Below are 72,089 nucleotides of genomic sequence, written 5' to 3' on the forward strand. Positions count from 1 at the left end.
TGAATTGGAGGAGATTGTCAAGGGTATAGAGGGCAAGCAAACAGGTAAAGCCCCGGGGCCGGACGGTTACCAGGGAGAATTCTATAAGAAATTTTCGGAAATATTGAGCCCATTCCTGATGAGGATCTTCAATGAGGCCAGAGGAAACCTCCCCCCAACAATGTCACAGGCTTTGATCTCACTCATTCTTAAACAGGTGAAGGACCCGGAACATTGTGAATCATACAGGCTGATTTCGCTTTTAAACGTGGATGCCAAATTGCTAGCTAAGATTCTGGCCACAAGAATTGAAGATTGCGTCCCAGGGATGATAGAGGAAGACAAAACCTGGTTTGTTAAAGGCAGACAATTCGATACCAATGTCCGGAGACTTTTGAAGATTATCATGATGCCCTCAGAGGGTGGGGAGGCGGAGGTGGTAACAGCGATGGACGCAGAGAAAGCCTTTGACTGGGTGGAGTGGGAGTACCTCTGGGAAACGCTGGGGAGGTTCGGGTTTGGTGAGGGCTTTATTGGCTGGGTGAAATTGCTGTACCAGGCGCCTGTAGAAAGTGTATGTACAAGCCAGCTGAGGTCGGGGTACTTCGAGCTTCACCGGGGAATGAGGCTAAACTAAAATCTTTAAACTTCCTGGGTCCGTATCCCTCTATTCCCATCCTATTCATGTATTTGTCAAGATGCCCCTTAAATGTCACTATCGTCCCTGCTTCCACCACCTCCTCCGGCAGCGAGTTCCAGGCACCCACTACCCTCTGTGTAAAAAGCTTGCCTCGTACATCTCCTCTAAACCTTGACCCTTGCACCTACGCCCCCTAGTATTTGACCCCGCTAACCTGGGAAAAAGTCTGAGTCAGCCACAGTCGGGTGGGAGCCGTTCCGCGGGCAGGGGGCGGCTTTGGCAGGGGCTGGGGACACTGTTGAGGGGTGGTCCGGAGGTGGTGAGCCTGGTTAAAGGGGGGAGTGTCCCTTTAAGAAATATTTTGTCTTATCAAATGGCTTCAGTGATGGCATTGTGTGGGTGGAGTTGGGCTGTGGCTCTGGGTTTTACTTTCGTTTTGGTTTGGGTTGTTTTGTCGCTCTGAGTTTTTCTGCTTTCGTTTTCACTTTTGAATGCTGAGTTCAGACAGTGAAGTCTTGTCTCTCTCGCTCTGTATGTTAAAAGGTGTTTCCAGATCACTTGATAACTTGAAAAGAAATTACTGCTTTCTGGAAGGAATTCAAACCTGCTGTTTTGAAAAGAAAACAAAGAGCACCTGTACAAGATCTTGAGTGCTGTGTGCTGGGCCACACCTGTGAAAAGTGGGTACTGGTTTATGGAATCTTGTTATTAAATTGGAACAGCTAAAGTTAAGGGAAATTTATTAAGCTTGATAAATAGATTACTGTAGCTGTGTGGGGTATTTATGTTAGTAGTTGATAAAAATGCTTACTGCGTATATTTATAAAAATGTTAACTGAATTCGTAGAATAAACTTTGCTTTTGATTAATAGTGCTTAAGGCCTCTGTTTTTTTTGAGAAACAATTTCATTAAGATATTTGGCACAATAATAAAATAAAACAGTGCGCAAAGAACAATCGTTATAGTGCAAGAAACCCAGCTCCCCTCCCCCAAGGACCAGCCTAACAACCCCCCTAACCTACGTTACCCTAAACCCCCCGCTGACGACAAATTTTCCGTGAAGAAGTTGATAAACGGTTGCCGCCTCCGGGCGAACCCATACGGTGACCCTCTCAAAGCGAACTTAGTCTTCTCCAGACCAAGAAAGCTCGCCATATCTGATAGCCAGGCCTCCAACTTCGGAGGTTTTCAATCCCTCCATGCCAGCAGAATTCATCGCAGGGCTAGCAGGGAAGCAAATGCCAAAACGTCAGCCTCTCTCTCCCCCCGGACTCCCAGGTCCTCCAAAACCCCAAAAATAGCCACCTCTGGACTCATCACCACCCTTGTTTTCAGTACCCGGGACATAACATCCACGAACCCCTGCCAGTACCCCCTGAGTTTCGGACATGTCCAAAACATGTGGACATGGTTCTCCGGCCCTCCCGAACATCTGGCGTACCTGTCCTCCAATCCGAAAAATTTACTCATCTAGGCCACTGTCATGTGGGCCCGGTGGACGACCATAAATTGAATCAGGCTTGCCTGGCGCATGTTGCAGTCGTGTTTACCCTGCTCAACGCCTCCGCCCATAAGTCCTCTTCTATCTCACCTCCGAGCTCCTCATCCCACTTAAGCTTCAGCTCCTCGGTCTGTGACTCCTCCGCTCCCATAAGTTCTTTATATATATCCGAGATCCTCCCCTCCCCCACCCATCCACTGGACACTACCCTGTCCTGGATCCCCCTGAGTGGCAGGCGTGGGAAGGAAGGAATCTGTCTGCGTAGAAAGTCCCGAATCTGCCAAATTTTCCTCTAACGCCCTCATGCTTGGGAAGCTCGCTTCCAAGAACAAATCCCCCATCCTCTCAATCCCAGCCCGCTGCCATGCTCGGAACCCACCGTCCATATTCCCCAGGGCAAACCGGTGATTGTCGCAAATTGAGGACCAAACCGATGCTCCCATTCCCCCCACGTGCCTTCTCTATTGGCCCCAGATCTGCAAAGTTGCCATCACTATGGGGCTGGTGGAGTACCGTGCCAGCGGGAGTGGCAGGGGTGCCGTAACCAGGGCTGCCAAACTGGTCCCCCTGCACAAAGCGGCCTCCATCTGCCCCAAACCGACCCCGCACCCACCATCCACTTCCTTATCATAGCTATGTTGGCTGCCCAGTAGTAATTACTGAAGTTTGGCAACGCCACCCCCCCCCCCCCCCCCCCCCCCCCCTTCCCCTCGGTTCGTCTCGAGCACCGTCTTAACCCTGTTGAATGCAGCAAGCCGTTTTGCAAGTTCAGCTCTAATGTACTGGTATATTCGGACCGTGTTCCCCTCCCATTCACAGTTCTGCTTCCCCCTGGTCCGTTGCAGAATCTTCTCTTTTTCCACAAACTTGTGGAGTCTTGAGATCCCCGTTCATGGCAGCTCCCCAGCTCTTGGTTCTGCCTCAGAGACCTGTGCGCTCTGTCCACTTCAAGGGCCTTGTCCAGCACCCTTTCCGCCGTCAGCCCCACAAACATCCTCGAGACGTACATTATGGCACTCATGCCTTCCACTCCTTCAGGCAGGCCGACGATGCGCAGGTTCTGTCTTCTCGACCTGTTCTCTTGCTCTTCCATCGTTGCTCTCAGCATCTTGCAAAGGTCTCCTCAGAGCCCCACCTCCTCCTCCAATGTCACCACCCAATTGCTGTGGCCTGACATCACCCTTTCCATTTCTCGGATGTACAATCCCTGTGCCTCCAAACACTTTTCAACCTTTCCATGAAGCCTTTCAGGGGTGCAACGGCCTCTTCGATGCCTTTGATCTGTCCTCCTGCATCTCCTGATTTGCTGAACTCGTTCCTGATGAAGGCCAACAACTGTTCCATCTGGGGCCTTCCAACTTTGACTGACCGTTCACCCCCCACCATCTTTCGAATAGCTGCTGCGCCACAGGTCTCTTCCAACTGTTTGGTCAGGTCTTTCACCTTTTTCCGGGTTTGGCAACCAGCAAGCATGCCACACCCAGGGGGGAAATTCTCCTCCACCCTTCAGCTACACTTTTCCGTCAAAGTTACTCCTGTTGTCAGGTAAAAATAGCTCTTTTCTCTGCCTTCAAGCAGGAGCTGTCTTGTGTGCGACCACTCACACCATGGCCGCCACCAGAAGTCCTGAAGGGAATGTTTTTATTGACTAAAATTGCCAGACCCCAACCATTGGGTCGAGAACAAGGCAAAAAAACCCTGCCAATTTTAACTTTAAGTGCAACTCATCATTTAAATGCGTCTCCTGTACCAAGTCTATGATCACTTTCTCCTTTTTGGATCTTTTTCTTTCAATAGGATGATGTACTTACCACACATTCCATGAGCATAGTTTTAAATTAGCTACTGTCTTTGCTCAATCAACCAGAAGAAATATAGGATAGGATTTTCGTACCACATTCAAGTGTGCACAAAAACACATCTCCCCCACCTCCAGTCATACCTGAGGCACCAGAGACTCCATATAACATAGGGGCTGGTTTAGCACAGGGCTAAATAGCTGGCTTTTAAAGCAGACCAAGGCAGGCCAGCAGCACGGTTCAATTCCTGTACCAGCCTCCCCGAACAGCTGCCGGAATGTGGCGACTAGGGGCTTTTCACAGTAACTTCATTTGAAGCCTACTTGTGACACTAAGGAATTTTTATTTCATTTCATTTCATTTTCTGGGCAGCACGGTGTTGCAGTGGTTAGCACTGCTGCCCCACGGTGCCGAGGTCCCAGGTTCGATCCCGGCTCTGGGTCACTGTCCATGTGCAGTTTGTACATTCTCCCCACTACCAAAATGATGCAATGGGTTGCTCGAGAGCCTCCTGACACCTGCCAGCGACCCACCTGTAGGTCGTGACCCGCACTTTGAAAAGCCCTGCTCTGGAGGGCCTGGAGGCAGGGAGCCCCGGCTGACTTACCGGTGTCACTGACGCTGCCATACAATCTGTTCTGCCCGCTGCCCTTGATATGTGCCAATGTCAGGAAGGCATTCGGAAGAAATGGAGTCCGCCGTAGTCTCCTTGGTTGGTATCCAGTGCTTCCTCCCACTGACAGTGCCTGTAAGGCCCTGGGAATTCCATGGGATGGAGGGGCAGCTGGAGTGATCTCCAGAGGTCTCTGAGTCATTTGGTGCTGCCAGTCCTGGAGGCTCCCTATTGTCTGCAACATGGGTTGACACCCCCAGTGATGCTCCTCAGTGACTGGGCCACACTCTGCAGTGCCTCGGCAACGTCCATCTACGTCTGGGACACGTTTCTTAGCGGCTGGGACATGATGTCGAGGTTCTTAGCCCTGGTCGTCACACACTGAGCCATGCCTTGGACACCACCACTCAAGACACGAATGTCGTGTACCGAAGTACAGTGAAAGTATTTTTCTGTGAGCAGCTCAACAGATCATTAAGTACATGAAAAGAAAAGGAAATAAAAGAAAATACACAATAGGGCAACACAAGGTACACAATCTAACTACATAAGCACCGGCATCGGATGAAACCTGCAAGAAAAGATAAAAAAGAGAGGTTAGTAATAATGCTAGTCTTAGAATTGAAGTTTAAAAGATTAGAATGATTATAAGATAAGTAAAAAGATGATCTGTTAGGGAGAGCTCGCAGAGAGTCGCCTCACTTCGGCGCTATCTTGAGAAAAATGGTGCTCCTGAGGGAAAAAGAGAGGGTATTATGAGCCGTACGCTTAATGGGTCAGGGGAGTCTATAGCAGGCGGCATTTGTGGGCACCGCACCTGGACATGGAGGGGTTGTGCTGGTGGTGATGGGGGGTTCTGAGAAACAAGCACGAAGATTTGATGTGGGGAGGCTGTGTGGTATCTGCCAGTTGATTTAGGGGCGCGGGGGGGGGGGGGGTTAGGAAATTTGAGGGGCGAAAAGCAGAACTGATGCCAGGAGAGAGGTGGTAACCTACCCTTGTACCCTACCTAGGCCCACGCCCAGACCCTATTCCCGTAACCCAGTAACCCCCCCTAACCTTTTGGACACTAAGGGGCAATTGATCATGGCCAATCCACCTAACCTGCACATCTTTGTACTTAGGGAGGAAACCGGAGCATCTGCAGGAAACCCACGCAGACACGGGGTGAACGTGCAAACTCCACACATCACCCAAGGCCGGAATTGAACTCTGGTCTCCGACGCTGTGAGGCAGCAGTGCTAGCCCCAGTGCCAACGTGCGGGTTGCAATCTCATCAACACAGCCATCGCAAAACGCCCACCAAACACCTCCAAAACCGGACTTTAACTTGAGTCTTAATTTTGCCCCTTGTTTCTACCACTCTCCACATTGTAATTGAGGGATTGATTACCTTTTCCCACACTCTGGATGCCAGGATCTTTAGGAATTTTGAAAGCAATAAATAGTTGTTTTTTGTTGCTCTGGTTAAATGGCTGTTTTGTTAGAGTTCTAGGTTTTTGATTACTCTTTGCATTACGTTTATCGTTTTCACAAATATTCAAGCTCACTGAGATGGGGCCATCTTGTTAGGGGCAGCACGGTGGCGCAGTGGGTTAACCTGCTGCCTCACGGCGCCAAGGTCCCAGGTTCAATCCCAGCTCTGGGTCACTGTCCGCGTGGAATTTGCATATTCTCTGCATATTTGCATGTGTTTCGCCCCCACAAACCAAAGATGTGCAGGCTAAGTGGATTGGTCACACTAAATTGCCTCTAAATTGGAAAAAAATAATTGGGTACTCTAAATCTTTTTGCAAAAAGGTATGTTTTTATAAAGCACAGCATCACACACATCTTTTGGAATGGAAAGTGTGACTGAAATCAAACAGCTCACATGACTCCTGCTATAAAATGGTTACAGCTACACTTGTGTCCCATGGGAATTGAGAGCCAAAGACTGAGAAAGGTTTGCTGCAGAACTAGTCTGTTGCTCCCAGGCTTGAGATGAAGCCAACATCTCTTGCGGGGTATTGGTGAAGCCTTTGAGAACAAACTCAACCAAAACAGAACACAACAGCGCGCCTTAACAAAAGGGAAGGTGTAAGGTTGGAACTGGGTTTTGCTTAGGGCAGTTCGAAGTCAGGGAAGGGAGTGGACTGGTATAACTGGTTTAGGGAGAGGAATGGCTGATAGGAGTTGCAGATAGAGACAAAAGGAAAATATGGCTGTGAGAGCCAGAGGAAGAATATCAGAGAGTGAGAGAGAAGCAGAGAAGGAAGATAAAATATTAGAGAATTTCAGAGAAAGATAGCATAAGGAATGATAGAATGAGAACGTATCAGAGGAAAGATGGAGGAAAAAGGGAAAAAGTCAGAAAAAGGAGAGTGATTGAAATTTGAAATAACGGAGAAAGACACAGAAGAAAATGGTAAATTATAAGTCAAGAAGAACTAATGAAAAGAAAATATTGAGATATAGCGAGATCGAGAGTGGGAGATTGAAATAGAGAAAGATTGATGGAAGAAGGAAACAACAATTAGATAAATGCAAGAAGGATGCAAGACAGAAATTCAGATTTAGTACGAAGAGGAGGACTAATCTGACATGGCAAATCTAACATTTATAATCAACAAAAGCAGCATGCATTGACATAGTCGTAAAACATTCCAAAGCAATCAATCAGCAGTAAAGTCAGAAAGGCACAATGAATGGTGCTTTTGAAAACTACATTGACCTTGTTTACCTGTGTTATCTACATTGAGGAAATGTATATTAGATTGGCAAGAAAGGGTACCTCCACTGAAGTGTTGGCTAGTGTAGACTTGAGAGATGAACAGACACTTCCAACACTAATGAAGGTTCAACTCAATTTTATTAACTACTTCTAACTAACTAACACACGATGACTGTGGATCTAAATGATGCTAACTTAAACTAGAGACCTAAGCCTTGTCCGAACCAGTTGATTCTCTCAGCACGTGGTGTGAGTCTGTGAGGGGCTGGATGAGTTCTTGCAACACTGAGAGGCAGCACCCAGAATGAGCGGGAACCATGGTGCCCCTTGCCTTTATAGTGTGTGTATTCTAACTGGTGATTGGCTGCGGTGTTTGTACATGTTGATTGGTCCCTGTGTGTGTCCATCAGTGTGTGTCTGCACCATGATATACTGGTGTATATTATGACACTCACGAGGGATAATCAGTGCTCAAAGGGTAAGTTGAGAGAAACGCAGGAACAGAAAGCCCCCTGCAGTTCCTGTAAGATCAAGACACCTGCTCGCTGTGCAACCTGTCTCAGTACAGCCCATTATATGCTCAGCTTGCTGAGATTTATACTTTAAACATCAAATCTGGCAGTGCGCACTACATACATACACAGCTGGTGTCAAACAACCCATAAATAGGACTAAATTGAATTTGCATCTGGTGCTAGCTGTTAGTTCACATTCCAGTCCATGTCCTATAACTGGGTATTAATGAATCAGAATAGGACTGAAATAAAATATATATTACTTGAAGATCCACTACCAGTTGTTGATTTGACACAATAGGGGAATTGTGCAGTGTGCCAGGTTGCTACAGACCATATTGAACAGAACATTGGAGTCAAATGGAAACAACTTGCAGCACAGCACGTTTAGTATCCGTGTCACAACTAGGTAGACAAAATCGCTGACGTTATTTGTTTAAAAACTGAGTAACAGATCTTTGGTTTGTGCAGTAACGAAGGTCAGTAATCTTGTTGGATTGATTAAGATTGATGTCCAACAGTTCTTTACCTTGCCAAGCCATGACTGCAGCTGGTAAAGATGCTGTGCATCCCACACTCCTTAACAACCAGGACATGTTCTACACTATAACATAATTCCCTCGATTATTAGTCAGGGTACGATAATAGAAATAAAAATATTAAAATATTAATCAGACTACTGCAATATTAATGACTACCAACACCACACCAATAAGAATATTGTAATATAAATCAGGCCTCTGTAAAATAAATAAAAACAGAAAATGCTGGAAAAATTCTGGCCTGGCAGAATCCGTGGAGAAACAGTTAAAGTTTCAAGTCCATTTAACTCTTCTTCACTCGGACATCCGGTGGTGGCTATGGAGTGGGTAGTCGCACATTTGGTGTCTCCCGTAGAAGGTGGATTATTTTTGGTCCTTCCTCACCCGATGGTATGGTATTTGAGGGCAAAAGGTATATGAGTGACCAGAAAAGATAATACTCCTCTGGTGAGGCTGCTGTATGATTCAGTTAGCGACAAGTGTCATGACAAAGAGAGAAGCTGGAATAGGAAGGTTTTTGTGGTGCATCACAGGTGAAGATGGTGGTGGGAAAAGGGGGAGCGCTGCCTGCCCAGTGGTTGACGGAGAGCTGGTGGAGATTTTAAATAATAAATTCCAGCAGCAGTGATGCACGAGTAAATGCACAAAGACGAGAGTTGAATACAACTGAGGCTTTATTACGCTACGATGTATGGCCTCCTACAGCAGCTGGCGAAATGGCTGCTGTATGGGGAGCACACATATTTATACTCTGCCTACTGGGCGGAGCCAGCAGGCAGGGACTACCCCCGTGCCTGTAGTACAGGGTCTTACCACACATCTAATATATACAACAGTGGTGATTACCACACTGAGGACAGAGGTTTTGGAGGATTTGGCCAAAGTGATGGAGCCGCTCAGGCGGTGATCAAGCGGGTGGAGCAGAGGCAGGAGGCTCAGGGCCTGGCGATCCAGAAGTGGAGGAGTCGGTGGGGGTACATGAGGATTGGCTGGCCTCGCTGGAGATGGGGATGACGTTGAGCAACCAGAAGAGGCTAAGAGAGAAACTGTCAGCAAACTATGGTGATATTGGACACTTTTCATACGACCTCTCTCCCTTAGCAGCCATGACTCCGGTTTCCCGATTTTTAAAAGGACAAGTGACCAGCGCCGTTTGGATTTCGGCCCATTGGAAGCAGAGCTTTGTGGAGGCTGCAGAGAATACAGGGTTGGGCCCGCTAATGATGTGCAAACTGTGTTTACTGTACTTGAGTTCCAGACCGCATTGACGCCGCTGTCGAGGTGATGGAGAATAGCGATTTGGCATCAAATCGGCGCCTGCTGCAATTTTAGCATCAGAATCTATCCTCCGCCCAATTGTGTTTCGTGATTTCAGAGTCACCCAATGGAGAATCCCGTATTTTGGGTAGGATTCTCCGATTTTCAGGCTATTTCCTGACGGCAGTGTGCGAATGGTGGTGTTTAATGACCTAACATTCGGCGCAAAACGGCCACAGATCCTCCGTTTGGTAAGGGGGCTAGCAGGCAGGCAGCGTTGAGCACGCAGCTCTAGCTGTCGATACGGCCATAGAATTGCCGGGTCCGTGGCCACGCATGAGCACAGCGGCGGCCTGCAGCGACTGCGGCGTGCATCATGCTCTCCCCCGACTGGACTGAGTCCACAGATGCCACGCCGAGTTCCCGACAAATAATAGCACACGTGACTGATGCCGTCGGGAACTCGGTCAGTCGGGGACAGAGCATCGGGAGGAGGGCCTCAGGCAACGTACTGAAGATGTCGATACGGCATGCGGAGTACGCCACTTTGGAGGGAGCGGAGCATCGCAAAAGCGGCGCTGCCCCTGATTTCGCCGCGAACATTGATTCTCCGGCCAATCGCTGAACACGATTTCAGCATCAGCGACAGGAGAATCTCGCCCATTGTGTCAGAAACTGAGAATCCCGCCGAATTTGTTCCAGAACGGAGTTTCCCGGCCCACATCTGGGGTGCGATTCACGCCAAAAATTTCAATAATAATAGTAAGAATAATAATCTTTATTGTCACAAGTAGGCATACACTGCAATTAAGTTACTGTGAATCGAACCTGGGACCCTGGCGCTATGAAGCAACAGTGCTAACCACTGTGCTACCGTGCTTCCCTTAGGGGCTGGATTCGCCATTTCACACGCTAAGCGTTGACACCGAGACTCGATCGCTGGTACAAACACAGAAGCAACCCCGGTCCCGGAGCAAATCAGAATGCGTTAATGGGCTCGCACCAGCTCCACATGGAGCTAGAATAATTCCAATGAAAAACGGTGCCTAATTCACTGGGATCAGATTTGGCACTCAAGAGGCTGACAAGCTGCAGCCACATAAAGGCACTCCACTCCCCACACACACTCATTCCAGCCAACAAGACAGCAACCCGAAGTTTGGCACCCAGGTTTGCAGATGCTGAGCTTGAGACCCTGCTGGACACATTGGAGGAGAGGTGGGGCATGTTGTTCCCTGTGGTGGGAAGGATGCTGCCACCTACTGCCATACACCAGATCTGGGCGCAGTTGGCAGAGGCCATGGGCCGCACCACCAGGACCGGCCAGCAGTGCCGGAAAAAGCCTCACAACTTCAGGGCGGCCAGGGTGAGTACCTGTCCCACACACCAGTAAATCCACCCTCCGCCCCTCACCCAGAGGGCAACTGAACTCCACACGCTGGCGGTCTGCTCGCACCCTACCTGCACCACATGCCAGCACCCATGTCACCAGCCATGGCCGGGAGATCTGTTGAAAAAGCCGACAGCTGCCCAACCCCTGTGCTACCCATGTCCAAATGCTTAATACTGTCCATTTTCAGTCTTCCTTTGCCCCAGGAGAAGGCAGCACAAAACCACAGGGAGAGAGGGAGGACTGGAGGGGGCCTGCCGAACTTGCGTCCCTTCAACGTCGCGGAACGTCAGGCACTGGACTGGTCAGTGGATGCTCACACCAACCCAACCACTGCACCACCCCACCTCCCCACACCACCTCAACCGCACCTCCCTATATCACTCCAATGCCAGCAAGAGTAGGGAAGAACTGAGGGAGATCAACATTAGTAGAGAAATGGTGGTGGGAAAACTGATGGGATTGAAGGCAGATAAATCACCAGGGCCTGAGAATCTGCATCCCAGAGTGCTTAAGGAGGTGGCTCTGGAAATAGTGGATGCATTGGTGGTCATCTTCCAGAATTCTATAGACTCTGGAACTCTCCCTGCAGATTGGAGGGTAGCTCACGTCACTCCGATATTCAAAAAGGGAAGTAGAGAGTAAGCAGGAAATTATAGACCAGTAAGCCTAACATCGGTAGTGGGGAAAATGCTTGAATCCATTATCAAGGACTTTATAGAGGAACATTTAGAAAGCAGTGGCAGGATCAGTCAAAGTCAGCATGGATTTATGAAGGGAAAATCATGCTTGACAAATCTGTTGGAATTCTTTGAAGAGGTAACCAGTACAGTCGATAAGGGGGAGCCAGTCGATGTGATATATTTGGTCTTTCAGAAGGCGTTTGACAAAGTCCAGCATAAGAGATTATTGTGCGAAATTAAAGCGCATGGGATTGGGAGAAATGTATTCAGGTGGATAGAAAACTGGTTGGCAGAGAGGAAACAAAGAGTAGGGATTAATGGGTCCTTTTCAAATTGGCAGGCAGTAACCAGTGGGGTACCACAGGGATCGATGCTGGGACCCCAGCAATTCACAATATATATTAATAATATGGATGAGGGAACAAAATGTAACATTTCAAAGTTTGCACATGACACCAAATTAGGTGGGAGGGTGAATTGTGATGAGGCAGGGATCCTCCAGCAAGATCTGGACAGGTCGGGCAAGTGAAATGAAAAAATGAAATGAAAATCGCTTATTGTCACGAGTAGGCTTCAAATGAAGTTACTGTGAAAAGCCCCTAGTCGCCACATTCCGGCGCCTGTTCGGGGAGGCTGTTACGGGAAGTGGGCAAACCAATGGCAGATGTAGTATAATTTGGATAAGTGTGAGGTTATTCATTTTGGTAGCAAAAACAGGAAGGCAAATTGCCACCTGAATGGTTGTAAATTGGGAGAGGGGAGTGTGCAGCGGGACCTGGGTGTCCTTGTGCACCATTCGCTGAAGGTAAGCATGCAGGTGCAGCAGGCGGTAAAGAAGGCTAATGGTATGTTGGCCTTCATGGCAAGATGTTTCAAGTATAGAAGCAGGGATGTGTTGCTGCAATTGTAGAGGGCCTTGGTGAGGCCACAATAGGAGTATTGTGTGCAGTTTTGGTCTCCTTCCCTGAGGAAGGATGTTCTTGCTCTCGAGGGAGTGCAGCAAAGGTTTACCAGACTGATTCCAGGGATGGCGGGACTGTCATATGAGGAGAGATTGATTGGGTTTGGATTGTTCTCGCTGGCGTTCAGAAGAATGAGGGGAGATCTCATAGAGACTTATAAAATTCCAACAGGACTAGGCAGGGTAGATGCAGGGAAGATGTTACCAATGATGGGTGTGTCCAGAACCAGGGGTCACAGTCTGAGGATTCAGGGTATACCATTTCGGACAGGGATAAGGAGACATTTCTTCACACAAAGAGTGGTGAGCCTGTGGAATTCATTACCACAGGAAGTAGTTGATGCTAAAGCTTTGAATATATTCAAGAGGTGGCTGGATATTTCACTTGGGGAGAATGGGATCAAAGGCTATGGGGAGAAAGCAGGATTACGCTACTGAGTTGGATGATCAGCCATGATCGTGATGAATGGCGGACCAGGCTCGAAGGACCAAAAGGCCTCCTCCTGCTCCTATCTTCTACGTATCTACGTAACCCATCACCTATCTGGTAGATATGCTGTATGGCCCCCCCTGCTCAGCTGGAGTCTTCGATGACACATGAGGTCCAGCAGGCCTTCGAAGGACAGGCGCCTCTGGTACACACGAGGCCTAATGCGGCACCTCCTTCCCACCTTCTCCTTGGCCTGTTGGACAGCCGGCTTCCCATCCTCACTGACTGGCTCTAGGGCATGTTCACTGTTGCAGGGTCCTCCCCGAGCAGCTCCTGCTCATACAGCCTCAGTGCATCCCCACGACTGCAACCACCCCTGGCCGTTCCCCCTGAAACTCTGCCCTTCGCACTGCACCCCTGGCCCGTCGGTGCCCAGCACTGTGGGGGCCTCTGGCCCCAGCAACCGTCCCTGCTGGCAGGATACCGATGCATGGCGTTACCCATGCCAGCAGTACGCTCTGCAGCCCCGTCCCATACTCTTCTGTAGGCACTACCGTGGCCGTTGCCCCTGGGAGGGCAGTGTGATGCCCCACTGGCGGGTAGCATCCGCTTCTGGGTGTAGGGAGGGGTTGGGGGTGGGAGTGTGGGGTGGGTGCAACCATATGGCTGGTGTCACTTTATGCAACAATGAGCCACCCTGTAGGTGGTCAGTGGGGTGTGCAGCAAAGTGTGCAGCAAAGCTACTTTGCAAGCCGTGGCAATGGCAGTCCGCACCTGGACACCCTGGGGACATCCCCTGGTGTTCCCACTATTCCTCCCAGCTCCGGCAGATGTCCTCCCCCACCCCCCCACCCCACCAACCTTGTCAGTGGCAGGACCTCTGGGAACATTTTTTTTTTTTTTTTTTATAAATTTAGATTACCCAATTATTTTTTCCAATTAAGGGGCAATTTAGCGTGGCCAATCCACCTACTCTGCACATTTTTTTTTTGGGTTGTGGGGGCGAAACCCACGCAGACACGGGGAGAATGTGCAAACTCCACACAGACAGTGACCCAGAGCCGGGATCGAACCTGGGACCTCAGCGCCGTGAGGCGGTTGTGCTAACCACTAGGCCACCGTGCTGCCCACCTCTGGGAACATGCCCTAATTCCACTCTCTTCCTCAGTAGCCACTGTGCCTGTTTTCCAGTTTTTAAAAACCGTAAGTGAACCTCGCCGTCGGTAATTCCTCCTGAAGGCGGTGGAGCATGATGGGAGCCCCAGAAAATACTGGAATGGGCCCATTAATGATATGCCAATGGTGTTTACTGTACATGTAGCATAGAATGCATTCATGCCGCTGTTAAGGCACCGGAGCATGGCATTCCGTCAGGCACCCGGCGCTTGCCTCGATTTTCTGCTGACACGCCATTCTCCACCAGATCAAGTTTCACGATTCCGGCGTCAGCTGGTGGAGAATCCAGCCCAAAGTAAATTTTGGATAGTTTTGGTGGGGTGTTTCCCACCAGCTTTTGGCTGAGATCCAGACTGGTATTTACGCACACTCAGAGCGTGATTTAATCGCCACATCGCACTTGAGCGAGAGTGTGAAGCGGCTGTTAGATCACAGGACAGTCCAAAATTGGGAAACGCACTGAGCGGCGATCTAACTGGTGCGTCCCCCTCGGCTGGAACTGAATCCTACCGTGGAGTGGCGAGAAACCAGTGATCACCAATTAAAGCCAATCTCCATACAATTAACAGGAACAACCTCGTATCTAACGGCCTTCTGTGATCTAACCGTGTTTTTCAAACTTTTTTGCACGGAACCCATTTTTACAAACCGCCCATCCTTTGGGACCCACCCCAGCCGACCTTTGGCGATCTGCAGCGGTCGACCTTGGTGAGCCACGCTGCCCGAAATTGGAGTCCCACCATTTTCACTTATCTTTAATTTCCAGGTGGACCTGCTTGGTCCTCATGATCTCCCTTGCTTTGTTATTCAATGTTACATTTCTGAAAATGACTTCAGCTGATGATTTTAAGGTCTCACTGCATCCATTGAACAAAATCAACAGGTTTGTCCTCTAACTCGTCATGCAAACATAGTCTTCAAATGTCTTTGAAGTTTTGAGGGTTTTAAACTTTCATTTGCCAGTGGTTCCCTGCATATAACACACATGAACATTTAATCCTGATTTGCAGTGGCACAATTAATAACCCATACCTCAAGTAGTCATCTTTATACTGCTTTGTTCCTATAATAGCTTCTCCTTAATGGATCCAGGGGCCCTGGAGCTGATATCAGCACTGCTGGCAGGTACAAAATGGAGGAACCTCTTTCGTGTCCAGGACATGCGGCATCAGTATTCGGGGCACGTGACCTGCTCTCTGCCACCGCTCCAGGCTGGAAAACACCAGTGAATTAAAAAATATCTGCTCCTGGGTCAGCATGTTGACATCAGAAGGTAGAGTTCTGCGTTGCTGGGCTCCGGGCCTGTGCATTGTTGAGGGGCACTCATGCAGGGGACGGCGGGCATTCTGAAAGCTGGATGCAGCCAGCATATTTAAAAGCCGGTCATGCCGTTGGGCACTTCTTCCCGCGATTGGTAAATGGCGATGCATGGCCTTGCGATTGGGAACGCAGCGACGCAGGGCCCCGCAACCTTCCCGATCCCACCCGCAACCCACCATGTGTCGTGAAAATGACTGATCTTAGAGCGGCATGTTAGCACAATGGTTAGCTCTGTTGCTTCACAGTGCCAGGAACCAGGGTTCTATTTCCGGCATCGGTCACTGTCTGTGCGGAGTTTGCTTGTTCTCCCTATGTCTGCGTGCGTTTCCTCCAGGCGTTCTGGTTTCCTCACACAAGTCCCGAAAGATGTGCTTGTTAGGTGAACTGGACATTCCGAATTCTCCCTCAGTGTACCCGAACAGGCGGTGGAATGTGGCGACCAGGGGCTTTTCACAGGAACTTCATTGCAGTGTTAATGTAAGCCCACTTGTGACACTAATAAAGATAATTAGATTACTGTTAACCACCTTCTCAGCAAGCGGTCACAGGGGTTGCCCTCATTTTTGCCCGCTTCTCATAGGACATTGCTTTGCCTGTCATCTCGTCCCCTTCACATCCACCATCCCACCACACCCGTTCCCCCATATCGCACCCGGTCCACATCACTCCCCAACACCCAATTCCACCACCCCCCCGTCAACCCATTCCCCTCTCCCCTTCCAACCACCTATGTTGGCCCTGTCAGCAGATCACTGTCGAAGGCAGGGAGTGATGATAACCTGCTGTGAACTGACAGCTGGTGCTCCCCACTCTATGCCATGGTCTGACACCTATCACCTGCCATGCGGGGTGCGGCGAAATCCAGGACCACCATGCCCACGGGCTGAGACAGGGGAGGCCCGAATTGTGGAATAATGTGCCAGAGGCTTCACATGTCTTGAGTGCATCCTGTTTTATTGATGTCCATTGTGACCCCAACTACCCTCGATGCTGCAGCCCCCTCCCTTCCTCCCAGAGGAGTGTGTATTTGCTCTGGTGGAGGGTGGGGTTGACGGCTGTGACGTAAATATGGTGGTCTCCTTGAGGCTCCCCTCCAAGGTCTTCACTTGTGAGGCAGTGGGGGGGAGTACCCCGGATGGGCAGGCACTGTCAGTTGGAGATCCTGTGGGGGAATGGACATGTGGTCAATGAGAGGGAGGGATCATTCTGTCTAGCACTAACAACTCACGTGTGACAGGTCGTCTGGGTGGGGGACGGTGAATCCTCACCTCTGCGCCATACGGCAACCTCTATGTTGGTGACAGACCTGTCCTCAGCCACCCCAGCGGTCTCCAGGGCATATTACTCATAGGGGGTGAGGATTCTGATTGCCTGCGTCCCACTGCCTGGCTGGGTCCTCTCGCATCTGTTGTGGGCCAACTTCTCCTGTGGGTATACAGAGAGGGCATCGCGAGCTGCACGCCTCATGAATCACGGGGTGGAATGGAGGGAAGGCGTGGGCAGCACTGCTGGACATGGGTCAGCTGGGGCACGGTAAGGTGCTGGGCAGGAGAGGTGCCAGGCACACGGTCGTGAGGGTGGCAGGGGCTGAAGTCACGGGTCCGTTGCCAACTCACCCTTGGAGGTCCTTGATCTTCCTGCTGCACTGTGTGCCGGTCCTCCCGAGTGAAGCTCCTGAGCTGACGAGGGCTACCACTTCTTCCCAGTCAACACTGCCTGCCCAGTGGCTGATCCTCCGAGCCCCTCAGGGGAATAGGGCTTCCAATTGGACTTGACTGCGTCCAACATTCTGGCCGAGTCAGCATCCCTGAATCATGGAGCTTGTCTCCTCAGTGGCATAACTGCGTGCTGTGTGTGGTTTTCTCTGTGGTATAAGTTTAAGCACTGCTCCCCCTTGTTAGCAGGGATCTGGCAGGTGCTGTCCTGGCAAGTCAGCCAGTGGGACCATCAGATGCTACGTGAGGCCTCGTTAAGTGGACCAATTAACGTTTGATACCAGTGATGGCCTCCCCGGGTCGATCGTCATTAAGCTTGCGGCAGTTCCCGCTCGCTACCACGCTTTGAAACTTTTCAGTTAATTTGCGCCCTTAGTTGTTTTTTGGGGCTTTGGAGAGTTTCAAAATGCTTTCTTCAGTGGGGAGCTGAAGTCGCCAGAAAGACCAGCTCTTTATAGATTGGAACGCCATTTTGAAATGGTGTCCTAATCTCTAACTGAGCTTGAGAGTTCCCACACCCCCCACCCACATGCAATGGCACCCCTGCAGACCTGGGCATTACTCACCCCCACTCATGTGAGACACCCAGCTATGGAGTCACTGAGGGCCCCCCCCCCCCCTATTTTCAGCCTCCTTCCCACCCTCCTTTCTGGGCACTCTCCTTTAAGGACCCTTCACTCCCCCTAACCTTTATGACGCCCTTTCATAACCCCCTTCACCCACCTTACCTTTCATATCCCACCTCACCCCCCCACCATCATGGGCATAAGCCCTCCACAGGTCCCAGCCCTTAGCATTGCCAATCAAGCACTGGAGCACCCTGGCACTGCCAGCCTGGCACCTGGGAAGTGCCCCGGCACCCTTTAAATGCCAATCGGTAACCCTGGCAGTATCAGGTTGACACTGCCAGGTTGCCCAGGTATCAGGGTAAGTGCCAGGTGAAGTGACCTTGTCCTGTCCCCGACCAGCCATGGTCTCCAAAGGCCTCCGAGGACCCCCGAGCAGCAATCACGCCTGGGACACGATTGTGGAAACCAGTACGAATTGGCGCGGTTGAGGACTTGCCGGTGACTCCGGGGCACGGGTAAATGTGGCGTTGGCATATTTAAATTAGTGCAATGGCTCATTAACTATCATTATCTGGACCAAGCCCAACGAGTCAATTGACTTGCAACCGGCCTGGCGCCCGGGGCGATGCCAGATTTGGGCCTCACCCTGTATTCGCCTATGAGCCAGGAGCAATGTGGTGACAGAATTGCTCCTCAATCTCGTTGATGTAGACCAGTAGTGATTTCCGCCAGCTTCATGCTGTAACTGCGGGGACTGTGAATTCTAGGAGCCAGGAGATGCTTGCTAAAACCCAGAAATGCATTCTAAATTAGTTTAAATGCTTATTTAAATATGTGAGTCTGGGTCATGCCCATTCACGGCGGGAACTGGACTGCGTCCGTTGCCACGGACCAGGAGAATCGCGCTCCATTCAGTGACTAGCGTGAACCTCTTTTAGGGGCTCACCCACTATTCACCAGCACAAAATGACATTGGGAGGATTCCCACCCCTTGGAACTGACCCCTGGCTACCTGGCAATGCCCTAGCACCCTGGGAGTGCCAACCTGTCAACCTGGAAGTGTCAATCAGGCATCTTGATCACCGGGGGCTCCAATCGCCTCAAAGCTCCTCCACTATGGCCATCACGTCTGGTTTCCGTTTATGGAAGTACTGATTCCTGCCGGCCTCATGCTGTGACTGTCAGTGCAGTGAATCCCAGAAGCGGGCAGACAGACAGCACGGTGGCTCAGTGGTTAACACTGCAGTCTCATGGCGCCGAAGTTCCAGGTTCGATCCGGGCTCTGAGTCACTGTCCGTGTGGAGTTTGCACATTCTCCCCGTGTTTGCGTAGGTTTCGGCCTCACAACACAAAGATGTGCAAGGTAAGTGGATTGGTCATGCTAAATTGCCCCTCAATTGGAAAAATTAATTGGGTACTTTAAATTTTTTTAAAAAGAAGCGGTGAGACTCCAGTTTTGAACTGAGAATATTTGAATGAGTTCAAAGACTCATTTAAATATATGAGTCTAGCTCACACCCAGCGAGGACCTGAACCAGAACGCGTCAGGTGTTGCAGACGGGAGCATCGCACGCCGTTCGGCGCCCACAGGCGTTCTCCTGCTATTCTCCAGGAATAGTGGGAGGTTAGGGGGTGTTAGAAATGGGCCCGTTGTTCCCCTCTCTACAGCTGCTGCCAAAACTGCTGAGTTTTTCCAACATTTTCCGTTTTTATTTCAGATTTCCAGAATCCGTCTTTTGCTTTTATTTCACTACAATGTTATTTTGTAATTTTGAACTATATACTGTGATATTAGTCAGTATCATGTATTATTCAGGCATCTGTAATATCAGGCAAAATATTGTAATATTCGTTAGTTTACTGCAATAATCAGATTACTTTACTGTCAGTCAGGCTATTGTCGGACTTCCGGTGGCGGCATGTCAAGGAGAAATCATATGTTGGGTAGCTCCTGCTTGAGGTGTGTTTTTAGGAGTTTTAAAGTCTGGTCCTGGGGGCAATTTGCAAATGATTGGTTGTAGGAAGATATAAGGAAGGCAAAGAATGTCAAAAGGTTTAAGGAAAACAGCCGTGAAGAAGGGAGGGAGTGAGTGTTCACCGTTGAACGAGAGGGCCACTCTGAGGTGCACCAATACAGTAAAAAAAATTTACAGACATTTCAAAATGCACAAATGGTGTAATGGTATTTAAGTTGTATACATAAATCAAGCTGCACTCTGAGGTTCTTCAATCCAATTGTGATACATGTAATACTCACCGGATACATTCAATGTGCATCATACAGCTCAAGGAGGTTCTGTACAGTGCCCCTCCCCTCGGTGCACTATGGCTGCAAGGTTTTAGACAGCGATCTTTCCCCATTGCACCTCTGCGGCGGCTCCCTAAAGCTTTAGTGCATCCCTCAGCACGTAGCCTGGGCTTTGGAATGTGCCGGCTACAACACTCGGTCGGGACAACTCTTTGCACTGGAAGATCAACATGTTTCGGGCAGCCTAAAGAGCATCTTTCACCGAGTTGCCAATTCTCCAGCAACAGTTGTGTCAGTGTGTGTCCCTGGAAACAGCTCGTAGAGCACAGAGTTCTAACCGGGGCAGCACTGTGGCATAGTGGTTAGCGCTTAACAGCGCCAGGGACCCGAGCTCAATTCCAGCTTTGGGTGACTGTGTGGAGTTTCCACTTTATCCCTGTGACTGGGTGGGTTTCCTCCAGGTGCTCCGGATCCCTCCTACAGTCATAAAATGTGCAGATTAGGTGGAGTGGCCATGCTCAATTGCCCCTTCGTGTCCAAAGGTTAGGTGGGGTTACATGGATAGGGTGGGGAGTGGACTTAGGTAGGGTGCTCTGTCAGAGGTTTGGTTCAGGCACGATGGGCCAAATGGCTTCCTTCTGCACTGTAGGGATTCTATGATCACGCAGCTGCTCGAGATGAACCTTGACAAAAACCACCTCATCTCACTCCAGACCTTCTTTGCAAAGGCATATTCCACAAGGTGGTGGACAATAGTCTCTTACCCACCACAGCCACTTCGAGGGAAGCGATATGATACCGTAATAGTTAGTAATCACACTATAATGTTAATCAGACTACTGTAATGTCAGTCAGAATACTCGGATACCAGTCAATACTACTTTATATCGGTCAATATAACGTGAGACCATTCAATAGTCTGAAATACCAATCAGGCTACTTTCATGTCAGTCAGAATTCTTTAGTGTCAGTTGACATACTGCAATATACTGTAATATCAGCCAGTGTATTGCAATGACAATTAGCATATTTTATCTAAATAATTAGTGGCCTTCATTTGCATTTTCTCTGTCCTGCCTACATAGTTGCTGAACTGCAGACTTTCTCTCTGATCTCCACCTCTAAACTAAAATATTAGTTTGTTTGACACTGTGAGCTTTGTGATCTTGCAAATCAGGTTTCCAAATTCATTCATGTAGTAGCAAGTTGGCTGATTGGGTAACTGAACGTCTATCAATGGAACAACAAGGACTCTCATGCTCTGCAACATGGGCTACTAGACAGGTTATGCCACAATATTGAATAAATACTTGTGGAAGGGTGATCAGCAGTTTATTTATGCTGCTTTTCAAAACCCAAGTTTGGTGTCACCTCACCATGACTTGCTGATTAGGCATATCATTTCTCCCAAACTTTTAGCCCTGCTGCTATGCTACACTCCAGGCCTTGACCTCTCACCTGGAATTTTAAATTGTGCTAATATGCAGATACTAAGAATGTATGAGACATAAATTAGATAGCCCCTGAAAACAGGCAAGGAGACCACAATACGTGACTAACCCATTGATTGCAATGCTCACAGCATACTAACTTTGTTCTTTGTTCATGCTGCCAATCGAATGCCAATTGAATGATCTCTGCATCCAGTCAATGCTAGCCGCATTGTTCATTGGCCGGATACATCAACACTGGGTTAATATTGTGAGCAGCAGGTAGCATGTAAATCTAGTCTGCACATCTTAAAGCTAGCTTGCACCTTTTAAAGGGGATGTACATTTTACCTGGAGCAGGTCTGGGAGTCGTGGTTCAAGAGTGAGGACAAAGGGGACAGAATGACTTCTAAGATTTTTATAGATTGCACGAAGGCCCTGGTGGAGTAGTCAAAAGGAGAAGAGATCAGAGGCGGAATTCTCTGTCCAGTGATGCCAGAACTTGAATTGTGATCGGGCGGAGAATCGGGCATCAGCGGAAAACCGGACGACCAATAGAATGCCATGCTCCGGTGCCATTGATAGCAGCGTGAAGGCGGTCCACGCTGTGCGCCAGCATGGGAATGCAAAATATACAGTAGCATGCATTAACATCTCATTAATGGTCCCGACCCAATAGTCTCCGGCCACCCACAATACCTCTGCCAGGCAGAAATGACGATGCCGCAAGGCCGGCATGATGGCACAGTGGTTAACACTGCTGCCTCAAGGCACCGAGGACCCTGGTTCGATCCCAGCCCTGGGTCACTGTTGGTGTGGAGTTTGCACATTCTACCCGTGTCTGTGTGGGTCTTATCCCCGCAATCCAGCGAGATGTGCAGGGTATTCTAATGACTTAGGCCAGGCCATTGAGATTGGCCAATTAGAATACGAGTTCCCTGATGTGTGGCCCAATCAGGGAATCTCTTTCTCTGTCTATAACAGGGAGTGTCAGATCCTCTGCACTCCCAGTATAGACAGCAGACTGAATGCACCTGGTTGTTTGGCTGTTGGTTTTGTAAATAAAAGGAATTCTGGTGAAGGGACTTCTGCCTCCATGGACTTATTACAGCGGCGATGAGGAAAATGGAATGACCCAATGGAACCTGCTCATTAGCAGCCACCACATATTGAGGGTAAACCACTGACAGGCAAAATGCCTTTATTTGGGAAGTTGGATTCTTTTTAAAAAAATTTTGAGTAGCCAATTATTTTTTTCTTTTCCAATTAAGGGGCAATTTAGCATGACCAATCCACCTAACCGGCGTATCTTTGGGTTGTGGGGGTGAAACCCACGCAGACATGGGGAGAAAGTGCAAACTCCACATGAACAGTGACCCAGTGCCGGGATTCGAACCTGGGTCCTCAGCGCCGCAGTCCCAGTGCTAACCCTGCGCCACGGAAGTTGGATTCTTTTGACCCTGCAGTGGAAAACTGGGCCCAATATGTACAGAGGATGAAGTACTTTTTTTAGAGCAAACGATATAGTTCCAGATGAAAAGCAACAGGTCATTCTGCTGACCGCGTGTGGGTCAGCAGCCTTTGCCATTATATTCAGTCTCACTTTTTCAGAGGCACAGGACACTAAAACTTTCCAGGAATTGACGGACTTAGTAAAAGATTACAATGACCCTAAGCCACCTCTGATCCTGCGAAGGTACCGGTTTTACTCAGCATTCTGAGACATTGGGGAGTCAGTCAGTAACTTTTTAACAAGATTAAACCGATTAGCAGAGGCTTGCGCATTTGGCCTGATGCTAAATGAGATGCTCTGAGACCGGTTGCTGTGTGGAATAAATAATTTGGCAATACAAAAACGCCTGCTAGCAGAAGCCAAGCTGGATTGCAAACAAGCATTGCAACTGGCTTTGTCCTTAGAAAAAGAGGCAAGCGGAGCACATGACTTACAGGGTACTCCGATGGAGGTAGACGTCCACACTAGTGAAACTGAATTAAGGCAACTACACAACCCTCAAGCATGACTCAATACTAAGGAACCCAGACCCACTTGCAGAACCGCTCCTAAGCAAGGGAAAATTAGGACCAGCAGACGACAGCCCCTGCAGCCTTCTGCCGGCAAGCTATTGTAGTTGTTGCCAGAGATCGGAGCCAGCGAGGAGAAATAGAAACCCAAAACCAACATCTTGGAGAAGGACATGTGGACCGGGGTACAGGAGAATACAAATCTAGAAGCCCCACCTACCTCCAATGAGGAACAACTAAATTGTGTAACAATGGTTAAATCAAAACCCATTAAATTAACCATAAGGTTAGGGCAGCATGGTGGCACAGTGGTTAGCACCGCTGCCTCACGGCGCCGAGGTACCAGGTTCGATCCCAGCTCTGGGTCACTGTCCGTGTGGAATTTGCCCATTCTCCCCGTGTCTGCGTGGGTTTCACCCCCACAACCCAAAAGATGTGTAAGGTAGGTGGTTTGGCCACACTAAATTGCCCTTAATTGGAAAAAAATAATTGGATACTCTAAATTTATTTTTTTGAAAAAAATTAACCATAAGGTTGAATGGACGTCCCACATTAATGGAAGTCGACACAGAAGCAGCCGTATCAGTGAGAGGGGAAACAGTATTTAATATAATTCGCACTGGACTCTAACCCTTATCCTTAACCATAACCTCAGCAAAACTGAGGATATACACGGGGGGACCACTGAGAGTGTTGGGCACGACACATGTACCTGTGGTTTATGGAGAGAAACTGGTTAGGCTGTCTTTAACGGCAGTGAAAGGTGCAGGACTGAGCTTACGGGGACGAAACTGGCTAAAAGCGATCCAGCTGGATTGGGTAAACATTTTCCAGCTGGAAAATGGTCTCCTGAGCGAAACCCTGTGCAGATACCCAGAGGTTTTCCAAGAAGGGCTCAGAAGAATAAAGGGAGCAAAGATCTACACGTAGATCCCAATGCAGTCCCAAAGGTCTACAAGGCCCGACCGGTACCCTTCGCATTAAGGCAGAAATCAAAAGATTGGCGCGTGAAGGACTAATAAAACCGGTCCAGTTTGCAGAATGGGAGGCACCCGTGGTGCTTATCCTTAAGCCGGACAGCTCGGTCCACCTTTGCGGTGATTTCAAACAAACGAACAACTGGACAAATACCCAATTCCCTGGATTGAGGATTTGTATGCAAAGCTAACTGGAGGACTCTTACTCTCAAAGCTGGATATGAGCCACGCATAGCTACAGCTGAAGCTGGACCAAGAGTCGCAAAAACTCTCAATGATAAACACCCTGATGGGTCTTTTTCAGTACACAAGATTACCCTTCAGGGTTTCGTCAGCTTGTGCGATATTCTAGAGGGCAATGGAGAATATATTACAAGGGTCACCACAGGTCGCCATTTACCTGAACGATGTCCTCATTACGGGAAAAACAAGGGCAGAACACCTACAAAACCTGGAGGAAGCCCTTAGGAGGTTTTCAGCAGCAGGTGTTCGCCTAAAGAGGGAGAAATATGTTTTTCTAGCACCTCAAGTAACATATCTGGGGTACAAGGTTGACAAGTCAGGGCTACACCCTTTGGAGGATCGGGTGAGGGCGATTAAAGATGCTCCGGCCCCCACCACAATCCAGGAGTTAAGATTTTTTTTAGGACTGGTGACGTACTGTGAAAAGTTCATACAGAACAAGGCTTCCATCCTGGACCCCATACACCAATTACTAAAAAAGGGGCAAGCCTGGGAGTGGTCCGGCCGCCAAGACAGGACTTTAAAGAAGATCAAACAACAGCTCTCCTCAGAAAACGTCTTGGTACACTATGACCCCAGGAAAGAGTTGGTGCACACCTGTGACGCGTCTTCATATGGCGTTGGTGCAGTTCTGGCACACAGAGGGCAAAACGGACAGGAACAACCTATCACGTTTCCTTCCAGGACATTAGCAGCAGCAGAGTGAAAGTACGTCCAAATTGAAAAAGAAGGACTGGCTGTGATCTTCGCAGTGAAAAAATGTCACCAGTACTTGTATGGGCGGAAATTCGCAATAATCAGAGACCACAAGCCATAGCTGGGTTTGCTGAAAGAAGACAGAGCGGTCTTGAAAGAAGACAATAGCTTCGGCCCCGTATCCAACGCTGGGCCCTACTACTGGCAGCATATCAATATCAACTGGAGCATCGGCCGGGAACCTAGGTGGCAAACGCCGATGCACTAAGCAGGTTATCATTACCGGACACCCCACCATTGGTACCCAGAATAGAAGAAACGGTGATGACACTGCATTTCCTGGACACCCTTCCAGTGGTCCCGGTTTTGGCAAAGACAAAACACATGGTGCTAACGGGGGAAATGGAAAGACTGGTCCAGGCGGAATTCCACTTCTACTGGAGCACATCACTGTGCAAAATGGGATACTGCTATGGGGAGCTCGAGTAATAGTTCCAAGTCAAGGCCGTCAAACCATTACTGGCTGAACTACATCATGAGTGCCCTGGAGTCTCAAGAATGAAGATGCTGGCCAGGAGCTATGTCTGGTGGCCGCACCTGGACACAAACATAGCGGCATTGGTAGGTTGGTACCAAAAATGGCAACAAGGGCAGAAGGCGCCACCGGCAGCCCCGCTGCACCCATGGGAATGGCCAGGTAGACCATCGTCGGGACTTCATGTTGATTTTGCAGGTGCATTTATGGGTTCGATGTTTTTTGTGATGGTAGACGCCCATTCCAAATGGCTGGATGTCTACAATATGAACTCGGCAAATACAACAGCTACCATCAAAAAACTTCAAACCTCATTTGCAACACATGGTATCCCGGAGGTGTTAGTTTCAGATAATGGATCAGGTTTCATCCGCCAGGTGTTCACAAAATTCATGAAGTCAAACGGCATTCGGCACATAAGGACGGCACCATACCACCTGGCATCAAATGGGTTGGCGGAGAGAATCGTCCACACCCTAAAAGTCGGGTTGTAAAAACAGTCAGCAGCATCAGGAGACACTAAGTTGTCGCGCTGGCTATTCAACTATAGGACAACTCCACACGCCACAACGGGAATTGTACCGGCGGAGCTACTCATGGGCCAACGACTCCAAACCAGGCTGAGCCTACTATTTCCAAATTTAGGCGGAAGAGTAGAATGACACTAAGAGGCCCAATGCAGGGGCCATTACAACAGTCGCCGAGAAAGGCAGTTCAACGTAAGTGAAAAGATATAGGTCAAAAATTATGTGAATGGCCCCTCATGGGTAGCAAAAACAATCAAGGCCAGGACAGGACCTGTGTCATATGAGATACGTGTGGGAGAACACATAGTAAAGAAGCAGCTGGACCAGGTACGGGCCTCAGATTTGTTTACACCCCCAGAGCTGACTCAGAGCAGCATACCGAGGACTGTGGGGAGTCCTCCCCGACAAACTATTTACGCCCCTCCGGCACCACTGGTGAGGACATTGGACTCGGATATGGATACCATGGATGACCCCACGGCTGTCCCCCTGCCGCCCAAGGAAGGGAGCGAACTGTCCCTCAGGCGTTCTCATCGTAAAATTCAGGCGTCTGGCCGTCATACCCCCCCCCAACATCATACCCCCCCCCCCCCCCCCCCCCCCCCACGGCGCAGAAACGAAGTAGGAGATCTGTGAGTCATGAGGGCCACGGGGACCCCTCAGACTTTGGGGGGGGGAAGGATGTAATGACTTAGGCCAGGCCTTTGAGATTGGCCAATTAGAATATGAGTTCCCTGATTAGTGGCCCAATCAGGGAACCCCTTTCTCTGTATATAGTCAGATCCTCTGCACTCCCAGTGCAGACAGCAAGCTGGATGCACCTGGTTGTTTGGCTGTTGGTAAATAAAAGGAATTTTGGTGAAGGGACTTCTGCCTCCGTGGACTTGTTATAGGTATGTCAATTGGCCACGCTAAATTGCTCTTTAACTGAAAAAAAAAGAATTGGGTACTCTAAATTTATATTTTTTAAAAAAATAATGTTCTGCCAGTGACTCCATCAGCTAGCCCACCCCGCAGGACCACGGGCTGTTACCAAGCCCTGCCTACCCACTGCATCCCTGCCCCATCCATCCTGTCCCCAGAGAAGTGGGCACAACCGGTGCGCCGCACATAGGACCCACAGTACACCTCGGCTACTGTCTCAACAGGTGCCAGTTCCCTGGCCAAACCCCACCTGTGGGCCCTGCCTGAACGCATGCCACTAAGAATGGCACTAGTCAGTGGATACCAGCCGCACCTGTCGTTCGAGAACCTGATGGACCGAGTGTGTCTCCAAAAACTTGTCTGACGAGGGAGACCATATGGCATATCTGCCACATCATGGCGCATCTGGAGCTGCAGGGATATGGGGGAGGAAACCCGCTCCTGTTGGCCGTCAAGGTGACAGTCGACCTGAACGTTTTTGCCACAGGATCCTTCCAGTTGCTGAATGGAGACTTGTCTGGGAACTCCCAGACCCCCGTGCACAGCTGTATCCAGGCTGTAACGGAGGCCCTGTATGCCCAGGCGGCACAATATATCCACCTGAATATGGACCGGGCCCACCAGGTTGCCCCGGCAGCGGATTTCTCCGCCATCACCAGGATGCCCCATGTCCAGGGGATAATTGACGGGGGACATGCCCCTCTATGAGCACCACCGCATGAGGAGGTGCCTTTCACAAACCAGAAAGGATTCCACTCCTTCAATGTGTAGTTGATGTGTGACCACCAGCTACACATCACTAAGCATCTGCCGATACTCAGACAGGGTGCACAATCCTGGCACTCAAAGGTGCCCAACACATGAGGTGCTCCCCTGGGTGAGGGATTGGTTTCTGGGCAATAGGGATTACTCGGTGAGATAAGGCTGATGAGGACTGTTGAGACCAATGTGGAGAATGGCTATAACATAAGAACATAAGAACTAGGAGCAGGAGTAGGCCATCTGGCCCCTCGAGCCTGCTCCTCCATTCAATGAGATCATGGCTGATCTTTTGTGGACTCAGCTCCACTTTCAGGCCCGAACACCATAACCCTTAATCCCTTTATTCTTCAAAAAACTATCTATCTTTACCTTAAAAACATTTAATGAAGGAGCCTCAACTGCATCATTGGGCAAGGAATTCCATAGATTCACAACCCTTTGGGTGAAGAAGTTCCTCCTAAACTCAGTCCTAAATCTACTTCCCCTTATTTTGAGGCTATGTCCCCTAGTTCTGCTTTCACCCGCCAGTGGAAACAACCTGCCCGCATCTATCCTATCTATTCCCTTCATAATTTTAAATGTTTCTATAAGATCCCCCCTCATCCTTCTAAATTCCAACGAGTACAGTCCCAGTCTACTCAACCTCTCCTCATAATCCAACCCCTTCAGCTCTGGGATTAACCTAGTGAATCTCCTCTGCACACCCTCCAGTGTCAGTACGTCCTTTCTCAAGTAAGGAGACCAAAACTGAACACAATACTCCAGGTGTGGCCTCACTAACACCTTATACAATTGCAACATAACCTCCCTCGTCTTAAACTCCATCCCTCTAGCAATGAAGGACAAAATTCCATTTGCCTTCTTAATCACCTGTTGCACCTGTAAACCAACTTTCTGTGACTCATGCACTAGCACACCCAGGTCTCTCTGCACAGTGGCATGCTTTAATATTTTATCGTTTAAATAATAATCCCGTTTGCTGTTATTCCTACCAAAATGGATAACCTCACATTTGTCAACATTGTATTCCATCTGCCAGACCCTAGCCCATTCACTTAACCTATCCAAATCCCTCTGCAGACGTCCAGTATCCTCTGCACTTTTCGCTTTACCACTCATCTTAGTGTCATCTGCAAACTTGGACACATTGCCCTTGGTCCCCAACTCCAAATCATCTATGTAAATTGTGAACAATTGTGGGCCCAACACGGATCCCTGAGGGACACCACTAGCTACTGATTGCCAACCAGAGAAACACCCATTAATCCCCACTCTTTGCTTTCTATTAATTCATCAATCCTCTATCCATGCTACTACTTTACCCTTAATGCCATGCATCTTTATCTTATGCAGCAACCTTTTGTGTGGCACCTTGTCAAAGGCTTTCTGGAAATCCAGATATACCACATCCATTGGCTCCCCGTTATCTACTGCACTGGTAATGTCCTCAAAAAATTCCACTAAATTAGTTAGGCACGACCTGCCCTTTATGAACCCATGCTGCGTCTGCCCAATGGGACAATTTAGAACATAGAACATAGAACAGTACAGCACAGAATTTCTATCCAGATGCCTCGCTATTTCTTCCTTTATGATAGATTCCAGCAGCTTCCCTACTACCGAAGTTAAGCTCACTGGCCTATAATTTCCTGCTCTCTGCCTACCTCCTTTTTTAAACAGTGGTGTCACGTTTGCTAATTTCCAATCCACCGGGACCACTCCAGAGTCTAGTGAATTTTGGTAAATCATCACTAGTGCATCTGCAATTTCCCTAGCCATCTCTTTTAGCACTCTGGGATGCATTCCATCAGGGCCAGGAGACCTGTCTCCCTTTAGCCCCATTAGCTTGCCCATCACTACCTCTTTAGTGATAACAATCCTCTCAAGGTCATCACCTGTCATAACCTCATTTCTATCAGTCATTGGCATGTTATTTGTGTCTTCCACTGTGAAGACCGACCCAAAAAACCTGTTCAGTTCCTCAGCCATTTCCTCATCTCCCATTATTAAAACTCCCTTCTCATCCTCTAAAGGACCAATATTAGCCTTAGCCACTCTTTTTTGTTTTATATATATATATATATATAATGATGCCCATGCAGCAACCAGGAGCATAATCGAGCGGTGCATTGCCGTCCTAAAGATGCAGTTGAACTGCCTGGACTGCTCTGGAGAGGCCCTCCAATAAAGCCCGAGATGGGTCTCCAACATCATGGCAGCATGCTGCATCCTCCACAACATCGAGCAGCAAAGGGGTGACATGCTGGAGGAGGAAGACGAAGGTACGAGTCACAGCAGGTCGTCTCCACTCCTGCTGTACCATATGGGGAACCACCTAGGCGTAGGTGTAAGGTGTAGACCCGTAAGGCCAGAAAGTTAGACACCAGTTAAGTTGGCACGGGTGCAGGGCACAGTTGTGTTCTAGTGGCTAGGGCACAAACTGTGTGTATACTTCCACACAATGAAAACTTATTACCACCGTTAAAACCTGTCTCGGTGCTCTATCTGATGTGTGTGGGCTGGCCGGGGGGGGGGGGGGGGGGGGGGGGGGGGGGGGGGGGGGGGGGGGGGGTGGGGTGGGGGGGGGTGGTTGGGGGGGGGGGGGGGTGGTTTGGTGTGCGGACGGACCAGTGCTACTGTGGGCATGAGTCAGACATTGGCATACAATGCGGAGCACCAGAGCTCATCGCAAAGCGGGTTGTCGTCATCCTCCATCCCATGGACCAGACCCGCTGTCCCTGCCAGCCCAGAGCCCCCAGCTCGTAGCGCCGCACGTATGTATAACGGAGGGGTGTGCAAGCGGGCGGTGTGGGTCTGGGATGTGGTGTCCGTGCCCCTGGCCAGCAAACCCCCCCCTCTCTCCTAGTCGGTGAACCTGGAAGCGATCAGAGCATGCTGTGGACACTGGATCTGTCTGCCCGGGCTCCATGTTGTGCTCATCGCTCCCTCCCCTTCGTTGGTCGAGGCCAATCCTTCCTCCTCATCCTCCCCTTCCAGCACATCGCTCCTCTTCAGCGTGATGTTGTGGAGGATGCAGCAAGCCACCACGATGCGGGCGACCCCCTCAGCATCATACTGGAGAGCCCCTGCAGAGTGGTCCAGGCACCTGAAGTGCATCTTCAGGATGCCGAAGCACCGTTCCTTCACACTCCTGGTCGCTGTACGGCCGTTGCTGTAGCGGGTCTCTGCATCGGTCAGTGGCCTCCAGATAGATGTCACATAGAGGGTAACCTTTGTCGCCCAGGAACCAACCCCTGGTTGGGGTGGGGGGGAGGGGCGGGGTTTGAACATGTCAGGAAGCACCCTGAACATGTCAGGAATCACCAAGTGTGCCAGGATGAAGGAGATGTGCGCACTGCCCTGGTGTCGGGTGCAAAGGTGCATGATGCGCAGCTGATGGTCAGAGACAAGTGCCTCCGTAACAGCTTGGATGCACCTGTGCACCGAGGTCTGTGCAATCCTGCACAGGTCCCCACTTGGTGTCTGGAAGGACCCGTCGCGTAGAAGTTCAGGGCAACCGCCACCTTGATGGTCACTGGGAGCGGGTGTCCTTCCCCCATACCCCCACGGTGCCAGGTGTGCCAACATGTGGCAGATGTGTCGCACTGTCTCTGCTCAGCCAGAGTCTCCTATGGCATGTCCAGTCCTGCAGGTCCTTGAATGACAGACAGTGCTGGTACACACGAGGCCTCATGCAGCGTCTCCTTGGCACCACCTCCTCCTTGGCCCGTCAGGCGGCCGGCCCTCCAGCCTCTGTGGCCTCCACCTGCTCCTCTGCAATTTGTTCCTCTGCAGCCTGGCCTTCTGCAGCCCGTTCCTCTGCAGTCCAATGCTGGCCGCTCTGCTGCTGGGTGCTCTGCTGCTGCCCGCTCCACTGCTGCAGCTACTCCATCCTCTCCAAGCGTCCTCTGATCATGCGGCCACAGGGCATCTCACAGAGCTGCAACCATCACCGCGTCGACCAGCCAGCATTGCTGGTTGAAGCCAAACACCATTGTCTGTAGAGGGTGGCGTTTACTCCCGTGCCCAACCAGGTTCCATGGTCTATACGGTGGCCCTGGCGGCAGTGCTGGCTCTGCCCACACATGTCCCTCCCCCATCACCGCACCCCCTTCCCCATCGGTATCTGGCACCGTCGGTGCCCCTGGTCCTGCCGCCTGTCCCTGCTGCCAGGGGTACCATTGGCTGGCACTGCCCTTGCTGGGGGCTGCCTTGGGAGTGGCCCTGGGTGGTCCCCTGGTGGATGAAAGCTGGTTGCCGGGGTATTGGGGGGGGGGGGGGGGGGGGGGGGGGGCGCTGTGGCGGTGGTGGGGTGCGGGGGTGGTTGCACCCGTACGGCTGGTGTCACTGGGTAGAACCAGGGGCTGAGGTGAGTGTGAGTGGGTGCACAGCAAGGTGGCCACCGTATTGGCAGTCGATGCCTGGGCCCTGCCCCGGTCCTGGGGGGGGGGGGGGGGGGGGGGGGGGGAGGGGGGGGGGGGGGCACCCCGGCTGCTCGGCCTGTCCCCTTCTCTGTTCCTTTCTCCCAGGCCCAGCATGGGGCTCCCACCGCTGCCAGCACGGCAGGTGTCTGGGCCGCCAGCCCGCTGTCACTCCAAGTCATTTCCTATCTCCTCTCTCTTGCTCAGCAGCCACGACATCAGGTTCACGATTCTTGAGACCACAAGTGAAGTACCCCATCGGGAACTTGGCCCATCGGAGGTGGTGAATCTGGGAGGTCTCAGAGAATAGGGTGTCAGTCCCGCTAATGATATGCCTACTGTACTTTAAGTGAGACGAGCAATGCATTTATGCCATTTTTGGGGTGCTGGAGCATCCCGATTTGGCGTCAAACCGGCACCTGCCCGATTTTGGCATCGGAAGCTATTCTCCGCCTATTTGCTTTTCACGATTTCTGCAAGCGGAGAATCCCGCCCTTAGTCTCTGAGACAGAGAATCCCACCGTGCTGTATTTGCAGAGGGCAAAGAGGCCTTCCGGACAGGTAGTTGAAAAGCAGTGGGAGCAAATCACTATGGAGGTCAATGCCAGAGGTCAAGCCCAAGGACCTAAATGTGGTGTCGCAAAGAGTTCAATGAACTCACATTTTACATGAGGGGTCAAGGTCAGTGAATATATTATTTTAAAATCTTTTTATTCTCCACATTTTCATCAAACAAACAACAAAAGAAAAACAAAGCAACAATCCCCAAAAAACAACCCCATCAATATACAGTCTGATACATTAACTCGTGCATTCCAAAAATAGATTAACAACTAAACATTGAAAAACAAACCTCACCCTGACTGCCCCCCCCCCCCCCCCCCCCTCCCCCGGCCAGGATTCAATGGCAACAAGCTCCCGAAGGTGCATGATAAACATTCCCCATGAATTGTAGAACCCCTCCTTCGCCCCCTTAGCTCAAATTTCACCTTCTTCAGGGTCAAGAAATCCAGTGAGTCCCCCCAGCCATGCCGAGGCACAGGGTGGTGAAGCTGAACTCCACCCCAGCTAAAACATCTGCCCCCGCACCTGCCTCCAACTCAGGCCGGTCTGATACCCTGAAAATTGCCCCTAGGGGACCCGGCTCCAAGTTCACATGTAGTACCCCTGAAATGGTGCTAAAGACCTCCCTTCAATACCTCTTCAATTTCAGGCAGGACCAAAACATATGTACATGGTTTGCGGGCCCCTCCCGCACCGCTCACAGACAACCTCCACCCCCTCAAAGAGCCGGCTCATCCTCGCTTTCGTGAGGTGCACCCTATACATGACCTTCAGCTGTATCAGCCCCAGCCTCTCGCATCAGGTTGAGGCATTCACCCGTCATAGCACCTCACACCACAGACCTTCTTCCATTACCTCCCCCAACTCTTCTTCCCACTTGGCCTTAATCTTCTTCCCACTTGGCCTCCAGAATCTTCTCGTAAATCGTCGACACCACCCCCTTCTCCAATCCCCAGCTCCTCCAATAACGAGGGGGCCGGCGCTATCAGAAGCTCCTTACAAGGTCTCGGAGCTGCAGGTACCTAAACTCTTCCCTTGGGCTCGTCTGTATTTCTCTCCCGACTCCTCCAGCCTCGCAAAACGTCCCCCCAGGAACAGGTCTTTTATTACCTTGGTCCCCCTCTCCTCCCATTTCTGAAACCTCCCGTTCACCCTCCCCGGCTCAAACTATAATTCCCCCTAATTGGATTTCCCTTGACCCAGCCCCTAACTTAAAGTGCTGCTTCCACTGCCTCCAAATCTTCAGCGTTGCCACCACCACCACCAAACTCCCAGAGTACTTGCCTGGCGCAATTGGAAGCGGCACCATTGCCAGCGCCTGCAACCTCGACCCCCTGTACAAACCTTCCCCCCCCCCCATCCTCCCCGCGCCCCACAACCCAATCCTGCACCTTCTCCACATTCGCCGCCCAATAATAATGTAATAAATTTGGGATTGTCCCACCTTGCCAAGTTGGCCTTCACCCTCACCTCCAAGCTAGCGAAATTGTACCTACGAAGCCCCCCAGTCCCACGCCACCTGCACACCCAAATACCTGAAGTGGGTCGCTGCCCTGCGAAATGGCAGACCCCCCCACCACACTCCCATCCCCACTCCTGGCTGGGACACCATAAAATACACACTCTTCTCTAAATTTAGTTTATACCCTGAAAATGACCCGAACCTTTGGAGATGCTCCCCACTGACATACTGAGCTCTGAAATGTACAGCAATAAATTGTCCGCATGCAAGGATACCCCATGTGCCATCCTCCCTCTCACTATCCCCTTCCACAGTTCCAAACTCATTAATGCGATGGTCAATGGCTCTATCACTAATGCAAATAACAGGGGGGACATAGGACATTCCTGCCTGGTACCCCGGAGCAGAGCAAAATTCCCCGAACTCATATTATTTGTGCGGACACTTGCCATCAGTTCCCTGTACAATAGCCGTAACTATACCGTAAACCTCAACCCAATCCCAAATCTCTCTAGGACCTCCATCAAGTACCCCCACTCTACCTGATAGAACACCTTTTCCACATCTAGTAGCACCATGACCTCCGTCTCCATGACCCGTGTCATGATCACATTTAATAACCTTCTGACATTGGAGAACAGCTGCCTTTCTTTCTCAAACCCTGTCTGATCTTCTCCAATCATCTTTGGGACGCACCCACCCAGCCTAGCCGCCACCTTCGTCGGTATCTTGGTATCCACATTCAATAAAGATATGCGCCAATACGACCCACACTCCAATGTGTCCTTGTCCTTCTTTAACAACAGGGAGATCGACGCCTGTCCCAAAGTTTGTGGTAGTATTTAATTGTTATCGCCTCCTCAAATATCCCCACCATCAGCGGCACCAGCTAGTCTTTGAACTTCTTATAACACTCGACTGGGAATGCATCCGGCCCTGCCACCTTCCCTGATTGCATCATCCCGATTGCCTCCTTTACCTCCTGTTCCTCCACTGACCCCTCCAACCTGGCCCTATCCTACTCCCCCAACCTCGGGTACTCCAACCCGTCCAGGAACTTATCCCTCATTCCTCTCCCGGTGGCTCCGATGTATACAACTTCTCATAAAACTCTTCAAAAACTTTAGAGATCTGTTCCAGAGCTAATTTCTCCCTCTTATCCCGCACTTGGACTAGCTCCCTCACCGCCCTCTCCCCCCGGAGCTGGTCTGCCAACAGACCATCTCCCTGCCTTCTCCCCATATTTACAAACTACTCCCCTCGCCTGCCTCAGATGGGGCTCCGCCTTTTCCGTAGACAACCGGTCAAACCTAGCCTGAAGCTTCTTCCTTTTGTCCAGAAGGATTGTATTTGCATCCCCCACGTATCTCCTGTCCACCTCCAACGTCTTCTTTACCAACCTTTGATGCTCCTCCCTCTCTTCTTTTTTTAAAAAGTATTTTTATTCAGGTTTTGCAGAATTTTTCATAAAAGAACAGTAATAACAATAATAATAAAACTAACTAGAGTGAATATTAACATAGTGTGAAAAGAAAATATAGAATAACAATTAAATAGACATTACCCCACACGACCCAGTCTTCCCACACCATCCCAATGAAGCACTCACCCCCTACACCCCTCACCTCCCCCCCCCCGACCCCCCCCAACCACCCCACCCCCCACCCCCCTACGGTGCCTAGCTCTATCTTTTTTTTTTAAATATTTTTTTTGAAATAATTTTTATTCAAGTTTTCAACAAGTTTTATCACAACAGAGAAAAACAGTAACCCCTCCCCTCCAATACAAAAACAATAAATTAACAAGAAAAAGAAATAAGCATAAAACCATGAGAACAAACCCCCATAACGAACCCGTAGCCCTCCCCCCCCCGGCTACCTTCCCCCGATTGCCGTCCATTTTCCCCTGATTCTTGGCCACCCGGCTATTCTTCCTCTTGTTCGTTGGCCACAAACAGGTCCCGGAACAGTTGCATGAATGGCTCCCACGTTCTGTGGAAGCCGTCGTCTGACCCTCGGGTGGCGAATTTGATTTTCTCCATTTGGAGAGATTCCGAGAGGTCGGACAGCCAGTCTGCAGCTCTGGGTGGTGCTGCTGACCGCCAGCCAAATAGGATTCTATGGCGGGCGATCAGGGAGGCAAAGGCAAGGCATCCGCCCTCCTCCCCAGGAATAGATCTGGCTGGTCTGAAACCCCAAAGACCGCCACTATCGGGCATGGCTCCACCCTCACCCCACCACTTTGGACATAGCCTCGAAGAAGGCTGTCCAGTACTCCACAAGTCTGGGGCAAGACCAGAACATGTGGGCGTGGTTGGCCGGGCCTCTTTGGCACCGTTCACATCTGTCCTCCACCTCCGGGAAGAACCTACTCATACGGTTTCTTGTTAAGTGTGCTCTAAACCAGAGGCTGGTTTAGCTCACTCAGCTAAATCGCTGGCTTTTAAAGCAGACCAAGCAGGCCAGCAGCATGGTTCAATTCCCGTACCAGCCTCCCCGGACAGGCGCCGGAATGTGGCGACTAGGGGCTTTTCACAGTAACTTCATTGAAGCCTACTCGTGACAATAAGCGATTTTCATTTCATTTCATTTCATTTCATTTCATGTACCACTTTTAGTTGCGTCAGGCTGAGCTGTGCGCACGTGGCCGTGGAGTTGACCCTATGCAGTGCTTTGCTCCAGAGTCCCCACCCTATCTCAATCCCCAGGTCATCCTCCCATTTCTTTCTTGTTGCATCCAGTAGGTGTCGGCCCTTTCTACCAGTCGGTCATACATGTCGCTACAGTTCCCTTTATCTAGGATACTTGCGTCCAGTAGGTCTTCCAGTAGTGTCTGTCGTGGCGGTTGTGGGTACGTCCTTGTCTCCTTTCGTAAGAAGTTTTTGAGCTGCAGATACCGTAGCTCGTTCCCCCTGGCTAGCCGGAATTTCTCTGTCAGTTCGTCCAGTGTTGCGATCCTGCCGTCCGTGTATAGGTCCCTGACTGCCAGTGTCCCTCCGTCCTGCCTCCACCTTTTGAAGGTGGCGTCAGTCAGTGCTGTTGTGAACCTATGGTTGTTGCAGATGGGAGCCTTGTCCGACATTTTGGTCAGGCAAAATTGCCGCAGTTGGTTCCAGGATTGGAGGGTGGCTGTCACCACTGGGCTGCTGGAGTGTTTTTTGGGTGGAGATGGGAGTGCTGCCGTGGCGAGGGCCCGGAGGGAGGTCCCCATGCAGGAGGCCTCCTCCGCGCACACCCACTCGGCCTCTGGCTCCTGGATCCATCCCCTTACTCGCTCGGCTGTTGCCGCCCAGTGGTAGAATTGTAGGTTTGTGAGGGCTAGCCCCCCCCTGGATTTTGTTTTTTGTAGGACCTTCTTTGGGATCCTAGCATTTTTACCCCCCCCCCCCCCCCCCCCCCCCCCCCCCCCCCCCCATACGAACACCATAATTAGTTTGTCCAGCGCTTTGAAAAAGGCCTTGGGGATGTAGATCAGAATGGATCTAAACAGGAAGAGGAACCTGGGCAGTACGTTCATTTTGATCGTCTGGACTCTCCCCGTGAGGGAGAGTGGGAGTGTGTTCCATCTTTGCAGGTCCTTTTTTACTTCCTCCGTCAGACTGGTGAGGTTCCATTTGTGGATCCCTTTCCAGTCATGGGCTATTTGGATCCCCAGGTAGCGGAATTTGTGTCGGGCTTGTTTGAACGGCAGGCCCCTTAGTGCTGCCCACACCCCCTTGTGGGTGTACTGGGAAGATCTCGCTTTTGCTCATGTTGAGTTTGTAGCCCGAGAAGGCTCCAAACTCTTTCAGGAGCGCAATGATTCTGTCCATGCTGCTCTGTGGGTCCGAGATGTAGAGGAGCAGGTCATCTGCATAGAGTGAGACTCTTTGCTCTCTGCCTCCCCTTCGGATCCCCCTCCAATTTTTTGCTGCCCTGAGCGCGATTGCTAGCGGTTCGATTGCTAGTGCGAACAGCAGCGGGGACAATGGGCATCCTTGTCTGGTGCCCCTGTGCAGCTGGAAGTATTGGGTGTTGGTATTGTTGGTCCGTACGCTCGCCATGGGAGTGTTGAATAGGAGCTTTACCCAAGCGGTGAACCCTGTTCCAAGCCCGAACCGCTCCAGTACCTCTATGAGGTATTTCCATTCCACTCTGTCGAAGGCCTTTTCTGCGTTCAGGGAGGCGATCACCTCTTGTGTTCTCTCCCCAGAGGGGGTCATTATCGCGTTCAGCAGGCGCCTGATGTTCGAGGTAAGCTGTCTACCTTTGACGAAGCCCGTCTGGTCCTCTGCGACCACTTCGGGTACACAGTCTTCTAGCCTTTTGGCTAGGAGTTTGGCCAGTATTTTGCCGTCTGCGTTCAGCAGAGAGATGGGTCTGTATGACCCACATTCTGTTGGGGTTTTGTCTTTCTTAGGTATCAGCGAGATTGAGGCCTGTGCTAACGTGGGTGGCAGTGTGCCCCTAGCTAGCGAGTCTGTGAACATCTCTCGCAGGTGCGGGGCCAGCGCTGTCGCGAATGTTTTGTGGAAGTCCGCCGGGAATCTGTCCAGTCCCGGCGCCTTCCCCGTCTGCATGGAGCTAATGCTGTCCATGATCTCTCCCAGTGCTAGTGGTGCTTCCAGGTCCCGTTTTCTGCCCTCTCCCACGACTGGTATGTCCAGTCCATCAAAGAACCGGTTCATCCCAGCCTTCCCCCCTCCTTCTCTTCTTTGTCCAACTTGGTCTTAAACGCTATCAGCTCCCCACTCGCTACCGCCTTCAGTTCCTCCCACACCACCGACTGCGGCACTTCCCCTGTACAGTTAAATCCTACATACTCCTGAATCACTTTCCTGGGGCGAAATTCTCCGCAGACCGTCGTAACGCCGATTTCCGGCGAGCATAATTGGTGTGGATGACTCCGGCGTGGGGGCCGTCTTTTAGGCGGCTATTCTCCGTTCCCGGAGGGGCCAGCAGCGGACTGACGCGATACGCGTCAGTTTCACCCGCTGCGGAAGTGGTGAGACCCGGTGTTGGGGGGGGGGAGGAGGAGAGAGACAGACCGGCATTTTTGGGGGGGGGGGGGAGGAGAGAGACAGACCCGGCGTGGGGGGGGGGGGGGGGGGGAGGGGGGGGGGAGGAGAGAGACAGACCCGGCGTGGGGGGGGGGGAGAGGAGAGACAGACCCGGCGTTGGGGGGGGGGGGGGGGGCTGAGAGAGAGAGACAGACCCGGCGTTGGGGGGGGGGTGAGAGAGAGAGACAGACCTGGCGTGGTGGTGGGGGGGGGGGGGGGGTGAGAGAGAGAGACAGACCGGCATTTGGGGGGGGGGGGGGAGGAGAGAGACAGACCCGGCGTTTGGGGGGAGGGGAGGAGGAGAGAGACAGACCCGGCATTTGGGGGGGGGAGGAGAGAGACAGACCCGGCATTTGGGGGGGGGGGGAGGAGGAGAGAGACAGACCCGGCATTTGGGGGGGGGGAGGAGGAGAGAGACAGACCCGGCGTTTGGGGGGGGGTTTGCGGCGTTGAGTTGAGAGGAGAGGGGGGGGGGGTTTGCGGCGTTGAGTTGAGAGGAGGGGGGGGGTTTGCGGCGTTGAGTTGAGAGGAGAGGGGGGCGGTTTGCGGCGTTGAGTTGAGAGAGGGGGCGGCGTTGGAGGGGGGTAGGGGTGGTGAAGGGGGTAGGGGTGGTGAGGGGGGGGTTGGGGTAGGGGCAGCGGCGTGCAGAGGAGGGGGGCGACGGATGCCCGGGGCCAACGCACCGTCGCCCCCCCCTGCACGCCGCTGCCCCTACCCCAACCCCCTCCCCTCACCACCCCTACCCCCCTCCCCACCACCCCTACCCCCCTCCCCACCACCCCTACCCCCCTCCAACGCCGCCCCCCCCCATCTCAACGCCGCAACCCCCCCCTCAACGCCGGTGCCCCCCTCTCTCAACGCCGCACCCCCCCCCCACTGACGCCGCACCCCCCCCCACTAACGCCACACCCCCCCCACTAACACCGCACCCCCCCCCCACTAACGCCGCACCCCCCCCCCCCCCACTAACGGAGGAAGGAAGGGGGGAGGAGGAAGGAAGGGGGGGAGGAGGAAGGAAGGGGGGAGGAGGAGAGAGGGGGGTGTGTGTGGGTACCGGCCTTCAGAGGGAGGGGGGGTGTGGGTACCGGCCTTCAGAGGGAGGGGAGGGGGAGGGGGGTGTGGGTACCGGCGTTGAGAGGGGGGGGGGGTTGCGGCGTTGAGAGGGGGGGTTGCGGCGTTGAGAGGGGGGGTTGCGGCGTTGAGAGGGAGGGGTTGCGGCGTTGCGAGAGATGGGGGGGCGGCGTTGGGAGAGATGGGGGCGGCGTTGGAGGGAGGTAGGGGTGGTGAGCAACCCCCCCCCACCGCAACCCCCCCCCCCACCGCAACCCCCCCCCCCACCGCAACCCCCCCAACCCCCCCCCCCCCACCGCAACCCCCCCCACCGCAACTCCCCCCCCCCAACGGACACTGAACGGCGTCAACCATCATCAATGGTTGACGCCGTTGTAAAGCTACTCTGTTTTTTTTTTTTACTCTGGCCATGGGTCACGTCGGCGGGACTTCGGCCCATCCGGGCCAGAGATTTGTTGAAACAAAAATATAATGAAATCCCGCCGGCGCCAGCTGTTTTCAGAGGCTGCCGGCGGGATTTGCACAACGCCGGTTTTTGGCCGGTCAGAGAATAAAAAACCCTGCGGGAGCAGGATTAACGCCGCTGCCGGCCGATTCTCCGACCCTGCGTGGGGTTGGAGAATTTCGCCCCAGGTCTTTTCACAAAAGCTTCAGCCCCCCAAAAACCCCGCATCCATTCGCCAGCATGGCCTCTGGGCTGGCCCCCTCTCCAGGACCACAGCCACCTAATGTGGCGCATGGTTCAAAATCGCTATCATTGAATACTCCGATCCCCTAATTCCAGTCAGTAAAGCCTTCTCGACCACAAAATAGTCCATCCTCGAAAATACTTTGTGTACCGGGGAAAAGAACGAATACTCCCGCTCCCTCGGATACAAAAACCTCCACGGGCCCATTCCTCCCATCTCTCTCATAAGCTCGGTCAGCGCATTCGCCCCCCTGCAACTGGGCAGGGAGTATGGCTGTGACCTGTTTATCCTCAACTCTTGCACCATATTCCAATCCCCTCCTACTATTAGCTTGTGTGTTCAAGTCCAGGTTGGCCCCCAGCACTCACTACACAAACCCTACGGCATCCCAGTTGCGGCCATATACACTCGCCAGTGCCACCAACTTCCCTTCCAATGCCGCTGGTTACAATCACATATCTATCCTGCTGGTCTGCTGCCATCTTCTCCACCTTAAATCTCATCCTCTTGCCCACCAACACCGTTACCCCCCGAAAACCTACTATCGAACCCCGAATAGAATACCTGGCTCACCCAGCCCTTTCTGAGCCTCACCCTCAGATGGGTCTCCTGCCGCTTTGCTACATCAACCTTTAAGCTTTTTAGGTGCGCAAACACGCTCAACCTCTTCACCTCGCGCCTCCCCCCAAACCCTCACGTTCCACGTTACTATTCTGACCGGGGTCCCTCACCCACCACCCCCCCCCCCCCCCCCCCCCCACCCACCCCGTGTTCCCGCAGAACCACCGGCGTGTTCCTGCGCATGCGCAGGGGGGTTCTTCTCCGCGCCGGCCATGGAGCAGCCCTACAGAGGCTGGCACAGAGGGAAAGAGTGCCCTCAGGACACGGGCCCGCCAGCAGATCCGTGGGCCCCAATCGTGGGCCCCTTCCCCAGGCCGGATCCTCCCCCCCCCCCCCCCCCCCCCCCCCCCCCCCCCCCCCCCCCCCCCCCCCCCCCCCCCGAGGACCCCTCTAGTTGGCCGACAAGCCAGGTCCCGCCGTGGTGGACCATGTCCATTTCACGCCGGCAGAACTGGTCAAAAACGGGCGGCCGCTCGACCCATCGGGGCCCGGAGAATTGCCGGGGGGGGGGGTGCCGCTGTCAACGCACCCCAACTGGTGCGGTGTAAACCCTGCCCATGCCCACGAGCCGGCGGCGCGGCGGGATTCACACTGCCCCCCGGGTAGGAGAATCCCCCTCCTTAAGTTCTGCCATCTAGAACTACTCTCCAGGTCCTCCACCTACGCTCCCAGTCCTTTGCTGGCCTCCAGCACCTTCCTCAGCTGCTTACCCATTGAGGTGAACTGGGCACTATGCTGCAACAAAACTTCCTCCACCCCCTTCAGCTTCTCTGCTTGCTCCCGCACCTCGGCCGATGTCTTCCACACTGCCTTTTTCACCGGGGCAATCGCCTCCCCCACCAGTACCTTCATTGCTGCCATCATTTCCTTCATCACATCCATGTGTTTGCCAAACTGTTTCTCAAACTCCCCGGCCATCACCTCGGTCATCTTCTCCACTGTGAAGGGTATGGCCCCACCTAGCGACCAATCCTCCGTCACCTTTCCTGCTGCCGGGTTAACCCGTTCGCTCGATGGCAAACCTTCGCTTGCCCCCTTCTTCCCGACGGCTTTCTTCTGGGTTTTAGACATCCCCCTCCTTCCTCATGTCTTCCTGCACCTACTGATCCAAAAATAGCCCCTGGGACCGGGCATTAAATTCCAAAAAAACCGAGCCTCAAGCAGGAGCTAACCAACGTGCGGCTTCCACTTAAATGCCGCCATCGGAAGTCGTCAATGAATGTATCTTTAAATGTAACTTTAATCTATCCAGCCAACTGCACCAGTAGCCTCACACAATGTTCAAATCACCACACCCTCATCACTCATCAATTAGCATCAATCAGGTCTCATACCAAACCTTCATATACTTCACCTCACCCTCACACTTTTAATGCAAGCTTCACACCTGCATCTCACAGTTTGCACACACTGCCAGTTATTCAGCCATGACGGCCATATCAATCAAATTATTTATGCAACACTCATTGACACATGTCTCTTTCAGGATAAGGTGCATTCAATTGAAGGTGCATCTACATATCCTAACCCTCGATGAAGGAGATGATGCTGGTCATTATTGTGTAGTCTGACGCCATGGCCTGCAGTGGGGTGCAAACCATCAAAGATGACCATATACTCATACCTAATCTTCCTTTCACATCTCACTTCCACCTCATGCCACTCTCTGATCTGATTAACAAGCTGCAGATAGTGGAAATATGTTCATTTTACTTTCTCCCCTCTCCTCACCCAACCTTAACCTGTGCCTTTCTCCCTTTAGATATCCACGTGGTGTAACATAAATGGACAATGCAGCAGCACCAAAAAATAAATATGATGAAGATGCAGAACTGTCACTTGATTTCACATGCTCAACCACCAGCTCAGACATTAACATTGTGTGCACTTTAGATTAGAGGCAGGATCAGTAAATGATGAGACACTGGATATGAGTGGGCTGCAGCCAGTGCAGGTGACAAGGACAGCACAAGTCCCAGCTCACTGGAGATCAAGGTCACACATGTCTTTTGCCGCAGAGGACTCCGTTGAGGATATTGATGGAACAATAGGGGCAGCAGGGTAGCATGGTGGTTAGCATAAATGTTTCACAGCTCCAGGGTCCCAGGTTCGATTCCCGGCTGGGTCACTGTCTGTGTGGAGTCTGCACATCCTCCCCCTGTGTGCGTGGGTTTCCTCCGGGTGCTCCGGTTTCCTCCCACAGTCCAAAGATGTGCGGGTTAGGTGGATTGGCCATGCTAAATTGCCCGTAGTGTCCTAATAAAAGTAAGGTTAAGGGGGGGGTTGTTGGGTTACGGGTATAGGGTGGATACGTGGGTTTGAGTAGGGTGATCATGGCTCGGCACAACATTGAGGGCAGAAGGGCCTGTTCTGTGCTGTACTGTTCTATGTTCTAATGTACAGAAGAATGCTAAAATCAGCATAATACCATGTGAGCTCAAGATAGTGCCACCAACAGTGCAAGGGGTTTTTAGGGTGTCACAGCATTCCAGTAATCTGTCCTCTGTGGTGTGCGAACCTTCTGTTTCATTGCAGGAATACAGGGCGCGATTCTCCCATATGGGGAGAAATCGTAAGGCTGCCGTCAAATCCGGGTGGGTTTGACGCCAGCCCCCCCTTCCCGACCGGGAACCGATTCTGGTCCCCGGTCGGGGCTAGCATCCCGACGCCGTAAACTCCGGCATCGCGGGCTTAACGAATTTCGTTAAGCCCGCTTGCCAGAGTTAGCGCTGGCTGACGCGTCATATGACGTCAGCCGCGCATGCGCGGATTGGAAGACTCCAACCCGCGCATGCGCGGATGACGTCATCGCGCATTTGCGCGAAACCCGCGCATGCGCGGGCCGGGATGCCCCTCAGCCGCCCCGCGAATGGATACTGCGGGGCGGCGGAAGGACAAAGAGTGCGCGGGCATCGGGCCCGCTGCCCGCGATCGGTGGGCACCGATCGCGGGCCCATGGCACCCTTGGCACGGCCGTGGTACTGCCGTGCCAATCGGTGCCATGGTTTTAAAAATCGACAGTTTACGGCCGTTTTTACGAACGGCCAGACCAGGTGTGTTTGCCGTTTGTAAAAACAGCCGTAAAGGGCTGGGAACTCGGCCCATCCATCAGCTGAGAATCGCTGCCGGCCGTAAAAAAACGGCAGCAGCGATTCGTATCGGGAGTCGGGCATGGGGGGGGGGGGGAGAATAGCGGGAGGGCGTCGGAACAGCGTGGCCGTAAAATTTTACGAGCCACGCTATTCTCCGCACCGTCGGGAGTGAGGAGAATCGCGCCCACTGTATTCTTCTCCAATCCATGACATTCTGCTACTGGTCCTTACTATTGCCTATCAGGCAGCCAGCCTAGACTGCTGTTGCCCATGTCAAGATAGTGCAGTATGCAGTGGACCTTCTCAGTGATCCACATCAGACGCCATTTCCCTGGCCCTACACTCATCCCTAGAGCATCTCGAAAACAAGGACTCCTACATCAGACTCCTATTTATTGACTACAGCTCCACCTTCAACACCAAAATCCCAGCCAAACTCATATCAAAGCTCCAAAACCTAGGACTTGGCTCTCCACTCTGCAACTGGATCCTCGATTTTCTGACCAACAGACCACAATCAGTAAGAATGAACACCAACACCTCCTCCACAATAGTCCTCAATACCGGTGTCCCGCAAGGCTGTGTACTTAGCCCCCTACTCTACTCCCTGTACACACACAACTGCGTGGCAAAACTTGGTTCCAACGCCATCTACAAGTTTGCTGACGACACGACCATAGTGAGCCGGATTTCGAATAACAACGAGTCAGAATACAGGAGGGAGATAGAGAACCTGGTGGAGTGGTGTAACGACAACAGTCTCTCCCTCAATGCCAGCAAACGAAAGAGCTGGTCATTGACTTCAGGAAGCAAAGTACTGTACACCCCCCTGTCAGCATCAATGGGGCTGAGGTGGAGATGGTTAGTAGTTTCAAATTCCTAGGGCTTCACTTCACCAAATATCTGTCCTGGTCCACTCACGTCGACGCTATCACCAAGAAAGCACAACAGCGCCTATACTTCCTCAGGAAACTAAGGAAATTCGGCATGTCCACATTAACCCTTACCAACTTTTACAGATGCACCATAGAAAGCATCCTATTGGGCTGCATCACAGCCTGGTATAGCAACTGCTCGGCCCAGGATCGCAAGGAACTTCAGAGAGTCGTGAATACCGCCCAGTCCATCACATGAACCTGCCTCCCATCCATGGACTCCATCTACACCTCCCGCTGCCTGGGGAAAGCAGGCAGCATAATCAAGGATCCCTCCCACCCGGCTTACTCACTTTTCCAACTTCTTCCATCGGGCAGGAGATACAGAAGTCTGAGAACACACACGAACAGACTCAAAAACAGCTTCTTACCCGCTGTTACCAGACTCCTAAATGACCCTCTTATTGACTGACCTCATTAACACTACACCCTGTATGCTTCATCCGATGCCAATGCTTATGTAATTACATTATATATCTTGTGTTGCCCTATTATGTATTTTCTTGAATTTTGTTTAATTCCCTTTTCTTCCCATGTACTGAATGATCTGTTGAGCTGCTTGCAGAAAAATACTTTTCACTGTACCTCGGTACACGTGACAATAAACAAATCCAATCCAATCCAATCTGGGTTCAAATTTGCTCATGATTGTCTTTCAAGGCAATCTGCAGTTTCCACTACTGCAAATCAGTGGCCTTCCACAAGCCATGCTTCAGCCACTGGGGTGGCATTAATAATAGAACATAGAACAGTACAGCACAGAACAGGCCCTTCGGCCCTCAATGTTGTGCCGAGCCATGATCACCCTACTCAAACCCACGTATCCACCCCTATACCCATAACCCAACAACCCCCCCCCCCCCCCTTAACCTTACTTTTATTAGGACACTACGGGCAATTTAGCATGGCCAATCCACCTAGCCCGCACATCTTTGGACTGTGGGAGGAAACCGGAGCACCCGGAGGAAACCCACGCACACAGGGGGAGGACGTGCAGACTCCACACAGACAGTGACCCAGCCGGGAATCGAACCTGGGACCCTGGAGCTGTGAAGCATTTATGCTAACCACCATGCTACCCTGCTGCCCCAAATCTTTATCAATAATCAATAATCTTTATTATTGTCACAAGTAAGGTTACATTAACACTGCAATGAAGTTACTGTGAAAATCCCCTCGTCGCCACACTCTGGTGCCTGTTTGGGTATGCAGAGGGAGAATTTAGAATGTCCAATTCACCTAACAAGTACGTCTTTCAGGACTTGTGGGAGGAAACCGGAGCTCCCGGAGAAAACCCATGCAGACACGGGGAGAATATGCAGATTCCGTACAGACAATGACCCAAGCGGGAATCGAACCCTGGACCCTGGTGCTGTGAAGCAACAGTGCTAACTACTGTGCTACCATGCCGCCCATTATGTCAGAATAGTAGGACAGGCAAAGGCACATGAAAGACAGGCACAACAGGAATGCACAAGCACGATTAGTTTGACTTTTGTACATAATATGTCATGATTTGATTTATAAATTTGCTTTGGAATGTTTATTTTGTGGTGACTTTTATTTTTACATTGCGGCTGAGCAGTTGTTGTGACAAAGGGAAAGTAAGGTGAATAGGGAATTGAGATCACTGTTACCAGTTTTGCACTTGGATACATTCTTCCCGGATGGGGAAGAAGGGGGCTGTCTAAAATGGTTCCTACCTCCTTCTGCCTTCTTCTTCCTCAGCCTCCCTCTCACATATCAGCTGCTCACCATGTAGTTGGTGGCAAGGGCTGTCCCCACATGATGAGGTCATACAGCATGCAACAACCCACCATGGGTCTTGATACATGTTCTCTGAGTGATGCAGTGTTCTTCCAGAGGAATCCAGGCAGAGGAAGCATTGTTTCAGCATGGCAATGGTCAACTCTATCACATGGGCAGCACAAGTGGATAGCACTGTGGCTTCACAGGGCCAGGGTCCCAGGTTCGATTCCCCGCTGGATCACTGTCTGTGCAGAGTCTGCACGTTCTCCCCGTGTCTGTGTGGGTTTCCTCCGGGTGCTCTGGTTTCCTCCCACAGTCCAAAGATGTGCAGGTTAGGTGGATTGGTCATGATAAATTGCCCTTAGTAACCAAAAAGGTTGGCTAGGGTTATTGGGTTACGGGGATAGGGTGGAAGTGAGGGCTTAAGTGGGTCGGTGCAGACTCGATGGGCTGAATGGCCTCCTTCTGCACTGTGTGGTCTATGTTCTACTTTGTGTGGCAGCATAGTTGTCATTATTTGTTTGCTGTGTACATGTATTTAGGTTGCACAAAGGAGTCATCAGCCATACCATCAGCTGATAGCTCTATTCATCCACTAGCCACCTTTCTACAACCCCAGTTGACATAATTGGAAAGGAAGATCCCAGACTGGAACACTGACTCAAAAGACCATGGGCTGGATTCTCCAATTTGGAGACTATATTCCCACGCCGGCGTGGGAACGGTGGACGCCATGAAAATTTGCGCAAAACAGCCACCCATTCCCCGTTTTGCTGGGGGCTTGCAGGACGGCAGTGTAGAGCATCCGGCTCTAGCTGCCAATAAACCCCGGAGAATTGCCGGATCCGTGTCTGCGTAAGGCAGCGGCCGCGCCATGCTTCATGCCCTGCCCGCAAAATAGTCCCCTCCTTCGGCCGGCCCACGTGCCCAAGAACAATGCCCCCAGCCCCGAATAATGTCTCCCCCTGCCCGTGGATCAGACCTCCCCCGACTGTGGCAGCGCTGGACTGAGTTTGAAGCCACCACACGATATGTGGCGCGGTGTACTCTGCGTGTACACCGTTTTGAAGAGGGCAGAGCATCGTGAAAGCGCCACTGCCTCCGATTCAGTCTGGAAATATTCAGTGGGGCAGCACGGTAGCATTGTTGGTAGCACAATCGCTTCACAGCTCCGGCGTCCCAGGTTCGATTCCGGCTTGGGTCAGTGTCTGTGCGGAGTCTGCACATCCTCCCCGTGTCTACGTGGGTTTTCTCCGGGTGCTCCGGTTTCCTCCCACAGTCCAAAGATGGGCAGGTTAGGTGGATTGGCCATGAGAAATTGCCCTTAGTGTCCAAAATTGCCCTTAGTGTTGGGTGGGGTTACTGGGTTATGGGGATAGGGTGGAGGTGTTAATCTTGGGTAGGGTGCTTTTTCCAGGAGCGGTGCAGACTCGATGGGCCGAATGGCCTCCTTCTGCACTGTAAATTCTATAATTCTATAAATATGATTCTCCAGTCTTTCGCTGATCATGATTTTGGCGTCGGCGACTGGAGAATCCAGCCCAGCCACGTTTTCTTTCTTAAACAAAACAAAGCATGAGCCGGCCAAAGGGGGGGACTATTTTGCGGGCCGGGTCCGCGGGTTGCATCCACCATGAAGCATGGCGTGGCCGCTGCCTTGCGCATGCGCGGACACGAATCCGGCAATTCTACGGGGTTTATCACACGATATGTGGCGCGGCATACTCTGCGTGTACACCATTTTGAAGAGGGCGGAGCATCGCGAAAGCGCCACTGCCCCTGATTCAGTCGGGATATGTGATTTTCCAGACATTCGCTGACTGTGATTTCGGCGTCGGTGATCGGAGAATCCAGCCCAGTCACGTTTTCCTTCTTAAACAAAACATGGAGGAACAGAGTCACAGGACCACGAATTGGATTTGTTTATTATCACGTGTACCGAGATACAGTGAAAAGTATTTTTCTGCTGCTCAAACAGATCATTTAGTGCATGAAAATAAAAGAAAATAAAAAGAAAATACATACTAGGGCAACACAAGGTACAAAATGTAAATACATAGATACCGGCATTGGGTGAAGCAAACAGGAGTGTAGTATTAATCAGGTCAGTCCATAAAAGGTTGTTTAGGAGTTTGGTAACAGCGGGACAGAAGCTGTTTTTGAATCTGTTCATGCATGTTCTCAGACTTGTATCTCCTGCCCGATGGAAGAAGTTGGAAGAGTGAGTAAGCCAGGTGGGAGGGGTCTTTGATTTTTACTCAGCAACAGTGAAAGAATGACGATACTGTACTCCTGCTGACTTTGCAGTGCCACCCAGGCACTCGGCAGTGCCAGGGTGGTGGTGCCAAGGTGGCAGTGTCAAGGTGCTGCATTCCAGGGGGAGGGCTTGGGGGTCACCCTGCAATGTCCCTGACCACCCAAGGACCTCCCATGGCCCGGGAGTCCCCCGGGTGCTGTGCTGCCTGGTGTGGACCAGTACAGAATGGTGCCCGGCTGGGGATTCCCTGGGGAAGCCGTTAGATGCCAGGAGGCCGGTAGATCCCGGGTGAGTATGCCTTAGAAGGTTTAAAACCTACTTAGGCGCACGTGACTTGGTCACGCCCATTGTGGGGTCCTGATTGTGCCACCTGAGCCTGGGTAGATCTTGCGAGACATACTGGCTGCTGGGAAGCCCACGGGAGGCTTCTCACGGCATCTACCGGCCGCGTCCACCTCCCAATTCTTGCTGTTGGCAGTGGTAAGCGGAGTATTCAACTCATGGTCTCCCGGTCTCCCCAAAAACTTATACAATTGCAGGAAAATCCAATCCCTGTTCTCCATGGCAATGCTTCTACCAAACAGAGTCCAATTGCCAACCAATCAGCACTCTCTCTTCATGACATACAGTACAAATTGTTGTTTCTCTTACATTTAGTATTGTTGTCCAGATGAATGGAAGATGAAGGGCTGGATGCTACCAAAATGAGACTAAGGGTTGACGCCGTTATGAAAACGGTGGAGTTTCACGACGGTGTCATCGGGGCCTCAGCTGCAGCGATTCAACCGCTCCCAAGGGGCAAGCACGGGCACATCAAGAAAACCATCACGATATCAACGGACCGACGGCCGATTCGCCAGTTTCGTGACTGACGCCTCAACGTGGCTCAACATAAGTAATTCTCCCCCTCCCACACACACAAGCATCGCAGGCAAGATGGCTGCAAGGAGAACAGCACCGTGATTCCGGAACGCCGAACTTGACACTCTCCTTGACTCCGTGGAGGAGAGGAGGCTAATGCTGTACCCCGGGCCGAGATTGAGGTCAGCAGGAGCCCTTGTTCGCCATGCCTGGGCAAAGGTGGCAGCCGCCGTCAGTGCCGTCGGGGTGGTGGGCCTCTACTGCAGACCAGTGCAGGACAAAACTGCACAACCTCCTCAAGGCGGACAGGGTGAGTACCCAGCACTATGCCCCTGGCACCAAGCACCCTACCCTCCCCCACACGCATGTGAACCCCCCCCCCCCGCCCCACCAGGGGACGATCACACTTCCACCCTGACCCACATGGCTGCACCCACCAGCTGCAATGGCCATGTGCCCTGGCCTCTGATGCCATCAGAGACTCAACTGCATGCGTCGGACCTCTAACACAGTTGCTGTTTGTGTTTGCACGGCCCCCCCCCCCCCACCCCTCCCCCCCTGCACCGGACAAGACTGTGCACAACCGCCGGGAGCGGGAGAAGGCCGGAGGGGGAATCACCCGACCTGTGTCCCCTCACTGCCCGAGCAGAGAGTGCTGGACATTGTCGGCGGGCCACAAAGTGACCCCCTGCTTTGTTGCGGTTCCTCATGACAAATACGTGGCCACCCTAACCCCCCACACCCCCCTCACCCCACACTCCCCTCACCCCACACCCCCCTCACCCCACATCCCAGACCTCACCACCTCACGCCTCACTTCTATCCAGCGGTCTAACCATACATGCTGTCTTGTGTCTTACAGGAACAGGCAGGGATGGTCATGGCCCATCAGGGGCCCCCCGTCCCCAGCCAGTGCCCGGCTCGATGCCCCTCAGAAATCCGAGCACCGACGGAGAGAGCAGGCAGAACACCAACCCTCTGCCTGAGACGACCCAGGAGACCAGTACCCAGGAGACCAATACCCAGGGGACGAATACCCAGGAAACCATTACCCAGAGGACGAATACGCAGGAGACTACTACCCCCAGGAGACCACGACGCAGGAGACAAATACCCAGGAGACAAATATCCAGGAGACCATTACCCAGGGGACAAATACCCAGGAGACCATTACCCAGGGGACGAATACCCAGGAGACCATTACCCAGGGGACAAATACCCAGGAGACCATTACCCAGGGGACAAATACCCAGATGACCATTACCCGGGGACAAATACCCAGGAGACCACTACCCAGGAGACCAATACCCAGAGGACCACTCCTCAAGGGACCAATATCCAGGAGACCATTACCCAGGGGACAAATACCCAGGAGACCACTCCTCAAGGGACCAATATCCAGGAGACCATTACACAGGGGACAATTACCCAGAAGACCATTACCCAGGGGACAAATACCCAGGAGACCACTACCCAGGAGACCATTACCCAGGGGACAAATACCCAGGAGACCACTACCCAGGAGACCATTACCCAGGGGACAAATACCCAGGAGACCATTACCCAGGGGACAAATACCCAGAAGACCATTACCCAGGGGACAAATACCCAGGAGCCCACTCCTCAAGGGACCAATATCCAGGAGACCATTACACAGGGGACAATTACCCAGAAGACCATTACCCAGGGGACAAATACCCAGGAGACCAATACCCAGGGGACCACTCCTCAAGGGACCAATATCCAGGAGACCATTACCCAGGGGACAAATACCCAGGAGACCACTCCTCAAGGGACCAATACCCAGGGGACCAATACCCAGGAGACCACTACCCAGGAGACCCCGGAGTTCGGGTTGGATGAAGAGATTGACTTTCCGTCACTGATATCTCCAACACCCTCCACCATCTAAGAGACTATCACCTCGGTTGGGCAATTTAATGAACAGGCTTCTGGGACACTCACTGGTGCGCACCACACAGTCGTTCTGGTACAGCAGGCGGAGGTTGTGGTGATATGCATTACTGTATATACACAAGGGGTTAATGTAAATATACTACAACTAAGTAACCACTAGAAGAAGCACCAGAGATGTCATGACATGCAGCCTTACAGTCAATGGGTCATTACAAAAGGACACAACCAATGGGTAATCAGGGCACCCAGAAGTGGCATTACCACTAGGGGGCACTTCACAACCCATATAAACGGACAGGGCTCTGCCTCTCTCCACAGACAAACATCTAGAGAGTACATCAGGGTTGATCAACAGCATCACACCCAGCACGTGGCTTAGAGCAGGCTGGTAAAGATAGACTGAGTTACTACAGTTAGATGAGCAGGAGAGTCGAACTCATTTAAGAACTGTGTTAATAGTTCAATAAACATATTGAACTCATTAGAAAGTCTGGACCTTCCTTTGTCAAAGCATACATCAAAGAAGCAGCTGGGGCCTCGGGAGTTGGCTCTGTTCACACCCCCGTCCCATGGAGAACCAGAGGGCCATCGGGCATCCATGAGGGAGGAGGAGGTGCTGGGGCCCGTGCCGGTGACTGCTGCAGGGAAGGTCCCGGAACAGTGCAGCACCTCAGACTCCCCACCTCCTGTCCCTGGTGCATCTGGTGGGCAGTGGACAGAGCAGGGCGGCACCACGCCACCCGGGACGTCCACGGAGCAGCCAGGTCCATCTTGGCCGGTCTGCCCCAGGTGACGTGCACCAACTGGGACCCTTGTCGCAGAGCAGGATTGACAGCAGTCCGCCTCTACTCCTGCTGAACCCTCTGGGGAACCACAAAGGCATAGTGTTAGGGCCCGTACGGCCAGAAAGCTAGACACCAGTTACGTTGCACATTTAACGGTCTCCATGTCGCTCTGTGGCCTCCGTATAGTCATCATGGGCCACGACCGCAACGGGTAACCTCTGTCACCCAGCTACCAGCCCTGCAGCCGGGTGGGGTGTCCCTCGAATATGCCGAGGATCACTGAGTTTGCCAACATGAACAAGTCATGCACACTGCCTGGGTGTCGGGCGCAGATGTGCCAGGGCACAGTTTAGTTATAATGGCTAGGGCACAGACTGTATATTATTGTTCACAATAAACACAATCTGCTTCTGTGCTCTGTCTGAGGTGTGTGGGGGTGGGGCGGTCAGTGATGGCCACTGGGGGTGAGGGGTGGTGGACAAGTGAGGCCCTGTGGCAGAACCGTGCAGTCCCCCTCTGTCCCCCGATCATCCCCATCAAACCGTCACCAGCGATTCGACAGGGCCGTGAGATGGACTGGTCAGCTCACATGCAGGGATCACCCAGGTGGAAGGTGCTACTGTGGGCACGAGTCAGACATTGTCTAACGATGTGGAGCACAAAGCACATCGCAGTGCGGGCTGTCATCATCCTCCATGCCATGGACCAAACCTGCTGCCAACCCGGCTCATAGTGCCGCAGGTATAAATAACGGAGGGGGTGTGTGCATGCGGGTGGTTCGGTGTGTGGGGGTTGAGGGTGGTCGGTGGTGTGGGAGGTGAGGGTGCCTGGTGGTGTGGGAGGTGAGGGTGCCTGGTGGTGTGGGAGGTGAGGGTGTCTGGTGGTGAAGGGCTGTGGTAATGTGGTGTCTGTGCCCGCCCCGAGCAACACATCCACTCCCGCCCTGGTTGGTGAAACGTGTGTCGCCTAATGTGTTCCGTGCTGGCTGGCCATGTCGATAGCGTAGTGCGGCCTCCCATGCCTGGCCAGCCTCCATATCCTGCTCATTGCCCCCCTCGCCCTCATCCTACTCGTCTGACGAGGCCTGCCGTTGCTCCTCATCCTTCTCCAGCATATCGGCCCTCTGCTTGGCTATATTGTGGAGGACGCAGCATTCAGCACTCCTGGCCTCGTACTGGAGGGCCCCTCCAGCGCAGTCCAGGCACCTGAAATGCATCTTCAGGACCCCGAAGCACCCCTCGACCACACCCCTGGTTGCTCAATCGGCATCATTTAATGGGTCTCCATGTCACTCTGTGGCCTCCGTATAGTCATCATCGGCCACGACCGCAACGGGTAACCTCTGTCACCCAGCTACCAGCCCTGCAGCTGGGTGGGGTGTCCCTCGAATATGCCGAGGATCACTGAGTTTGCCAACATGAACGAGTCATGCACACAGCCTGGGTGTCGGGCGCAGATGTGCAGGATCCTCATCTGATGGTCACAGACCACCTGAACGTTCATGAAGTGGTACCCCTTCCTGTTTGTGAACAGCAGCCTGTTATCCGCAGGGGGCCGTAGGCAGACATGCACCCAATAGATGACCCCCTGGACCTAGGGCATCGCAGTGATGGCAGCGAAGCCCGCTGCCTGGGCATGTTATGGGCCAGGGTTTAGAGAACCCCAAAGTGTATCATGGAGTTCACCTGACCCACAACTTTTAATACATTGTGGTATGGGGAGCACACGGCCCACTCTACAGGTGTGGTATATGAACTCAAGTTAACCTTTTTAAAACAAACAGTGAACATCTTAGCAACCATTAATTCAAATATAACCCCTAAAGAGTACAACACTAAGTAATGCTTACGTTGTCCTTTTAACATCCAGAAGACTTACAAAAAACATAACCTTTAACCGAAGCACATCAGGTTAAAGTCATTACTGCAAACATTTATAATTATGAATTCACCAAATGATTAAGAAATAGTCTTTTCATGGCAGAGGGATCAACAGTACACCTGCTCTGTCTGACGTTAGCTCCAACACTGAAAACAAAACTAAAACACACCGTGCAGCAAACAGCCTAAAATGAAAGTAAAAAGCTGACAGACAGCCCAGCTCCACCCACACTCTGACATCACTGCAGTAATAAACACTCATTTCTTAAAGGTACTCTCACTACAGATACCTATGTACACACCCATTTGTAAACACCCATTTCTTAAAGGTACTCTCACCTGACAGGCATCCTGGTGGGCGCAGTCCACAGGGTACTATATGCACAGGTCTGCCAGGGCATACAGGGCATAAGTGATGGCACGGATGCACTTATGCGCTGATGCCTGTGAAATTCTGGACAAGTCCCCACTCGGCGACTGGAAAGACCCCATCGCCTAAAAGTTCAGCGCCACCGTCACCTTAATGGTCACCGGGATCGAGTGTCTTTGCCCACTCCCCTGCAGTGCCAGGTGTGCCATCATGTGGCAGATGTGTCGGACACTCTTCCTACTCGTCCGCAGTTTCCTCCTGCAGACCCGGTCCGGGAGGTCCTCAAAAGACATGCGGTCGCGGTAGACGCATGGCGTCACCACCACCTCCTCGTCCTGTTCATCCTCATCCTCCTCCTCCTCGGCCTGTCGGGTGGCTGGCCCTCCAGCCTGAGCAGCTGGCACCTGCCACTCTGCAGCACACACCTCTGCTGCAGCTGCCGTCGCCCCTCTGAGCCGCGTCCGCTGACGCTGTCACTGTCATAGTGAGCGACATCGCTGGTTGGTGACCAAACATGATAATCTGCAGGAGGTGAGGGGAGAAAATGTTATCATGGCACATACATCCATGCACAACTAGGTGCCATGGGCTACATGGTGGCCCCGGTTGTCACCGCGCGCCCCAGCCACGCATGTCCCACACCCCAGCCCCGTCGGTGCCCTCGGTCCTGGTGCCGTCCCTCCTGCCAGGGCTAATGTGTTGGGAAAGCTGGGTCTGCGAGGACTGCGTTTACTGCAGCAGTGAGAGAGACAGGCTTCCAACACTTGAAGAAATGCAACTCGATTTTATTGAATTGTTAACTATTAAACATACTTTAACTGAGGGTTGACACTATGCTGAGTTGGCTGGAGACCTGAGGCTAACCTGACCAGACTATCTTACTACCACATAGTGGATGTTCTAATTGTTGCTCACAGGCTCTGACTGTCTCAGAGGCTGCATTCCAAGAGAGCGGGAAAACTAGTGCCCTCTGGTTTAATAGTGGCCGTGTCCTGTCTGGTGATTGGCTGCTGTGTTCTGTGTGTTCATTGGTCATCCTGTGTGTCAATCAATGTCTGTCTGTGCACCATCATATACTTGTGTGTATATTATGATAAGGGCCACTGCTTGATGGCACTGCCCTCACTGAGGGCTGACAGCGGTGTGGCCCTTGAGGTCCCCCGGTGGTGTCGCTGGTTGAGTGGGGTGGCTGGGGAGGGGTCGGCACCCACCCATGCTGCTGTTTTCTCTGCATCCACAGGGGCAGGGGTGGGTGGCCAACAAGATAGTCACCTTAATGGCGCTCATTGCGTGGGCACCACCCTGTCATGTCGGGGGCTCCCCGGCCGCTCAGCCTGTTCCCCCCTCTTAACCTCCCCTTGCCCTGGCACGGCCCCTCTCCCCAGCAGAAAGCACAGCCGGTGTCCGATATGGGGGCCCACAGTTCCCCCACGCTAACTCCTACTTCCTCCTACCTCAGCCAGCATGCCAGCTTCATGATTTTCTATAGGTGGTTAGAAGCAATCCATCGGGAAACCGGCCCATCTGGGTTGCAGAATCGTTGAGGCCCCAGAATTCAAAATCGGCACGAAACCGGCGTCAAGCCTGATTTTAGCATCGGAGCTGATTCTCCGGCCGATTGCATTTCACGATTTCAGCGCGATGTCACGGAGAATCCAGCCCGAAAAGCTTTGCCAAAATCTCCCTTATTTTCAGCAATACCCACAATATTTGTTTAATGTTTCTGCCTTTTTTTAATTTCCCATTATTTTATTTATTTAGTGAATGCAAATTTCTAAAGTCAAGTGATCACCTGCTGAATTGTAATTCCGAATTATAATTTTTCCAATCACATTCTTTAAGGAACCTATGTCTTAGAGTGATTTCTGGGGTGAGGGTTTGCCGAAGAGGAGAGATCGAGTAGAATGAGCCTATATTCTCTGAAGTTCAGAAGAATAAGAGATGATCTTATTGAAGCAGAAGAGGTTCTGAGTGAGCTTGAAAGGTGACCTGAGAGGCTATACCCTCTGGCTGCGGAGTCTGGTGATAGAAGGAATAATGTCAGGATAAGGGATGGACATTTAGGTCTGAGATGAGGAAAACATTTTTCACTCAAATAGATATGAATCAATAATCAATGGAATTATTTACCCTAGAGGACTGTGGCTTCTCAGCCATTGATCATATTCAAGGTTAAAATCAATAGATTGTTAGACTACATAGGAATCAAGGGTCATGGGAATCAGACAGGAAAGTGGAGTTGAGGTCAAAGATCAGCCATGATTTTATCAAGTTAGGAAGCAGACCTTTTCTTTATTTGTTCATGAGATGTAGGTATCGCTGGCTGTGCCAGTATTTATTACCCATCCCTAATTGCTCCTGAGGGGGCAGTTAAGAGTCACACATTGCTGTGGGTCTGGAGCCACATGTAGAAGATGACAGATTTCCTTCCCTAAAGGACTTTAGTGACCCAGATGGGTTTTTATGACAATCGACAACGGTTTTGTGGTGATCATTAGATTTTTAATTCCAGATTTTTTATTAAATTCAAATTTGACCATCAAAGATCAGCCATGATTTCATCAAATGGGGGAGCAGACTTGAGGGACCATATGGCTTACTCCTGATCCTGTTGTTATATTTTTATGTATATATGTAGACTGATGATAAGTCCAAATCAAATGTAATTTAAAACTTTCCATTACCAAGTGTGTCTATCTGGATAAGTTCCTTTGCAATGTTTAAAATATTTATTAAACAGTGAAAGTGATTGCATTACAGCATCTCACCCTGGCTATCATCTGACTCTGGTTTCTCACCCTGATCCTTGTACCTCCCCTAATGCTTATTTTCTTAAAATGTATTCTCTCACAGGATGTGGGCAGACGTGGTTAGGCCAGTATTGTTGTCCATTCCTTTCTGCCTTGAGAAGTGGTGGTGAGCCATCTTCTAGAACTGCCGCAGTCCATGTGATATAGGTACACCCACAGTGCTGTTTAGAAGGAAGATCCAGAATTTAATTGATTGATTGATTTGATTTATTGTCACACGTACCGAGCTACAGTGAAAAGTATTGTTCTGTGTACAGTCCAGACAGATCGTTCCATACATGAAAAAAACATAGGGTATGCGATAAATACGCAATGTAAATATAGACACAGACGTCGGTGAAGCATACGGAGTGTTGCCATTCAGGAGTCAGCTAACAGTATTCCCTACTATTTTTGAACCTGTTAGTGCACGTTCTCAGATTTTTGTATCTCACGCCCGATGGAAGAGTTTGGAAGAGAGAAGAGCCCGAGTGGGAGGGGTCTTTAATTTTTACTGAGCAACAGTGAAAAAATGCGATATTGTTCCAAATCAAGATGATGTGTAGCTTGGAAAGGAACTTGCAGGTGCTGGTGTACCTGCACCTGCTACCCTTGTTCTTCTGGGTGATAGAGGTCACAAATCTGGAAGGTGCTGTTGAAGAAGGTTCCTGCAGTGCATCCTGCAAATGATAGAGATAGAGAAATACAGCACAGAACAGGCCCTTCGGCCCACGATGTTGCGCCGAACTATTGTCCCAGGTTAATCATAGAATTTTGGACAATTTGTCATGGCCAATCCACCCAACCTGCACATCTTTGGACCGTGGGAGGAAACCGGAGTACCCGGAGGAAACCCACGCAGTCACGGGGAGGATGTGCAGACTCCACACAGACAGCGACCCAAGTCGAAATCGAACTTGGGACCCTGGAGCTGTGAAGCAATTGTGCTATCCACAATGCTACCGTGCTGCCCTTAAGAAGTTAACCTACACTCCCTTATTCTACCCTAATCCAAGTACCTATCCAATAGCCGTTTGAAGGTCCATAAATTTTCCGACTCAACTACTACCACAGGCAGTGCATTCCATGCCCCCACTACTCTCTGGGTAAAGAACCTACCTCTGACATCCCCTCTATATCTTCCACCATTTATCTTAAATTTATGTCCCCTTGTAATGGTGTGTTCCACCCGGGGAAAAAGTCTCTGACTATCTACTCTATCTATTCCCCTGATCATCTTATAAACCTCTATCAAGTCGCCCCTCATCCTTCTCCGTTCCAATGAGAAAAGGCCCAGCACCCTCAATCTTTCCTCGTATGACCTACTCTCCATTCCAGGCAACATCCTGGTAAATCTCCTCTGCACCTTTTCCAAAGCTTCCACATCCTTCCTAAAATGAGGTGACCAGAACTGCACACAGTACTCCAAATGTGGCCTGACCAAGGTTTTGTACAGCTGCATCATCACCTCACGGCTCTTAAATTCAATCCCTCTGCTAATGAACGCTAGCACACCATAGGCCTTCTTCACAGCTCTATCCACTTGAGTGGCAACTTTCAAAGAACAATGAACATAGACCCCAAGATCTCTCTGCTCCTCCACATTGCCAAGAACCCTACCATTAACCCTGTATTCCGCATTCAGATTTGTCCTTCCAAAATGGACAACCTCACACTTGTCAGGGTTAAACTCCATCTGCCACTTCTCAGCCCAGCTCTGCATTCTATCTATGTCTCTTTGAAGCCGACAACAGCCCTCCTCACTATCCACAACTCCACCAATCTTCGTATCATCTGCAAATTTACTGACCCACCCTTCCACTCCCTCATCCAAGTCGTTAATGAAAATCACAAACAGCAGAGGACCCAGAACTGATCCCTGCGGTACGCCACTGATAACTGGGCTCCAGGCTGAATATTTGCCATCCACCACAACTCTCTGTCTTCTATCGGTTAGCCAGTTTGTTATCCAACTGGCCAAATTTCCCACTATCCCATGCCTCCTTACTTTCTGCATAAGCCTACCATGGGGAACCTTATCAAATGCCTTACTAAAATCCATGTACACTACATCCACTGCTTTACCTTCATCCACATGCTTGGTCACCTCCTCAAAGAATTCAATAAGACTTGTAAGGCAAGACCTACCCCTCACAAATCCGTGCTGACTATCCCTAATCAAGCAATGCCTTTCCAGATGCTCAGAAATCCTATCCCTCAGTACCCTTTCCATTACTTTGCCTACCACCGAAGTAAGACTAACTGGCCTGTAATTCCCAGGGTTATCCCTATTCCCTTTTTTGAACAGGGGCACGACATTCGCCACTCTCCAATCCTCTGGTACCACACCTGTTGACAGCGAGGACGAAAAGATCATTGCCAACGGCTCTGCAATTTCATTTCTTGCTTCCCATAGAATCCTTGGATATATCCCGTCAGGCCCGGGGGACTTGTCTATCCTCAAGTTTTTCAAAACGCGCAACACATCTTCCTTCCTGACAAGTATCTCCTCAAGCTTATCAGTCTGCTTCACGCTGTCCTCTCCAACAATATGGCCCCTCTCATTTGTAAATACTGAAGAAAAATACTTGTTCAAGACCTCTCCTATCTCTTCAGACTCAATACACAATCTCCCGCTACTGTCCTTAATCGGACCTACTCTCACTCTAGTCATTCTCATATTTCTCACGTATGTGTAAAAGGCCTTGGGGTTTTCCTTGATCCTACCCGCCAAAGATTTTTCATGCCCTCTCTTAGCTCTCCTAATCCCTTTCTTCAGTTCCCTCCTGGCTATCTTGTATCCCTCCAGCGCCCTGTCTGAACCTTGTTTCTTCAGCCTTACATAAGTCTCCTTCTTCCTCTTAACAAGACATTCAACCTCTCTTGTCAACCATGGTTCCCTCACTCGACCATCTCTTCCCTGCCTGACAGGGACATACATATCAAAGACACGCAGTACCTGATCCTTGAACAAGTTCCACATTTCACTTGTGTCCTTCCCTGACAGCCTATGTTCCCAACTTCTGCACTTCAATTCTTGTCTGACAGCATTGTATTTACCCTTCCCCCAATTGTAAACCTTGCCCTGTTGCACGCACCTATCCCTCTCCATTACTAAAGTGAAAGTCACAGAATTGTGGTCACCACCTCCAAAATGCTCCCCCACTAACAAATCTATCACCTGCCCTGGTTCATTACCAAGTACTAAATCCAATATGGCCTCCCCTCTGGTCGGACAATCTACATACTGTGTTAGAAAAGCTTCCTGGACACACTGCACAAACACTACCCCATCCAAACTATTTGATCTAAAGAGTTTCCACTCAATGTTTGGGAAGTTGAAGTCGCCCATGACTACTACCCTGTGACTTCTGCACCTTTCCAGAATCTGTTTCCCAATCTGTTCCTCCACATCTCTGCTGCTATTGGGGGGCCTATAGAACACTCCCAACAAGGTGACTGCTCCTTTCCTATTTCTAACTTCAACCCATATTACCTCAGTAGGCAGATCCCCCTCGAACTGCCTTTCTGCAGCTGTTATACTATCTCTAATTAACAATGCCACCCCCCCACCTCTTTTACCATCCTCCCTAATCTTGTTGAAACATCTATAACCAGGGACCTCCAACAACCATTTCTGCCCCTCTTCTATCCAAGTTTCCGTGATGGCCACCACATCGTAGTCCCAAGTACCGATCCATGCATTAAGTTCACCCACCTTATTCCTGATGCTTCTTGCATTAAAGTATACACACTTCAACCCATCTCCTTGCCTGCAAGTACTCTCCTTTGTCATTGTTACCTTCCCCACTGCATCACTACGTGCTTTGGCGTCCTGACTATCGTCTACCTTAGTTGCTGGACTACAGATCCGGTTCCCATTCCCCTGCCAAATTAGTTTAAACCCTCCCGAAGAGTACTAGAAAACCTCCCCCCCAGGATATTGGTGCCCCTCTGGTTCAGATGCAACCCGTCCTGCTTGTACAGGTCCCACCTTCCCCAGAATGCGCTCCAATTATCCAAATACCTGAAGCCCTCCCTCCTACACCATTCCTGCAGCCACGTGTTCAACTGCACTCTCTCCCTATTCCTAGCCTCGCTATCACGTGGCACCGGCAACAAACCAGAGATGACAACTCTGTCTGTCCTGGCCCTTAACTTCCAGCCTAACTCCCTAAACTTGTTTATTACCTCCACACCCTTTTTCCTACCTACATCGTTGGTACCAATGTGCACCACGACTTCTGGCTGCTCACCCTCCCCCTTCAGGATCCTGAAGACACGATCAGAGACATCCCTGGCCCTGGCACCCGGGAGGCAACATACCTTTCGGGAGTCTCGCTCGCGACCACAGAATCTCCTATCTATTCCCCTAACCATTGAATCTCCTATTACTATTGCTTTTCTATGCTCCCCCCTTCCCTTCTGAGCCCCAGAGCCAGACTCAGTGCCAGAGACCTGGCCGCTGGGGCCTTCCCCCGGTAGGTCATCCCCCCCAACAGCATCCAAAACGGTATACTTGTTTTGAAGGGGAATGGCCACGAGGGATCCCTGCACTGTCTGCCTGTTAGTTTTCTTTCCCCTGACTGTAACCCAGCTACTCTTGTCCAGTACCTTTGGTGTGGCTACCTCCCTGTAACTCTTCTCTATGACCCCCTCTGCCTCCCGGATGATCCGAAGTTCATCCAGCTCCAGCTCCAGTACCTTAACACGGTCTCTGAGGAGCTGGAGTTGGGTGCACTTCCCGCAGGTATAGTCAGCGGGGACACCAGTGGTATCCCTCACCACCCACATCCTACAGGAGGAGCATGCAACTGCCCTAGCCTCCATCCCCTCTTACTTTACAGAATTAGCTGCCCTGTGGACCAACTGGACCTCCGCCCTCCGACTCTGCTCCCAGTCAGCTGTACTCTAAACTCCTGGTTCCCTTCACGCTCTTTGATAAATATAGGAAATTAAATGAAAAGAGTACCTTACTCCCTCCTCACCTAACTCCCTCAGTCACCAAACTCTCACTGTAGCACTCAAATGCCACAAGCTCAGCACTCAGTGCAAACAAAGTCTGCACTGTATCTAGCCCCTATTTATACTGTGACTCTAGCTTCTAAAAACTGGCCTAATGCAATTAACTAATTAACAAGCTCCAGCTGCAAGTAAGTCCAAGTAGAACCTTGTTTAAAGCTGATTCAAAATTCACCTTCTTATAGACCAAACAGCAACTTTTAAGTTAATTAACTAAATAAAAGAAATACTAGACTTTAAATAACCCTTATACTCCCTCAGTCACCAAACTCTCACTGTAGCACTCAAATGCCACAAGCTCAGCACTCAGTGCACACTGGTGCACACTGCTGCCATTGTGCTTTGGTGGTAAAGGTAGTGAATATTTAAGGTAGATCTGGGGAGCGGGGACTCCCAGCTTCTATCGGCCATGTTACGCTGTGGTGCAGTGCTTTTTGGGTGTAGTGTAGCCATTCAATCGTGCCTGTAGTTTTATTTATACATGATAATTACACTGCCCAGTACATCCCTATGGAGTTCAGCTCTGGTGCCTTACCCTGGGCTGCAGGAGATAGGGAAAGATGGCAACCATTTATTTCCTCTTTAAAGTGTTAGTTACGGTCAGCTGTTAAGGGTGGGGGAAGGTTAGTTTATGGGTTTTTGTATGTGATTTATATTGTTGGTTGTGTTTCTTTTATAGTGTAACTTGCAACATCCGTTTTTATATGATTATATTGTTAAAAATGAAAAGTCTTCAATAAAAATATTTTTTTTAATGTTCCAAGAGATCCTTTACATCAAGGGCAGCACGGTAGCACAAGTGGCTAGCACTGTGGCTTCACAGCGCCAGGGTCCCAGGTTCGATTCCCCACTGGGTCACTGTCTGTGCAGAGTCTGCACGTTCTCCCCGTGTCTGCGTGGGTATCCTCCAGGTGCTCCGGTTTCCTCGCACAGTCCAAAGACGTGCAGGTTAGGTGGATTGGCCGTGATAAATTGCCCTTAGTGACCAAAATGTTTAGATGGGGTTATTGGGTGACAGGGATAGGGTGGAAGTGAGGGCGTAAGTGGGTCGGTGCACACTCGATGGGCCAATCTCTCTCCTTCTGTACTGTATGTTCTATGTTCTATCTGTGATTTTCAAGCTCAGGGTTGATGTGTTATCTGTGTTGGTCTAACATCGACTGCAACTGGATGCAGTGAAACGAGAAACAGGCTTCCGACACAGGAGATGGTCCAACACTGTTATATTGAATTTGTTGATTGCTGTACATAATCTGCTGTGGGTTGACACTCTATTAACCTAACTGATAACCTCCTACTGGCTTGACCAGACTAGCTCTCTACCACATGGTGATGATGTTCACTGGCTTGTGCACTGTGACTATCTCTCTGGCCGTGTCCTGTGAGAGAGGGAGAGTCTAAATGCCCTATGGGCTTTATAGTGGTGGTGTCCTGTCTGGTGATTGGTTGTTCTGTGTTGTGTGTGTTCATTGGTTATCCTGTGTGTCAATCACTGCCTGTCTGCATCTCATGATGTACATGAGTGGATATTATGACAAGGGTCACGACCCACAGGTGGATCGCGGCGGGTGTCAGGAGAGTCGTGGGGCTTCGGTCGCAGCATTCCGGATTGTGAGAAGAAGTGCCTAACAACCATGACTGGCTTTCAGAATGCCGACTGTCCTGCTCATGCGTGTCCCTTCAGCAGGGCGCAGGCCCAGAGTCCAGTGAGGCAAACTGGATACTTCTGACATCAGTGCGCTGACCCAGGAGCAGATTCTTTTTAAAAATCAATGTATTTTCTCCAGAAGTGGCGGCAGAGAGCAGGTCACATGCCCCATACACTGTCATCATGTGCTCTGGGCGCGAGAGAGATTCCTCCATTTTATAGCTGTCAGCAGTGTTGGCGTGAGCTCCAGGGCCTCTGGTGACTAATCTGCGCCAAAAGAAGCTGAAAACAGAAACAAAGCAGTATAAAGATGATTTCTTGAGGTATGGGTTTATTAATAGTCCCACTGCAAATCAGGATGCAAGTTTCATGTGTTATATGCAACGACGCACCGGCAAATTAAAGATTAAACCCCTCAAATCTTTAAAAGCATTTGTAAAGTAAGCATGATGAGTTCAAGGACAAACCTCTTGATTTTTTTCAACGGATGCAGTGAGATCTTAAATTATCAGCTGAAGTCCTTAGCAGAAATGTGACATTGAATGAGAAAGGAAGTGAGATTAGGAGGACTAAACAGGCTCACCTGTCACATTAAAGGTCAGTAAAATGGTGGGTCGTGACCTTTGGGCGGCGTGGGTTGCGACGTCCGGCCAGCGTGAGTCCCAAAGGATAGCCGGTTGGTAAAAATGGGTCCCGGACAAAAAGTTTGAAAAACACTGCTCAACATCCATCTCAATAGAACCCAGGTTTAACACCTTATTTGAAAGACGGCAGCATTCATTCTGTTGCCCTGAAGTGTCAACCCAGATTATGGGTTCAGATTTCCAGATTGAGATTTAACATCCAAAGTATTCTGACACAGCGGGGTGTACTATCAACTGAGCCATGACTAACGTTGACTGTTTGACCTGACCAGTTCATATTTCACACTGACTTAAGTGCATCCTGTGTCAGTGGTCAGGCTGCCCGTCCTCTGATCTTTCAGGACTCAATTTATATAGTGGTATGTGTTTCAATAATTAACTGCGAAATTGAGACATTTAATTAAATGTGGCTCACAGATCACATTATCTCAGATGGGATTGTTGTGGGTGAAGTGGGCACAAGAATGGCTAGTATCAGAATCACTGAACGAATTTACCCAGCCTTTTTTTTGGATCCCACCTGAACTCAGTGATTCAACACAAAGTAGCCAGAACTCCGAGCATGTTTTCATGCTCTTGATTTATTTTTGGGGGGGACAGTTGGATACCATTTATTCTTCAGTGTCTCCTCGGTTGCTGTTCTCATGTTTTAATTAGTTAGTGTTAAACCAAATGATAATGTAAATACAGTAAAATCTTGATGAATCGAATCCAAAGGAACTGCCTCCAAATTCGTGTTAAGTGGAGCTTCGTAATATGAAGTGTGAATACATTTCTTTGTAACCCGATATGCCTACAAATGCAGTCTGTGTCAAATACTTTAGATTCAAATTGTTGGAACCAACAATTCTACAGATACGTGCTTGTAGGATTAGAATAGCGGTTTTAATATACTTACAACAGAGCCAGCCTGTTAGCCGTTGAACTTTCGGTGAACTGGCTGGCTGACTCTGTGGCACGGATCTTTATACAGAAGCTCCAGGGGGAGGAGTTCTGGGCAGAACCAAGGGAGGAGCCCAGTACAAACTCTCGAGTACTCCCAGAGCTACTCCCCCTGGTGGTCAGGTAGTGCAACTGCACTTACAATATTGATACATGTATCTACTTGGAACAGAGTGACATTGGTAACTATAATGACGTGTGAATCTCATTCACCACACAAATGCACAATGAAAAATCAGTAAAGCAGTAAGTGTGTGAAAAAGTCTTTAACCGCACTTTGTTCACGGACTGCATGGTGGTGCAGTGGTTAGCACTGCTGCCTAAAGCACTGAGGATCCAGGTTCGATCCCGGCCTCGGTCACTGTCTGTATGGAATTTGCACATTCTCCCCGTGTCTGCGTGGGTCTCACCCCCAGAACCCAAAGATGTGCAGGTTAGGTGGATTGGCCTCGCTAAATTGCCCCTTAATTGGAAGAAAAACCACACTTTGTTCACAGCTTACAATGATTTTATCTTGGAAAAGGCCAGGGCTTTGCATTGAAAAAAATGTTGGGACTCAGCTTGGAAAAACTTAGCAATGTTTTTCTGCTTAGTGTGCTTTCAAATATGTTTTCAATGTTTTTGTACTGCAGCATGAAATTCTGGAGCATCATACAGCCTTGGCAGCATTGGCTAGGAAAACAGACTACTGTATTGAGGGTCATCAGTCTCCTCAGGCTCCTCTGCTGAAGAACATACTGCATTTATGATAGCATCATCTGTGAGTTCTGTTGTGCATTGTACAGCATCATCCATCTTCAAGTAAGTTTCCATGGTTGTCTTTGCCGCAATTTCCATGCTCGCTTCCCTCAGTCGGCAAAAAGTGCCTTGTCATGGGTTTGTCCTGTATTTCATAATAGTGGACAAAATTCTCCCACTTCTTTGTGATGTCTGCTTTCTGCTTCAAGCCACAGTTGCTGTATCAACTTAACCTCTGCAGTGAATGTATTGCATTAACCATGCACCATGTATATAACTGTACCACGCTGTTGCCCATGAGGGCTCCACCTATGGACCATTGTAAGGTATTACCTGTGATGTATCATGTTGGTGCCTGTGTGGGCTCCGCTCCTGGCTCCTCCCCTTGAGGTGAGCTATAAAGAGCAGTAGCCCTGTAGGTGGCTCTCAGTAGCAGAGCAGTTGCAGGCAGGCACTGTTCTAGTCGATTAAAGCCACAGTTTACTTCTACTCCTTGTTTCATGCGTCAGACGACGCAAAGGGTTGGCCGTCTCTGGACACACAGTTCACAACTAACCGGTCTACAGCTCACAATTGGTGGGTGGTGACACCACGCTCGTGTACCCGTGGAATTAAAGGTCATTTCGTACCGTGCAAGATACCCCCAGTCCACCACACAGTTCCGACTGTGGTAACGCTAGGTGGGATGACAACAAGTCAACGAGCGACTCAAATACTCGGAAAAGGCGCTTATTTATTTAAGTGTATTGAAATAACATCATGTGAATTGATGGTCGCATCAATTTAATCGACTACAACACCACAATGGAATCGGCCCCCAAACGTGACCGACTTGAACTCGGCCCTCAAGCCGCGGAGGCGAATGCGATTTTTTCGCACTGGCTCCGCTGTTTCAAGGCCTACCTCTCAGCCTCCTCCACGCCTTCCGTCTCCGACGATGAGAAGCTAAGCCTCCTCACTACACGCCGCCAATGCCCTGGGGAATCACTGGAGGAGTACCCACGAGACCTCAAAATCCTTGCGCGAAGTTGCAACTACCAGGCCGTTACAACCACTCAACAAATGGACCTCGCAGTCCGGGACACCTACGTGGCTGGAGTCAGATCCAACTATGTGAGACAGCGCCTACTCGAGAAGGGTGCCCTAGACCTGGAAGAGACGGTAAAGCTAGCCTCCTCCCTAGAAGTAGCGTTCCAAAGCCTCAACGCATTCCCGTCGGATCACGCGACCCCCTCGTGGGCCCCCGACCAAAGAGTACCCCAGGTCTGTGCCGCGCGGCTGCCCGTCCAACACAGGGGGGCTACCCTGCTATTTCTGCGGCCAGCATCAGCACCCCAGGCAGCGCTGCCCGGCCCGGAACACGAACTGCAGCGACTGCGGGAAAAAAAGGACTTTTTGCTAAGGTTTGCCTGGCCAAGTCCAAACCCTCAAAATTGCAGACCCTCAGACTCTCAGGCCCGCAGATCCTGCAGTGTAGCAGCTTGTGTGCCGGTTCTGCCCCGGACGTGTCATCGGCCTCGTGCTGTCCGTGGGGGCAGCCATCTTCAAGCCCGCACAACGTGTGCGACTCACGGGGGCCGCCATCTTGGCCATCCTCGTGCTTTCCACATGCCTGCCACGTGCGACTCGTGGGGGCCGCCATCTTGGACGCCACCTTCCTCGCCGCCTGACACGTGCGACCGACGGGGGCCGCCATCTTGGCCGCCATCTGCAACGCCGCCCGACACGTGCGACCGACGGGGGCAGCCATCTTGGGACCACTCCAGCACCTCAGACCACGCCGGCTACCCACAACTCAGTGCAGTCACCCTGGACCAGTCGCGACCCAAACACCTCCGGAGCTCCATGATGACCGTCCAGGTAAATGGACACGAAACACCATGCCTGTTCGACTCCGGGAGCACGGAGAGCTTTATTCACCCATATATGGTAAGACTCTGCTCGCTCCCAATCTTCCCGGCACACCAAACCATCTCCCTCGCTTCTGGGTCGCACCCGGTGTAGATCCGGGGGTGCACTACCGCAACCCTAGCAATACAGGGCGCCCAGTATGCTTATTTTAAGCTATATGTACTCCCTGACCTCTGCACTCCCCTCCTGTTGGGACTGGATTTCCAGTGTAACCTCAAGAGCCTAACTCTGAAATTCGGCGGGCCCCTACCCCCACTCACCGTATGTAGCCTCGCGACACTAAAAGTCGACCCTTCCCCACTCTTCACAAATCTCACCGCCGACTAAGCCAGTCGCCACCATGAGCAGGAGGTATAGCATTCAGGACAGGGCTTTTATCAGGTCTGAGGTCCAACGACTCGTGCGCGAGGGGATCATAGAGGCCAGCAATAGCCCCTGGAGAGCTCAGGTGATGGTCGTCAGGACTGGGGAAAACAACCGGATAGTTGTAGATTACAGCCAAACCATAAACCGGTACACGCACCTTGATGCGTACTCCCTCCCCCGGATCGCAGACATGGTTAACCAGATCGCGCACTACCGGGTGTTCTCCACGGTGGATCTTAAGTCTGTGTACCACCAGCTCCCAATCCGCCCTGGGGACCGCCACCACACTGCCTTTGAGGCAGACGGCCACCTCTTCCACTTCCTCTGGGTCCCCTTCGGCGTCACAAACGGGGTCTCGGTCTTTCAAAGAACCATGGACCGAATGGTGGACCAGTACGGGCTGCGGGCCACGTGTCCATACTTGGACAATGTCACCATCTGTGGCCATGATCAGCAGGACCACGATGCCAACCTCCAGAAATTTCTCCAGATTGCCCAAACGCTTAACCTCACTTACAATAAGGAGAAATGCGTTTTCTGCACAACCATGCTCGCCATCCTCGGCTACGTCGTGTAATACGGGGTTCTAGGACCCAACCCTGACCGCATGCGCCCCCTCCGCAACTTCCCCTCCCCCACTGCCCCATGGTCCTGAAAAGGTGCCTCGGGTTCTTTTCCTATTACGCCCAGTGGGTCCCCAACTATGCAGACAAAGCCCGCCCATTAATCAAGGCCACCACCTTCCCACTGGCGGCAGAGGCCCGCCAGGCCTTCAGCTGCATCAAGGCGGACATCGCCAAAGCCGCAATGCGCGCAGTGGACGAGTCTGTCCCCTTCCAGGTGGAGAGCGACCATCAGATGTCGCCCTCGTCGCTACCCTCAATCAGGCAGGCCTGTAGCTTTTTTCACACACACTCACCGCCTCTGAAATTCGATACTCCTCGGTCGAAAATCCTCGAAAAGCCATCGTGGAAGCCATGCAGCACTGGAGGCACTACCTCGCTGATAGGAGGTTTACCCTTGTCACCGACCAACGATCGGTAGCCTTCATTTTCGATAATACGCAGCGGGGCAAAATCAAGAACGATAAGTTCTTGAGGTGGAGGATCGAACTCTCCACCTATAATTACGAAATAGTATATCGTCCTGGGAAGCTCAATGAGCCCCCAGGTGCCCTGGCCCGCGGCACATGCGCCAGCGCGCAAGAGGAACGACTCCGGGCTATCCACGCTGACATCTGCCACCCAGGGTCACCCGGCTTCTCCACTACATCAAGGCCCGGAACCTGCCCTACTCCAATGAGGAGGTCAGAGCCATGACCAGGGACTGCTTGATCTGCGCGGAGTGCAAGCCGCACTTCTATCGTCCGCATAAGGCCCACCTGATAAAGGCATCCCGGCCCTTTGAGCGCCTCAGTATCGATTTCAAAGGGCCCCTCCCCTCCACCAACCGCAACACATATTTCCTCAACGTCATTGACGAATTCTCCCGCTTTCCCTTTGCAATACCCTGCCTCGACATGACCGCCGCCACCATCATTAAAGCCCTACATAGTGTCTTCACCCTGTTTGGTTTCCCCACATATGTTCGCAGTGACCGGGGCTCGTTGTTCATGAACGACGAACTGCGTCAGTACCTGCTCAGTAAGGGCATCGCCTCGAGCAGGACTACCAGTCATAACCCCCGGGGAAGCAGGTGGAGAGGGAGAATGCAACGGTCTGGAAAACCGTCCTCCTGGCCCTACAGTCTAGTTTCCCACTGGCAGGAGGTCCTCCCCGACGCACTCCACGCCAGTAGGTCCCTCCTTTGCACGGCCACAAACGAGACCCCTCATGGCCGCCTGTTTGTTTTCCCCAGGAAATCCACCTCCGGGCCCTCGCTTCCATCCGGCTGAAGACACCGGGGCCCATCCTACTCCGCAAACATGGTAGGAGCCATAAGTCCGACGCCCTGGTTGAGAGGGTCCAGCTCCTACACACCAATCCCCGGTACGCATACATAGAACACCCCGATGGCCGACAGGATACGGTTTCCGTCCGGGACCTAGCACCCGCAGACTCCACTACCACCACCACCCCAACTTACCCCACCCAACCTACACTGACCAGAGCTCCCGCCCCTACATGGCACCCGCACCCCCTCCCGCCCC

Source organism: Scyliorhinus canicula, chromosome 16 (genome assembly GCF_902713615.1).
Source record: "Scyliorhinus canicula chromosome 16, sScyCan1.1, whole genome shotgun sequence".
Taxonomy (NCBI): Eukaryota; Metazoa; Chordata; class Chondrichthyes; order Carcharhiniformes; family Scyliorhinidae; genus Scyliorhinus; species Scyliorhinus canicula.